Source organism: Nicotiana tabacum, chromosome 17, assembly GCF_000715075.1.
Source record: "Nicotiana tabacum cultivar K326 chromosome 17, ASM71507v2, whole genome shotgun sequence".
Taxonomy (NCBI): domain Eukaryota; kingdom Viridiplantae; phylum Streptophyta; class Magnoliopsida; order Solanales; family Solanaceae; genus Nicotiana; species Nicotiana tabacum.
In genome coordinates this window covers 79,468,621-79,540,709 of record NC_134096.1, presented here as the reverse complement: position 1 = coordinate 79,540,709, position 72,089 = coordinate 79,468,621, and the positions used below count along the sequence as shown (strand labels likewise).

The 72,089-nt window shown below is 38.5% G+C and overlaps 3 protein-coding genes across 5 annotated transcripts; 1 reads left to right on the top strand and 2 right to left on the bottom strand.

Moving 5' to 3' along the window:
* Nucleotides 1–27,092: 27,092 nt before the first annotated feature.
* Nucleotides 27,093–28,202, bottom strand: LOC107800912 (uncharacterized). Its single transcript, XM_016624181.2, has 2 exons — nt 27,936–28,202; nt 27,093–27,860 (listed from the first exon to the last, which is right to left on the bottom strand). The coding sequence occupies exons 1-2, from the start codon at nt 28,200–28,202 to the stop codon at nt 27,093–27,095; spliced, it is 1,035 nt and encodes a 344-aa protein (XP_016479667.1).
* Nucleotides 28,203–28,349: 147 nt separating this feature from the next.
* LOC107800913 (uncharacterized) lies at nt 28,350–29,492 on the bottom strand. The gene is made up of 2 exons (XM_075235671.1): nt 29,011–29,492; nt 28,350–28,926 (listed from the first exon to the last, which is right to left on the bottom strand). Exons 1-2 carry the CDS (start codon nt 29,490–29,492, stop codon nt 28,350–28,352), a joined length of 1,059 nt encoding a protein of 352 aa, XP_075091772.1.
* Nucleotides 29,493–62,281: 32,789 nt separating this feature from the next.
* LOC107800916 (phototropic-responsive NPH3 family protein NPY3) lies at nt 62,282–68,052 on the top strand. Of its 3 annotated transcripts, none has more exons than XM_016624185.2 (5): nt 62,282–62,496; nt 63,398–63,897; nt 65,333–65,402; nt 65,864–67,039; nt 67,223–68,052. In XM_016624185.2, the coding sequence occupies exons 2-5, from the start codon at nt 63,836–63,838 to the stop codon at nt 67,796–67,798; spliced, it is 1,884 nt and encodes a 627-aa protein (XP_016479671.2). In that variant the 5' UTR covers nt 62,282–62,496; nt 63,398–63,835; the 3' UTR covers nt 67,799–68,052. The 3 variants fall into 3 exon arrangements, with proteins under 3 accessions (XP_016479671.2, XP_016479672.2, XP_016479673.2); XM_016624186.2 differs by lacking the exon at nt 62,282–62,496 and adding an exon at nt 62,513–62,696; XM_016624187.2 differs by lacking the exon at nt 62,282–62,496 and adding an exon at nt 62,736–62,899.
* Nucleotides 68,053–72,089: the final 4,037 nt, after the last annotated feature.

Here is a 72,089-nt window from a genome sequence, read left to right as displayed (position 1 = left end):
ATGCTCATCCAAATTCCCTCCATAGGAGATCGTGATGGCACCTAGTTTCTGAGACTAGGTAAGCCTATCAATGCGGAATAATAATAAATATCTGAATTAATTAAACTACAATTCAAATAATTACAACTCCCAAAACCCAGTAGAAATAAGTCACAAGCTTCTAAAAATTTATTTACAATGTCTCAATATATCAAGGTCTAAAGAAAAATAAGGAAGCAACATAAAAATGATAGAAGGGAAATCCGGAGTCTGCGGACGCTGGCAGATATACCTCCAAGTCTCCGTGCACAGGTAACTCACTGATGCCTAGTCTGATATGATGTACCTGGATCTGCACAAAAAAAATATGCAGAAGCTTAGTATGAGTACACCACAGTGGTACCCAGTAAGTGTCAAGCCTAACCTCGGTAGAGTAGTGACGAGGTCAGGTCAGGCCCTACTGAAAAATAATAATTTTATAGTAAAATATAGTAAAATAAAATGACAATGGAAGTGAATCAAGTAGCATGTCACCATTTAATTATACAAAATAATGGCAAAGAATATCTCGTGGAATCAAAACAGAATTCCTTTCAACTTTATGAAAATCACAACAATTAATCGAAAGCAACTATGGCCATAAATCAATATCAACAAGGGCACTACCGAGGTACCGCCTCGTAGTCCCAATTAATAAATAAATTCACAATATTTCGTTTCCTTATCTTACCGCGGGAGCCTTCACAATTTATTTTAAAGAAAAAAAATTTCCCAAAATAGCATCCCGCGTTTTAGCCATCCTTATCACACCGCATGACTTCTAGTAGTTTACCCTACTAGCCACGTGTATAAATCCACCCTTATCTCACCGCATACATTTCAATACCCAGACCTTATACCACCGCATGCGTATCAATATCACAAAATATCACAATTTGCACCTCAAGTGTCCAAATATTTTAATTTGCCAAAGTAAATCAACAACAATATTTTTCTACAATAAAGAGCTCAAGGCTCATGCCAACATAAATCATCAATAATATTTTCCATAATAAAGAGCTCACGGCTCACCAACATAAATCATCAATAATATTTTCTACAATAAAGAGCTCACGGCTCATGCCAACATAAATCATCAATAATATTTTCCACAATAAATAACTCACGGCTCCATCACAATGAGTACAAAAAATCTTACAAAATTTTTCGAAAATAAATAATTTAGCAAAATAATATTTCAAAATCTTTAATACGGTGCTTCTATACCAAATTTTAAAATGTCAAATACTTCATATTAATAACATTTAATTTAAAGAAAATCAATTTCAAATAATACATAGAATAAAAGAAACCAAGTTTAAACTAAACAGGTAAAACAATTACCAGGAAAAGGTCAAGCAAATTTTAAGTATACAAATCAAATCAATGATGGCGAATATAACAAGATTTAATAATTTAATTAATGTGCAACAGTGATCTTCACAATTTAAAAACATAATCCTTCATATTTAGTCTGTGTACACATTCGTCACCTCGTGTATACGACTTTCATCACATTATAAATAATACCAATCCTAGGAAAAAATTTTCCCACACAAGGTTAGACAAGTCACTTACCTCGACTTGCTCCAATTTAACCAAGTAGTATGCTTTTTTCTCGATTTTTTGATTCCGGTCGACTTGTATCTAGTCATAATTAATTTGATACAGTCAACAAAAATTATAGAATTAATTCTATAAGAAAATACTATATTTTTCAATAAAAATCTGAAATTAACTCAAAAATGGCATGTGGAGCCCACGTCTTGGAATCCGGCAAAAGTTACGAAATATGAATGCACATTCAATCACGAGTCTAACCATACCAAAATGACTAAATTCCAATAACAATTCGACGCTCAAATCTATCCATGAAGGTTTTTCAAATTTTTTCAACTTAAATCACCAATTAAATGTTAAGATCAGTGATGGATTCGGGTAATCTAACGAAGATTTAGTTAAGAACACTTACCCCGATATTTTCTCTGAAAATCTCCCAAAAATCGCCTCAATCCAAGCTCCAAATCGTTAAAAATGGAGTCCCATTTTCTGAACTTAAACATTATGTCCAGTGGTTTCTTCTTCGCGAACCCTTGACTCGCGCTCGCGAAGCACAAAAATGTACTGCCCAACTTTCCTCTTCGCGAACGAGAAGCTTTGCAAACTCAGACCTTCGCGAACGCGTCCCTTACCTCGGAACGCGTAGAACAAAAGACTGGGGTTCCCAGCTGACCAGAAAAATTGCAGCAACAGATATCAGCTATCTCACCGAGGCCAAAAATGATCTGTTAACCATCCGGAACATGCCCGAGCCCCTCGGGACCTCAAACAAATATACCAACAAGTCCTAATACATCATACAAACTTATTCGAGTCTTCAAATCACATCTAACAACACTAAACACACGAATCACACATAGATTCAAGCCTAATAAACTTTAAAACTTTCAATCTCTACAAACGACGCTGTAACATATCAAATCAAGTCCGATTGACCTCAAATTTTGCATACAAGTCATAAATGACATAACGGAGCTGTTAAAATTTTCAGAACTGGATTCCGACCTCGATATCAAAAAGTCAACTCCCCGGTCAAACTTCCAAACTTAAATTCCTAGTTTAGCCATTTCAAGCCTAATTTCACTACGGACTTCCAAATAAAATTTCGATCATGCTCCTAAGTCCAAAATCACCATACAGAGCTGTTGGAATCATCAAAATTCTATTCCGGGATCGTTTGCACATAATTTGACATCCGATCACATATCTCGGGCTAGGGACCTCGAAATTTGATTTCGGGCATACGCCCAAGTCCCAAATCACGATATGGACCTACCGAAACTGTCAAAGCACTGATCCGAGTCCGTTTGCTAGAAATGTTGACCAAGGTCAACTCAGTTGAGTTTTAAAGCTCTAATTTATATTTTAATTCATTTTACGCATAAAAACTTTCCGGAGAATTTTACGGACTATGCACGCAAGTCGAGTAATAATAAATAGTACTTTTGAGGTCTTAGAACACATAATTAATTATTAAACTTAAAGATGACATTTTGGGTCATCACATTCTCCACCTCTAAAACAATCGTTCGTCCTCGAACGGAGTTAGAAGAAATACTTGAGCTAATGAATAAGTGTGGATAACAGCTGCGCATATCATGCTCGGTCTCCCAAGTCACCTCTTCGACCGGATGACCACTCCACTGAACCTTCACGGAAGCAATCTTCTTTGACCTCAGCTTTCGAACCTTCCTATCCAAAATAGCCACTGGTTCCTCAACATAAGATAGATCCTTGTCCAAATAAACCGAACTAAAGTCTAATATATAAGACGGATCGTCGTGATATTTCCAAAGCATGGAAACATGGAATACCGGATGAACCGTAGTGAAACTAGGTGGTAGTGCAAGTTTGTAAGCCACCTCTCCAACTCTCTCAAGAATCTCAAAAGGCCCAATATACTTAGGGCTCAACTTGCCCTTCTTCCCGAACCTCATCACACCCTTCATAGGCGAAACCCGGAGCAAGACCCTCTCACCAACCATGAATGCAACATCACGAACCTTCCGATCCGCATAACTCTTCTGTGTAGATTGGGCTGTACGAAGTCGATCCTGAATCAATTTAACCTTTTCCAAGGCATCCTAAACCAAGTCTATACCCAATAGCCTAGCTTCGCCCGGTTCGAACCAACCCACTGGAGACCGACACCTCCTACCATACAAAGCTTCATACTGAGCCATTTGAATACTGGACTGGTAACTGTTGTTGTAAGAAAACTCCACAAGTGGTAAGAACTGATCCCAAGCACCCCCAAAATCTATCACACACGCACGAAGAATATCCTCAAGTATCTGAATAGTGAGTTTGGACTGCCCGTCAGTCTGAGGGTGAAATGTTGTACTCAACTCTACCCGAGTACCCAACTCACGTTGTACTGCCCTCCAAAACCATGAGGTAAACTGTGTACCCCGGTCAGAGATGATAGATACCGGTACACCGTGAAGTCTGATAATCTCGCGAATATATACCTGAGCCAACTGCTCTGAAGAGTAAGTAGTAATCATAGAAATGAAATGAGCTGATTTGGTCAGCCTATCCACAATCACCCAAACTGCATCAAACTTCCGTTGAGTCCGTGGGATTCCAACAACGAAATCCATAGTGATCCGCTCCCATTTCTATTCTGGAATCTCTAACTTCTAAAGTAATCCACCTGGTCGCTGATGCTCATATTTCACCTGTTGACAATTTAGACACCGAGATACATACCCCACTATGTCTTTCTTCATCTGCCTCCACCAATAGTGTTGTCTCAAGTCCTGATACATCTTTGCAGCACCCGGATGAATGGAGTATCCGCGAACTGTGAGCCTCCTAGAGAATCAACTCACGCAAGCCATCTACATTGGGTACACATAGCCTGGGTACACATAGCCTGCCCTGCATCCGTAGTATACCGTCATCTCCAATAGTGACTTCCTTTGAATCACCGTGCTGAACTGTATCCTTAAAGACAAACAAATGAGGGTCATCATACTGACGCTCCCTGATACGATCATAAAGAGAAGACTGAGAAACCACACAAGCCAAATCTCGACTCGGCTCGGAAACATCCAACCCGACAAACTGGTTGACTAAGTCCTGAACATCCAAGGCTAAAGGCCTCTCTGCTACCAGTAAATATGCTAAGCTGCCCAAACTCTCCGCCTTACGACTCAAGGCATCGGCCACTAAATTGGCCTTCCCAGGATGATAGAGAATGGTGATATCATAATCCTTAAGCAACTCCAACCATCTCCACTGCCGCAAATTAAGATCCTTCTGTTTAAACAGATGTTGTAGTCTCCGGTGATCGATGTAGACCTCACAATGGACACCGTACAAATAATGCCGCCAAATTTTTAAGGCATGAACAATAGCTGCTAACTCCAAGTCATGTACATGATAATTCTTCTCATGCACCTTTAACTGTCTGGACGCGTAGGCAATCACCCTATCATCTCGCATCAACACAGCACCGAGACCAATACGAGACGCATCACAATACACAGTATAAGACCTTGTACTTGTAGGTAATACCAATACTGGGGCTGTAGTCAAAGCTGTCTTGAGATTTTGAAAGCTCTCCTCACATTCCTCGGTCCACCTGAACGGAGCACCCTTCTGTGTTAATTTGGTCATAGATGCAGCAATAGAAGAGAAACCCTTTACAAATCGGCGATAATACCCTGCCAAACCAAGAAAACTCTGGATTTTCGTAATTGAGGACGGTCTGGACCAATTCTACATTGCTTCAATCTTCTTCGGATCTACCTTGATCCCCTCGCATGAAACTATATGACCTAAAAATCCCACCGAATCAAACCAGAATTCACACTTTGAGAATTTTGCATATAACTTCTTTTCTCTCAAAATCTGAAGCACAGTCCTCAGGTGTTGTTCATGATCTTCCCGACTCCAGGAATACACCAGAATGTCGTCAATAAACACAATGACGAAAGAATCAAGAAGGGGATGAAATACACTATTCATTAAGTACATAAATGTTGCTGGGGCATTGGTCAGCCTAAAAGACATCACAAGGAACTCGTAATGACCATACAGAGTCCTGAAAGTAGTCTTCGGGATATCTGGCTCCCGAATCTTTAATTGATAATAGCCTGAACGTAAGTCGATCTTAGAAAATACTCTGGCACCCTGAAGCTGATCAAATAGGTCATCAATACGTGGCAATGGATACCCGTTCTTCACGGTAACCTTGTTCAGCTGGCAGTAAGCAATACACATCCGCATAGAACCATCCTTCTTCTTCACAAATAAGATAGGAGCACCCCAAGGCGATACACTAGGTCAAATGAAACCATTATCAAGCAATTCCTGTAACTGTTCTTTTAATTCTTTCAACTCTGCTGGGGCCATACGGTATGGTGGAATAGAAATGGGCTGAGTACCCGGTAATAAATTAATACCAAAGTCAATATCCTTGTCGGGTGGCATACCCGAAAGATCTGCTGGAAATACATCAGGAAAATCTATTACTACAGGAACTGACTCCATAGTAGGATTATCAATACTAACATCTCTCACATAGGCCAGATACACATCACACCCCTTCTCAACCATTCGTTGAGCTTTAAGAAATGAAACAACCCTGCTAGGAACATGATCTGAGGTACCTCTCCACTCTAGCCGTGGTAGACCTGGCATAGCCAACGTCACTGTCTTGGCATAACAATCAAGAATAGTGTGATAGGGCGACAATAAGTCCATGCCTAAAATAATATCGAAATCCACCATACTGAGCAATAATAAATGAGCTCTAGTCTCAAAACCGCCGATAACAATTAAACACGACCGATACACGCGGTCCACAATAATAGATTCACCCACAGGTGTAGATACATAAACAGAAGAACTCAAGGAATTATGTGTTACGCCCAAATGCGGGGCAAAATAAGATGACACATAAGAATAAGTGGAGCCTGGATAAAATAAGACTGGTGCATCTCTATGATAGACCGGAATAATACCTGTGATAATAGAATCGGGTGCAATGACATATGTCCTAGTAGGAAGGGCATAATATCTGGCCTGGCCTCCCCCTCTAGGGCGACCTCTACCTACCCGACCTCCACCTCTAGCTGGTTGTGCAGGTGGAGTGGCAACTGGTGCAGTAATCATGTCCTGAGAAGCCTGAGGACCCTGCGGAATAAGTGGGGCCTGAAAAATCCGTGGAGGTGCACCCCTCCTAAGTCTGGGGCAATCCCTCATGATATGACGAGTGTCACCACACTCAAAATAAGCCCTCGGAGTACGTGGCTGTCGGGACTGGCTCGGGTCTGATCGACTAGACTGCCCGTCGAAAGCACCCCATACCGGAGGTACAGAAGACACTAGCGGTGCATAATATGGAACCTGAGGTCTGGGAGTAGCCGTAATACCACTCGAAGCTGGAAGTGCTGAATGAATAGGATGGCTCACATAATCTCTACCATGACGGGATGCAACTGGGCACGAGAATTATTATATGTGCCAAAATCTCGGGGTCTCTTAGAATCCCTCTCTTCCCTCTCCTGAGTCTGCATACCTTATAATCTCCTAGCAATTGACACCACCTGTTGGTATGTGATGTCCATCTCTAACTCTCGGGCCATACTGTATCTGATACTAGGGTGGAGACCCTCAATAAATCTGTGAACCCGCTCTCTAACAGTAGCAACTAAGGTTGGTGCATGCCTAGCCAAATCACTGAATTGGACCGCATACTCTGACACGGTCATAGAACCCTGGCACAACTGCTCAAACTCTGCGCGCCATGCATCTCTAAGACTCTGAGGAACATACTCCCTTGAGAACATATCTGAAAATTGAGTCCAAGTAAGTGAAGCCGCCTTAACCGGACTATCCAACTCATATGCCCGCCACCACTGGTAGGCTGCTCCTCTAAACTGGAATGCCGTGAAAGAAACCCCACTGGAATCCACAATACCCATAGTACGAAGGATACGGTGACATTCCTCCAGAAAACCCTGAGCATCCTCTGAAGCTAAACCGCTGAAAGTGGGAGGGTGGTACTTCTTATACCTCTCGAGCCTGAGCTGCTCCCCCTATGAAACTGTTGTCCTAATCTCAGGCCGAACTGGACAACTGGTATAACCTCTAGGGCATGGCCAACTTGGGCCCGTGGCTCTGGAGTACGGGCGGCGGGAGTCTGTGCTCTTCCCCCGGCCTGAGATGTGGCAGGAGCAAGTGGAATTAACCCTGCCTGAGCTAGAGTGCCAAACATGCTCAAAACCTGGGCAAGAGTCTCCTAAAATGCAGGAGTAGTAACAAGCGTCTCAGGAGCCTGCTCTCCAACTGGAGCTACTGGTGGCTCTGGTGCGGCGGCTCGTGCAGGTGCTTTGGCTGTACCACGTGGTCTTCCTCGGCCTCTGCCCTGACCCCGGCCTCTTGCGACTCCAACAGGGGGCGCGGGTGTCTGATCATCAGATCCAGTTGTGCGCGTTCTCACCATCTGTGAGAAAATAGAAAGACAATGGCTTAAAAAGAAGTCAACAAATACGCACGATAAGGAATCAAAAAAGTGAATATTTCCTAACAGTTCCATAGCCTCTCCAAGATAAGTACAGACGTCTCCGTACCGATCCGCAAGACTCTACTAAACCTGCGTATGACTCATAACACCTATGAACCTAGTGCTTTGATACCAAGTTGTCACGACCCCAAACTAGTTTCTAAGACTAGGTAAGCCTATCAATGCGGAATAATAATAAATATCTGAATTAATTAAACTACAATTCAAATAATTACAACTCCCAAAACCCGGTAGAAATAAGTCACAAGCTTCTAACAATTTATTCTCAATGTATCTATATATCAAGGTCTAAAGAAAAATAAGAAAGCAACATAAAAATGATAGAAGGGAACTCCGGAGTCTGCGGACGCTGGCAGATATACCTTGAAATCTCCGTGCACAGGTAACTCACTGATGTCTAGTCTGATAAGATGTACCTGAATCTGCACAAAAAGATGTGCAGAAGTGTAGTATGAGTACACCACAACGGTACCCAGTAAGTGCAAAGCCTAACCTCGGTAGAGTAGTGACGAGGTCAGGTCAGGCCCTACTGGAAAATAATAATTTCATAGTAAAATATTTAACAATATAGTAAAATAAAATGACAATGGAAATGAATCAAGTAGCATGTCACCATTTAATTATACAAAATAATAGCAAATAATATCTCGTGGAATCAAAACAGAATTCCTTTCAACTTTATGAAAATCACAACAATTAATCGAAAGCAACTATGGCCATAAATCAATATCAACAAGGGCACTACCGAGGTACCGACTCGTAGTCCCAATTAATAAATAAATTCACAATATCTCATTTCCTTATCTTACCGCGGGAGCCTTCACAATTTATTTTAAAGAAAAAGAATTTCCCGAAATAGCATCCCGCATTTTAGTCATCCTTATCACACCGCATGACTTCTAGTAGTTCACCCTACTAGCCACGCGTATTAAGCCACCCTTATCTCACCACATGCGTTTCAATACCCAGACCTTATACCACCGCATGCGTATCAATATCACAACATATCACAATTTGCACCTCAAGTGCCCAAATATTTCAATTTGTCAAAGTAAATCAACAACAATATTTTTCCACAATAAAGAGCTCAAGGCTCATGCCAACATAAATTATCAATAATATTTTCCACAATAAAGAGCTCATGGCTCATGCCAACATAAATCATCAATAATATTTTCCACAATAAAGAGCTCACGGATCATGCCAACATAAATTATCAATAATATTTTTCCACAATAAATAACTCACGGCTCCATCACAATGAGTACAAAAACACTTACAAAAATTTTCGAAAATAAATAATTTAGCAAAATAATATTTCAAAATCTTTAATACGTTGCTTCTATACCAAATTTTAAAATGTCAAATACTTCATATAAATAACATTTAATTTAAAGAAAATCAATTTCAAATAATGCATAGAATAAAAGAAACCAAGTTTAAACTAAATAGGTAAAACAATTAGCAGGAAAAGGTCAAGCAAATTTTAAGTATACAAATCAAATCAATGATAGCGAGTATAACAAGATTTAATAATTTAATTAATGTGCAACAGTGATCTTCACAATTTAAAAACATAATCCTTCATATTTAGTCTGTATACACATTCGTCACCTCGTGTACATGACTTTCATCACAATACAAATAATACCAATCCTAGGGGAAATTTTCTCCACACAAGGTTAGACAAGTCACTTATCTCGACTTGCTCTAATTTAACTAAGTAGTATGCTTTTTTCTCAATTTTTTGATTCCGATCGACTCGTATCTAGTCATAATTAATTTGATATAGTCAACAAAAATTATAGAATTAATTCTATAAGAAAATACTACATTTTTCAATAAAAATCTGAAATTAACTCAAAAATGGCCTGTGGAACCCACGTCTTGGAATCCGGCAAAAGTTACGAAATATGAACGTCCATTCAATCACTAGTCTAACCATACCAAAATGACTAAATTCCAATAACAATTCGACGCTCAAATCTATCCATGAAAGTTTTTCAAATTTTTCAACTTAAATCACCAATTAAATGTTAAGATCAGTGATGGATTCGGGTAATCTAACCAAGATTTAGTTAAGAACACTTACCCCGATATTTTCTCTGAAAATCTCCCAAAAATTGCCTCAATCCGAGCTCCAAATCGTTAAAAATGGAGTCCCATTTTCTGAACTTAAACATTATATCCAGTGGTTTCTTCTTCGCGAAACCAGAAAAATTGCAGCAACAGATATCAGCTATCTCACCGAGGCCAAAAATGATCCGTTAACCATCCGGAACATGCCCGAGCCCCTCGGGACCTCAAACAAATATACCAACAAGTCCTAATACATCATACAAACTTATTCAAGTCTTCAAATCACATCCAACAACACTAAACACACGATTCACACATAGATTCAAGCCTAATAAACTTTAAAACTTTCAATCTCTACAAACGACGCTGGAACATATCAAATCAAGTCCATGACATAACGGAGCTGTTAAAATTTTCAGAACTGGATTCCGACCTCGATATCAAAAAGTCAACTCCCCGGTCAAACTTCCAAACTTAAATTCCTAGTTTAGCCATTTCAAGCCTAATTTCACTACGGACTTCCAAATAAAATTCCGATCACGCTCCTAAGTCCAAAATCACCATGCAGAGATGTTGGAATCATCAAAATTTTATTCCGGGGTCGTTTGCACATAATTCGACATCCGGTCACTATTTGAATATAAACTTTTAATTTTTCTTCAAAATTCCATATCTTGGGCTAGGGACCTCAAAATTTGATTCCGGGCATACGCCCAAGTCCCAAATCACGATACGGACCTACGGAAACTATCAAAGCACTGATCCGAGTCCGTTTGCTAAAAATGTTGACCAAGGTCAACTTAGTTGAGTATTAAAGCTCTAATTCATATTTTAATTCATTTTACGCATAAAAACTTTTCAAAAAATTTTACGGACTATGCACGCAAGTCGAGTAATGATAAATAGTACTTTTTGAGGTCTTAGAACACATAATTAATTATTAAACTTAAAGATAACATTTTGGGTCATCACATTCTCCACCTCTAAAACAATCGTTCGTCCTCAAACGGAGTTAGAAGAAATACCTGAGCCAATGAATAAGTGTGGATAACAGCTGCGCATATCATGCTCGGTCTCCCAAGTTGCCTCTTCGACCGGATGACCCCTCCACTGAACCTTCACGGAAGCAATCTTCTTTGACCTCAGCTTTCGAACCTTCCTATCCAAAATTCCTAGTTTAGCCATTTCAAGCCTAATTTCACTACGAACTTCCAAATAAAATTCCGATCACGCTCCTAAGTCCAAAATCACCATACAGAGTTGTTGGAATCATCAAAATTCTATTCCGGGGTCGTTTGTACATAATTCGACATCCGGTCACTATTTGAATATAAACTTTTAATTTTTCTTCAAAATTCCATATCTTGAGCTAGAGACCTCGAAATTTAATTCCGGGCATATGCCCAAGTCCCAAATCACGATACAGACCTACCGAAACTGTCAAAGCACTGATCCGAGTCCGTTTGCTAAAAATGTTGACCAAGGTCAACTTAGTTGAGTTTTAAAGCTCGAATTCACATTTTAATTCATTTTTCGCAAAAATACTTTCCGAAAAATTTTACGGACTGCGCACGCAAGTCGTGTAATGATGAATAGTGATTTTCGAGGTCTTAGAATACAGAATTAATTATTAAATTTAAAGATGACATATTGGGTCATCACATCACGACTATCCTTTCTGGGAATACCAGGCTTTATATGATCCTGATCAGTGATCAGTATATTTTAATATTTTGGATTCTTATGTGCTTTTTTTGTTATACTAGCGGCGACAGATCTATTAGTAAACAGGAGCCTCTATCGCTCACCCGACTGGATGTCAATTTGGCGGATGGATTAGCGTAGTAGAAAAGAAAGGGTCAACTATAAGAGGAAGGCGAAGGAAAAAAGACGAGAGAGGAAGACTTAGGAGGCTTGCAGCTACCATGGTTGTAAGCACTCCACTCGTTTGTAATCCCCTTTAGAGATAGGGGTGATCCAGGAGCTTACTTCGAGTATTTATGACTCTGGTGGCAACACGTGACAAACGAATGACATGATTCTCGAGGATTTACACGACGGTCATGTGATGATGTATCAAATAGATGCAAGGGTGGATGACTGAGTAGGTCCTTGTATGGACTAATTAGGTTCCCCACAGGGAGAGCTTTAGAGGAAATAAGAGTGGACATCTATATGGGCTTCATATGATTTGAAGCCAACAACTATGTATTGCAAGAAAGTCCTATGTATACCTAATGAAATCCAATAAGAGCCTCGTAACACTTACTTGCCTAAACCAATCAAGATTCAAGAACCAATCCATTACCGGCAAGATAGGATACGGCTTAGCCAAAAAAGGTGAGTGCCTAGTGCGAGCCTTGTTGAAAATGGCCTAGCTAACGAGCCATTTTTCTAACGCAAGGGTGGATCAGCTACACAAAGTTGCTTTTTAGGACATATATGTTTTCTTGCTCGTTAGCGCTTGACTAATAAGATAGAAGGAGACTTTCTTTCTTATTTAGTAAAGTCAAGCTTTGGCAGTAGGGTTGGGGTGTCTTGCTGGGGAACGAGTGCCCTTACTAGTTTTGGGGCTTTGATTGGCAAAATTGGTTTTTGCCTTCTAGCCAAAAGTTACCGTATTAGCCTTCAGACTTTCCTTAACCGACTTTATTTAGAAAGAAGAGAACTAAAGGTTGGACATCCATCGTTGTTGTGATGACGCGGTTGAGTGTTCATTCGATCCAACACCCGGCCGATCAAACCTATTCTTGGGTTCAATCCAGCAAGTGATTCCCTCCCCGAAATAGGGATAGTCATTAGGTCCTGAATGGAATGCGAGAAAGAGAGATATGCAGTTAGCGGGGACCATTCCTTATCGATTCATATTGGGTAGATCTACCCCTTTCATCCTCTGATCATTTATCTACCATTCAATCTATTGATTTAATATCTTCTCGACTGGTCTATTATGCACTCGGGCCAATCTACTACACGCTAATAATGGTCCCGGAAACTATTCTAGGAGAAGTTCGAATCCGTTCCGTTCGGATATTGATTGGTCTTGGTTTGACATGGTTTACGCATTATTGGTTCTCGGAAGAGATAATATCTCTATTAGCTAAACCTTGCCTTTGGATTCGTATTTTGTTCGTACAAAATCAATGGAGGCCTTCTCGACATATGTTGCAATGTCTCCAATAGCATGCTCTAATTTCGGCTTTCCCTTAATAAGTCATCAAATTTGGTGCTTTTTTATTCCTCATTGCTATGGGGAACAAAAGATGAAATACAATTGATTCCTCCATTTAAGTGGTTCTCGCTTTTTCTTATTCCTGTTCCTAACTCCTCCCCGGGTAGTTCCCAATATTTGGCACTTTCCATACATTATGGGTGCAACATCAACAAATTCGCTCATGATCAAGTTACAACCTAAGACCTATGACTATAATATGTTAACTGTTCGTATTTCATTCATTCCATCAGTATGCTCCCAGGTACCTATAATTATGATCTGTTCGCCAGAACCAAGGGGTCTTTCTGTAAAAACCTTCATGAATAATCGTCGTTATTGTTATGGTTTTTTCGCTTCTCACACCTGCTCTTTCCACACGTATGGATATCTGGTGCCAAATTGTCGCCCCTTTCCTTATTTCTTTGGTAACATAGATGGCTATCTTCGTGGTATCAATTGTACAAGTTCGTGAAGAGCGCTGGACGAGTGGAATGAGGAAAAGTGGCTCGATCGACAAAAAATAAGATTAGCCTCCCTAGAACCTAGCAAAGTCATTATCAATAAATTCCCAAGCAATTCTCAACTAATATATGTGATTCATTCCCGTAAATATTATAACACAAAAGAAGACTCATTACCACTTTGTGGGAAGCGAGATGAGTGATACATCTAGCCAGTGCCGATGAAGAATGCAAGCAAAGCTGGAGCTCAAGTATTGATATATTCCATCAAGATAAAGGAGGCAGACTGGGAAGAAGGCCGGCCACATAGGGGCCGAACCGGAAGACTCAGCTTTTCGGAGCAAACCAATCTATTGTGCCCCTACTCTCTCTCTATAAAAAGAGACTGCAGGAAGCGCGAAGAGTTAAGCCACTAATGTCGCAGTGAAGGTTAGACCTCATAAAGTCAGCTAAGCTAAGGTTTCATATGTGTTATATCCTTTCGATCGAGCGAGAACTTATAAGGAAGGCCTTCATTGCCCTTTGAAAAGGTAAAAAAAAGTACTAGGGAAGAGAAAAAGTTGCAGAAGTGCTTCTAGATCTCATGGAATAAGGCAGAATTTCTAACAAAACTTTCCACCTCTTGCTTTAAGAAACAAAATAATTTAGGAGATGAAATCCCGATTACATTACTGCGGGCCAAAATTTTATTTGAAAGACAAAGCCAGAGAAAAGAAGTGTTTAGATAATAACTTTTATCCTAATCTCATCTACTAAAAAGGGGAGCCCTCTTGATCACCTGAAGAGATTTTTAGGCAGAATTGGCATAATTATTACCGTGAGTATTGAGATGCCAAAAGAGATTATCTTCCTTTGAGCTGGAAGAAAAGAGTTATGTAGTCCATAGAAAATTAAAAAGAAAAAAGTATTCCGAAGCCAAATGCTCTTGGATGGGTAGTTGAATAGGGGATACATTATTTTTTCTTCTTTATATTGAATTTAGTCAATCACTTTGATGTCATGAGAACCTTGTGATTTGATATAAATTTTGACCTGCATCTCTGAGGAGAGTGGCGCGGCCAAACATCATCCCAAAAGCGTATCAACTTACCATTGCCCAACCAAACTCTAGCCCAAGTTCTGCCTGAAAGTCTCTCTGTATAAATTAATACCTTTAAATATCCATTCTTTTTTTGGTAAAAACAATGTAAATAAAGCCATTAACTCACAAAAACAGTACACCTAAAGAGCACCCATTTTCCTCATCCAGGAAGGATAGGCCTCCGACAATCAAGTAACTTCTAATTACAATGTATTATGTGCATTAAACTAAGGCATTATTTGGCTTTCCTAGAGTTCTGAAATCTTTCTAGTCTATCTATGGTCTCTCTTTTAATTTGCTCCAATACTATCTCAGTATTTACAGTTGCTCCCCTAAAGATCTTCCAATTTCTTGCTCTACATACATGGTATATCACTGCTCCCCAGATTGCTGCAATTAGTTCCTTTTGAAACTATTTCCATTGCCTCCTTTTGATACATTCAAGTACATCATGAACTTCTCCTTTCCTTATAGCGATCCTTGTCCATCGCCGGATTCCTTCTCGCACATTACTTATCCGGTCATAATTTGGAAATAAGTGCAGGGGAGTCTCCACAGCTTGTCTATCACAGAGACAGCATGTATCATCTGCTACTGGGATATGAAGGTGCCTCATCCTCACTTTAGTGAACAATCTGCCATGTACAACTAACAAGACCACAAACTTGTGTTTTGGTTGAGCTAGTGATGACTAGATTAGCTCAGTAGTCTTCAATCTTTCATGCTACCCCACCAGTGCATTATAGGAGCTGGTGATCGAGTATTGTCCATTTGGTGTCAAATTATATCTGCCTTGTATGTATTAGTCTTGCATGACTTCTTTTAGTGCATTTATCTTCTTCCAATACCAACTGCAGTCTTGAGGAAGTTTATGCATCCAAATGTTGATGTTGGTCTTCATATAGATGCTATGCACCCACTTCACCCACAGTGAATCTTTTTTCTCAGCTAATTGCCATAACAATTTACTAACAGAAGCCATATTCCAGCTTCGACAATTCTTGATATGTAGTCCCCCATATTTCCTTGGCCTGCATATTTTCTCCCATGCAACTACTGATATTTTTTTGGTATCATATGTACCACCCTATAAATATTCCCTACACTTCCTATCCACTTCTTTAAGAATACATTAGGGAAAGATAAAGGCAGACCCCCAGAAGCTATGGATGGAAAATAAGACTGCAAGTATGACTTGAAGTCTCCCAGCATAGGATAGATTTTTTGAATAAACAATGGTGATCCTATTAGTGATTTTATCCACTAATTGCTGACATTCCAACTTGTTCTATTTCTTGGAAGATAGAGTCAAACCAAGATATCTGATTGGAAAAGTACCCTGTGTAAATCCAGTTATGTTTAGAAATTGATCCCTAGTTTGGTCATCAATCCCAGACATAAAGATACTTGACTTATCCATGTTATCAACTAGCCCAGAAACATCACTGAATTGAGCCAAGGCCTCCATAACTCTTTTAACATAACTAGTGTTTGTTTTGCAGAAGACCATAAGATTATTTGAAAATATTAAATGTGAGAGCTTTACTTGTTTGCACATAGGATAGAAGGCAAAGTCTGGAAGATCACACATGCATTTTAGAACTCTTGACAAATATTCCATAACAAGGACAAAACATGAGAGAAGACATATGATCCCCTTGCCTAGGTCCTCTTTTTCCTTCAAAATAACCATGACCTTCCCCATTTACTTTGATAGTAAAATATAAGAGAAGTCACACAAGTCATCACTGTATGTATAAATCTTTCAAGAAAACCATATCCCTTTAGGACTTCCTCCAAGAATTCCCAGCTTACCATGTCATAGGCTTTCTTGTGGGGTGCACCCTAAAAAGGCTGAGAAGAAGCTGTCGGCATGGACGTGTGCATTAGTTCGAAGGCGAGGAATGGAGCCCGACTTCGACTCAGACTCCGACTAGATGTTCAGGCAAGTTTTCTTTATCTTGTGCTTATTAATTGTGTGTCATGGGGACATGCCACAACTTAAAGTTTGGGATGGGGGGTAATTGTATGTTGTATGTATATGTGTTAGCTTAGTAGGTTAGAGATAGAAATTAAAAAAAAAAATTGAAATAAATTCGATTTATCCCGACGATTGATATCATTCGACGGGTTTCTCGAGGGAATAAAGTCGAAAGAAAAAAGACAAAAATATTTTCTTTTGTTAGGTAGTGTAACAATTTCCCCTTGGTTTTTCTTTGGGCCGCAGTTCTTTTCAAGAGTTTTAGTTGAACCGAGTGTAGTTAATTTTTATTTTTGTTAGGAGTAGAAAACCTTGTGCTATGATTTGAATTGAAAGCAATATCTCTTGACTTTATTATACCTTGAGAATAGTGAGTGCTTTAGTTGTGATGCTTAGGCTCAGCTTTTGACTCTTGTATAAGTACCTTAAAGTGTATGATCTTAACTTTACTTAACTGCTTTGACTAGAGTGTCTTGATAGTATAATCCTGAGTGAGTTATATGCCATGTGTGTGTGAGGTTTTGTGTATTCTGTGTATTGCATTTAATGTCTAGAACTTACCCCGTGTGTTTGCAAAGAGAAATAGTAGTTTTATTCAATCTTGGAAGTGATTTAGACATTTCTTTGTTGAGCCAGTTATATGCTTTTACCCACCTAATTGTTATGTATCTTAGTTAACCCCGTTGAGCCTATAATCCTGTTTCTTTGGCAACCACATTACAAGTTTTACCTAATTGTTCTAATTGACCATCTATTTGAACCTTGTACCTCTCGTGAGCATTTAAAATTTGTTATGAACTTTGTAAAAGTTGAAGTGTGAGGTGGTTGGTTTAGCTTTTGAGTAGAACTAATAAAATAAGGAGAAAGGTGCACTATGTTAAAAAAGTAAAAGTCACTTGAATTGAAAAAGAAAAGAAAAATAGTTGTATTGTTGTGAAAAAAAATAATACTTGATAGTGGTAACTCTTGATATATTTGTGCTTAAAGAAGTTGGGAGTTAACGTATATTGATGTGAAGGTGGAGTTATGGTTTGACATAAGTGTGGGGTTTTTGAATTGTTAAATGTATATGTATTAAAGTGCTTAGGGAGGTGTAGTCACTCTTATATCTAAATATATCCTACCTGTCCCGCAGCCTACATTACAACCAACTAAAGTCCTACTTGATCCTTGACTGAATGAGCTCAATTAGTAGAGTAGTACACTACGGGCAAGCCTATGGTGTATCTTTTGTGGCATATGAATGTTGCTTCTGAGAGTGAGTGAAATTTTTCTATCTTGAGTTCCTAATTATTCTTAAATTGTATTGTGTATGGAACTACTCTCTATTGTTGTGTGAGGGCGCTTAATTCATGAAGGAAAGGTAATGCTGGTGACCTCTATGTTAGAGTAAGTGAGCGGGTTATAAATAATGTGTGGTGCTTTTGAGTCAAATCTTGAGGCGAGGATTTTACATTAGACTGTTTAATCTATTTTAAGTATTATTGGTATGATGAGTTATGAGAGTTATTTAAAAAGGTCATGTCAATATGAAGTGTAGTTTGATTGCTCAAGGATGAGCAATGATTTAAGTGTGGGGTGTTGATGGTAGGCTATAATATCGTGTTTCAGTCGCTTATTGCACTCTAATTCACTACACTTTATTCGTGTTTGAGCTTTAATTGATAGTGTTTTGTACTTATTGTGTGTTTTATGCCTTGTAGGAGTGATTCCTATATATGTAGATGTATGGAATGAATTCGAGCTTTTTGGAGCTTTGAAGTCTGAGTAAAAGCCCAAGGGATTAAGCCGGGATCGCGTTCGGGGGTCGAGGACCAAGTTTGGACATCAAAACGCTAGAAAAATCCGTACTCTGAAAAAACTTCACTAGTGCGGCGCGTGGTGCATCGCGGCTGCCTATTTTTCTGCTATCTGACAGATTTCAACTCTCTGGATTTCCTCACTAATGCCCTGCATGGCGCGTATCCCCATGCGGCACGTCTGCGCAAAATTTACAGAGGAATTTATTTATTTCACGTAGGAAAAGGTGATTTCATTTGGGTCCGACCCTACTTGATATAAATACATGGAAAAATGTTATTTCCTGGACTTTTTGACATATATTAGACCTAAGGAGGCTAAGAAAGAGTGGGAGAAGCAAAAGCACAAGGAGTTCATCATTCAATCCTCACTCCAGACTCGAGTTTGGATCGTTTTATGTTTTCCTTTACTTTAAACATATTTGTGATGAATTACTCCATATCTATGGAGTAGTTCTCTTTAAGGTTTGATGGATTTGATGTATTGATATTTGTTTGTGGATTATAACTCTAGTTTATGTATTGAATCGTTTTGGATGATTTAGTTGTTGCATCTATATTCACATGTTCATGTAATCGAGAGAGGCATAACTTGTGATATTTTTGCATTATCTTGTTGGTTGAGTTCATTAATTCTTCTTAGTAATCGAAAGAGGCTAGTTGAATCATTGATTAAATATAGTTAGGAGGATAATCGAGAGAGGTTCTCCTAAAGACCAATCCATTACGTATTTTTGCATATCTTCAGAGAGCTTAAATTGGTTCATATTGAGAGGTTGAGACTTAATTGAGAGAGGAGTTTCTACTAAATAATTGTACTGAAAATTAAGTGAATTTGAAAGACTCACTTGAATATTACAAGTGAATTATCTAGATTTAAATCCCAGACAAATATCTTACACTTATCCTATCAAAACCCTATTTCCTCTTATTGATATCTTCCTTTGCTTAGTCCTTGCTTCGATTGTCATTAGTCAATTAGCTCTAGATTTTTAGTTAATTTTAGTATTAATCACATAAATCTAAATTGTTGATCATCTTAGATATCAATCTAGCTACAAACTACGATAATATTATTTAACTCCAAACATGTGGATACGATATTATATTATACTATATTCGACTAGTGAACCATGGATCTCCCTTGTACAAAGGCAGACTGATTGCCAGCCACAATTACACTAATTGACTCTTTAAGCCTACTGCAAATCATCTTAGATATGCCCTTGTATAGGACAATGCAACAAGCTATAGACCTATATTGACTTGCATTTTCAGGTACTGCAATATTTGGGATCAATGCTATATTTGTAGAGTTTATCTGTTTCAAAAGTTTGCCATTATAAAAAATTTCAAAATGGCATCAATGATATCTTTACCTACAATATCCCATGTTGCCTTAATAAATCCACTGTCATAGCCATCAAGCCCGGACTCTTGTTTTGATCAATGTGGAATATGGTTTGTTTAACCTTCCTTTCAGTGTATGGCTCCAATAATTTAAGATGATGTGTGGTATCCAGCACTGGCCCATTTCTCATGATACTAGCAAATGCCTTAATTATATGATTGTTCTTCCTTCCTAATAGTTTTTTTTAATATTCCACAAAGATGTTGGTTGTGATATCAGGGTCAGTCTGCCAGTTGCCTGCTGCATCCTTCAATTGAGTGGTATCTTACTTCAGTCTTCTGTGTTTAATCATTGAGTAAAAGTACTTGGTGTTATCATCAACAAGTTTCACCCATGTGGCCTTGCTTTTCTGTTGCAAGTGCATCTCAACCATAAAAGAAGATTGTATGAATTTATTGTATTTCTCCTTCTCCAGTTCCTGATAAATTGCATTCAAAGGATTAGAGTATATTAACTCATGGGTTTGCCTAAGAGCCTTTCTGTCTATTTTTGATTTACTAAGAATGTTTCTAAAGGCCTTAACATTTAATTCCTTTATCTCTCTTTTTAGAAGCTTCAGTCTTCTAACTACTTGTAACATGTTGCACCCTTGAATATGTACATTCCACCCTGCTTCTACCTTATCTCTAAATTGAGGATGTGTGACCCAGATATTGCAGAATATCAATGATCTCTTGAACCTAGGATTCTCATTTAGGAGAGCGATCTTTACTAGGTTATGATCACTTATACCTTCAGGGAGGACATTTGCTTTACTTAGTGGCATTATGTCTAACCACTCATTGTTAATAAAAACCCAATCAATTTTTTTAAAAAATCTCTATCCACTAATACTTATGTTATTCCATGTGTATCTCTGCCCTACATGAGGAAGCTCAATCAACCCACAAGTGTCTGCACAGTGAGGGAAGTATGCAATTTCTTACCAGATTATTGAATTTCCTCCCACTCGATCATCTCCATTCAAAACTGAATTGAAGCCTCCTGCAATTATCCATGGTTGTTTGCATGTTTTGCTATAGTTCATCAATATATTCCATAGCTCCTTCATGTCCTCTTTTATGTTAAATGTATACACAAAAGACATAACAAGATCCAATTTCAAAGGTATATTTCGCACAACACTGGTGACAATCTGAGTTGTTGTTTCTAATGGTACTACAGTATAGTAATCTAGCCTCCATGTAATCCATATTCTCCCGTTATAATGGGCTGCTAAATTGGTGACATAAAGCCATCCTCCAAACATTTTTCCTTCCATAATTTCAATCTTATTGCTCTTTATTTTTGTTTCTAGTAATCCCACTAAACCCACTCTCTTATTATTGCAAAGGCGTTTGACTTTCTTTTGCTTATTTGGACTGTTAAGCCCTCCAATATTCCAGCTTAGACAATTAACCATTCTCTTGATCGGGAACCTTTTGACTACCCACATTGACATCACTTTCTTTTGTTGGTTGTTTGTCACTATTGTTCATATTACCTACACTGCTAGCAGCACTGTTGGTACTCTCTGTTGGACTGACCACCTTCTGTTGCTGATGATTTCCTACTTGTTGTTGTTGCTGCTTACTTTGCTTACGCCCATTTTTCTAAGGGGTAATCCATGTATTCTCTTTGGTTCCTTGTTTCTTTGCATTTATCACATTTCCCTCATTTACATTTGTCACATTTCCTGTCTTCTCCAATGGTAATTGCTGAGTTACATTCTCACCATTTGTGGCTTTCCCATTCTTATCATGTGCTACATTGTGTTGGCCCTTCTTCTTCCTACAGTTGACCTCACCATGCCCGTACTTATCATAATACTTGCATAAGGTAGCATTCATTTCTACCTCTACCAAGAATCTAAAAAAGTTCAATCCAGACTTCTTCTTAGTATTTTAATCAACTATTAGTGATTTTCCAACCAAACTTCCTATCTTGCTCAAACCCTTAGGACTCCAACATTTGAAATCAAGCCCAGAAAATTTGATCCAGATTGGTACTGTATACAATTCATCTCTTGTAAACTCTATTTCAGAGCTCCAAACTTTCACAATGAAGGGTTTATTATCAAAGTGATAGATCTCACACTGAATTACATCATTTTTTCCCCACCTCAAAATCAAATCAGACTAGAAGAATTTTATTTTTTAACATGGCAATTTTATTGATTCCATGCTTTGCCCACATCCTTTAGATATACCCCTGTAACACAGCAAAAGGTGGGTGTGCACCTAGAACATAACACACCATTGCCGTCTTCCAATAATCAATTTCAGAGCTAATATCTTCTAATTCAATGTCAATGATCGGAGAATCACTATGCAGGGAAGGAGCAACATACTCCAATTTGAATCCGACATTTGACACCTTCGAGATGTCAAAATTATCCCAAATAGATGGTTTCTTCACTGGTTCTATCCTTTCTTCTTCATCCATCATATCTGCCCATGATTTTCTCCCACTACTTGTTGGGGATTGTACCCCAGCACTTGTTGAAGCTTGCACGACATTGTTCCATAAATTCTGAGCTTGAATTTGGGATATCTGCTCACTCTCTTTTGGACGAGTTACTATTTTATTGATTTCCGATCGAATCTCTTTCCTGTATGGCTATAGCTTCCTTATTCTTCTGCCCTCGAAGGGCATTACCTTGTGTAGACATCGTCTGAGCTTGAAGAGCTTTCTGTGACGGCATGCATGCCCTCTTCCATGGCCGACGCAGGTTAGCAAACGTGCGCCGAGATAGAATACATGCCTCTTATTATGAGATAAAGATAGTTAATTATTAAAAATGGCAAAAAGCATATAATCCCTATGCTTTCTGGAAAAAAATACCTTTAGTTAATTTAATTACTTTGTGGTATGGAAATACGCTTACAGTTCCTTTGAGGTTCTAAAAGGTAATACCTTTTCAATGAGGTATTTAAACAATAACAGATGGAAGCACGATAGGAAGTAAAATGCTAACTTTTTAAATTAGAAAAAGTTTTACCGTATTTTAACTCGGCAGGGAATGACAAAAAAATGCAAATTCAATTCATATGGTTCTTTGAAATCCCCTTATATTTTTTTGGAATTTGCATTTGAGGTCAACGTACTAATGGAAACTAAAAGGGCTAATGAACGTGTTTGAGACGTTTTCTGCTTATCACATCACAGCTGATATAAGACAAAGAATTGATAAAAATGTAGAAATTTCTTATCGGCAAAAGCAAATCTGTAGCTTAGCTTTGAAAGCTACTTTAATAGTACAACTAATAGGTAGTTAAACTTATTACGTATAGCATATTGCATTGAAAAGGTTTCAGAAATTCCCATATATTTCATCCCTCACGTCAAGCATCTTAGCCTTAAACATGTACTACGACATAGATAACATACAAATGCACTTTTTATAACTTGCACATGCCAGGGCACGGTGTATAGTTAGAAATCTTACACTTGTTTCTTCTTTTATCTTTTTTTCCTTTTTGGAGTGAGGAAGGCTCAAATAAGAGGAAGAAAATGAAAAAGGTTGGTGAGAATTGAATGTCGCACTTGTAAATACTTATTAGAGAACACGCTTTTTGCTTTTTCAAAGAGGGAGCGGTAAAAGTAATGATAGGAATATTAATAACCATTAAGGAAACAATCAAACTAAAATTTACTAATGAATTGAAGAATTGACTGTGTCCCATTTGAGTATTCGAGAGAATACCAATTTGGTAGTCAAATTTCTCGGATCGTGACACACGTTAAATGAATTGTAGCTGACGTGTATGGTGGGGGGCAGCAAAAGTATTCAGTACGATTAGGAGCGACTTGAATTTAGACACACCTTTGAAATTTATGCTTTTATTCATGTGATTTTGCACCATTTGGTACTTGTTCTTTGAACACCGTCCCTTGTCCTTTCACATAAAACGGTCCTGGGCCCAATGAAAACCAAAGACAAAAACAGAAAAACAAGGCATCTATTACTTTCCATCGTTTTGGTGACTATTATTTCAAATGGATGATGAAAGATATGATGTTTGGTGGGCGAGATTCTTGCTTTAGTTAAATAGTACTCATGGGAAGTAAGGGGAGTAAATTGTAATGTTCCCTAATATATATCATCGCGTATAAAAGCTGTGCGGTGAAAAAATAGAAGAAAAAAAGTGATTAAAATGATAGCGGAGAAGTTAGAATAATGAACAAAAAAAGGTTAACACTTAAGTTTGATTACTTAAAAAGAATTTGAACTTTTGAAACTTGTGAAAATGTTATACAATGACATTATTTTAATTTATTGATATAAACATCTAAAACTATAAAGATTATAATGTAAATAAGAAAAGAACGTATAACACAATATGGTGCTAATTAACTACTCCATATACTAATTAATTAGTCCCTTTCTATAAGAGAACAGATATGAGGGGAATGGCAGATTGAGATTGTACTGAAATATTTTTTTCCAAATTTACTACTTAAAAGGGTAAAAGACAATGGGCTGGACTGCACCTATTCTGTTGCATCAAGTGGCCTAAGAGTACATACATCCAGCAACAACTAGCTAACGTCGATATCGTACGTGATAATGATATTGGGCTCTCTTTCCTGTTAATTCTGGTGGCAGCTGCTCACTTTTCTGCATTGGACTGCAGCTCTGTAATCCAAAAGCAAAAGCAGAACTACAACTTGATGCCTAAATCTAACGCTGCAAAATCAACTTCTTTATATGTAAAATGTGTAATTCTATGCAAATATGTATTGGATTGGAGTATGTCTGTTTTGGGCCTTGGCTTCGCAGGAACACACATTTCCCATTTCCCATGCCCAATTCGTTCTTCTCATGGAGGTGAAATTGCTGCAATAATAGCATGGGCTCAGAGTGGGCTGTAGTATGGATAGAAGCACTGCAATGTGATCAATACTGACCCAAGTGCACACGTTTTTTTAAAATCACTCGTGCTTTGATGCGTGAATTTAAGCTAGCGTTTGGATATAGATTTGGTTGAAACTTGAAAAAAAATATTTTTGAAATTGTGTTGAAAAATAATTTTTGGAAGTTGAAGTTGTGTTTGGACATGCATTTCATTTGAAAAAAGTTAAAATTTTGTGAGTGGAAGAAAATATTTCACTCAAAAACTACCCTAAACAAGTTTTTGAGAACTTGAATTTATTTTTTCAATTTTTATATTTCATGAACAAACAGTGTTTTCGAAATTTTTTTTGAAAAAAGTAACAAAAATTTATGGCCAAAGGAGCTAAGCTATAAGAGTGACAGTGCTCACAATATTTACATAATCAGTTACTTAAAAGTAGTTATATGTAAATCTCTATTATAAACGTTTACATAGTAATGTTCTTACAGTATTAAACTAAACTACATTGATAGTGTTCTATATCCTCTTTTTGTCCCAATTTATGTGTTAATTTTTTTTTTTTTAATTTATCCTAAAAAGAATACCATACTTCCTTATTTAAAAATAATTTAACTTAAATTTTCTATTTTGCCTTTAATGGGATGATTTGCCGCCATACAAATATTTACGGTTTATTTTAGATCAAAAATTTTAAAAGTCTAATTTTTTAAAAATAGTTGTGCCGTGTCAAATATCGCCATTTAAATCCTTGATATGTAGTGCTTTTCTTTTTTCTATCACAATTCACAAGCATAAACCAGGGTAAAGCAGCTGATTCTTTAATTTGTCTTGACTTCTGCCACAGATACTCCTCTAATACAGAATGTTTGTAACTTATTTTATGGATGCAGCAACTAGCTCAACTAAATCCAAAAGTTTCGATTATTGTAACAGCAGTATATGATTTTCAGGACCACAGATCCACAAGGGAAAAGATATAGTCCTACTTGTGTTAGGGCGGTCCATACCTATGGTGTATAGGCCTTCTTTTAATAAGTATATACATATTAGCCCCAAATCCGAAGCCATTTTTCTCTCGAATGAGTGCGCAACTGCCAAAACTCCATAATCAGAATCCTATAACTATAAGATAGGGAAAGAAATTGACGGCACATGAATTACTTGGGAAAGTAAGTGTTTGATAGTATCAAACGATATTATTTTTTTTTCGCAATAGATATGAGTTTCGCTCTTCCATATTACTTCCTCTGCTCCTTTCTTTGTATATCTAATAAAATTTAAAATTAGAAAAGGTTCTCTTTCCAGAAATTTTTTGGTGTTCGTAACCCCTGATCAAATATCCGCAAGCAATAATATTCTGCTCATAATCAAGGAATCTTCAACAAACTTATCTTATCTTAAACAGACATATTCCCTCTAATTTGGGGTGTTAAGTTTAACCCAAAAAATATATTTATTATCATTTTTAGCCCGCACCAGAAACTTTTTACATCTGGTGGTCGAAAAATTTTATAAAATTTGTATAATTTTTATATAGCACATACAGAATGTATATATATACAAAAAAAATATATAAATTTTATATATTTTTTCGGTTATTATTTTTACAGCGACTATATGGTGTAATTTTTCAAAAAATGTAATACATTCAACTTGTCAACACGTCCAAATTTGACCCATGCACCAATTTGATACCTAATGGTGATTATTTTGAGATGTTTTTTCTGACTTGCACAATTAAGTTGGATAGATTAAGTTACTGCCCGTTGTAATTCACTCACCTTAGCCAATTAAGACAGGTTAAATTACGACTGCTTATTGATTGAAACCGTTTTAATCTGTACAAACTTAACAATGTATATCTGTTCAATAGACACCGTTATTTGTGATAATGGACTATTCGTATTATCTCTAGCTCAACCATTCTTTTTGCAAGTTCACAGAATACATGACATCATGATCACTTTGTATGTTTAATGTACTGCCATGGTTTCCTTTTGTTAGCATGTGGAACCAGTGGCGGATCCAGGATTTTTATTAAGCGGGTTCAAAATACAAAGAAGCAAATATATAAAAAAGGTTAACAAAAAAATATATTAATAAAATATATCATTACAACTGTCCTCTACGAGTTTTCATTTCCTGAAACGTATTCATAATAGTCTCATCAGAAATGGTGTTAAATATTTTTCTTTCTACATAAGGTACCAAACAATCGCTCATGAATTCGTCATTCATTCGGTTTCGTAATTCACTCTTGATCAACTTAATCGCCGAAAAAGTTCTTTCAACGGTAGCAGTGGCAACAGGTAGAAGCAAAGCAAATTTCACTAGGCGAAACATAAATGGATAATTCAAATACTTCTTTGTCTTAACTAGTGTTTCAGAAAGATCAACAAGTCCTTGTAGATTTGAGAACCTTTCATGAACATCACGAACATCAACAATATAAGTTTCAAGCTGATTCTTGAGTGTAACCGTTATATTCTCATCAAAATCATCAGGATATAATTCAGCCATCCTCAATATCTTGTTTATGTCAAAACTGGAAAATGAGTCAACTGGATTTAAGCAAGCTACTCCAACAAGCAAGTTCGTTGTCACCTCATTAAAACGAGCATTGAGTTCTTGAACTTGCCAATCAATAATCTTAAAAAATATATCAACACGATAGTGATGTAAAATAGTATAATCAGCAACTTTATGTCGAGATCTTCTAGAGTTAACATAGAGGTCATCAAAGTTTGGTATCAAAATATTATACTTGACACAAAATGCAGATACCTTATCAATAAGTGAATCCCATTCTTCTTCTCTTAGCTTTTGCAACCGTCTCTTTGCCACTTCAACAAGTAGAATAGCATTTGCAATATCTTGCTCCTTTTTTTATAAGGATGTATTAAGCTCATTTGTGATCCCCAATACATCTCTCATTATGTGCAACATGAAAGCAACCTCAAATGTTTGACAACTGCTAAGATATCCCTTTGCCTTAGATCTTTCTTCTAAAGTCCGGGCATCAACAACGATAGTATCAAGAACATCAATAATTGAGCCAAACATAGAAATAAAGTTCTTAAAAGATTTGTAGTGCGAACCCCAACGAGTATCTGCAGCTCTAGCAAGACCAAGCTCTTGATTCAAACCCCTACCAGTTTCAAGTTCACCCATGTCTAATGCCTCTTGAACTTTTTCTGCTTGAGATTCTCGAAGATCATCCATACGTTTAAAAGAATCTCCCACTATATTCAATACATTATAAACCAATAATACAAGTTCTCCCACTTCAAGATACTTTTTGGATACTGCAACAAGAGTCAATTGAAGTTGGTGTGCAAAATAATGAATGGAATAAGCAGATTTACTTTCTTATTGAATCAAAGTTTTGAGGCCACGTAAATCCCCTTGCATGTTGCTTGCTCCATTATAGCACTGTCCACGCACATAAGATAAACTCAAAGAATGTTGAGCAAGGTAATCAACAATTGCTTTCTTTAAACACAAAGCAGTAGTATTATTAACATGAACGATCCCAATAAAATGCTCCACCACAGATCCACATCTATTAACATATCGCATGATAATAGCTAATTGCTCTTTGCGTGATACATCACATGATTCATCAACTAGCAATGCAAAAAGGTCTCCATTTAGATTGTCCATAATTGCTTTAACTGTTTCAATTTTACATGCAATGATAATGTCTTTCTGAATTTTATGAGAAGTCAACTGATCATTCTTTGGAGCCTTTTTCAACACAAGATCACGAATTTTATCGCACCTCTCTGCATACCATGAAAGAATCTCAAGAAAGTTATCCTTGTTTAATGATGATTCATCTTCACGATGTCCACGAAATGCCAATCCTTGATTCAATAGGAGTCTCACCACCTCAATTGAAGTCTTCAAGAGAATTTTGTATTCGAGCTTGGTTTGAGTGGATTGCCTATCAAATGGAGTTTGAATTGACTGTTTTTATTTTAATAGATCTTCACATTTCCTTTTTGCCTGATTATGAATACTGCTGGACCCATGCATATCTAATCTGTTCTTTTTGTGCCAGCTCTTAAATCCTAAACTTGAAAATACATCACCTCTACCTTGATGAATGCCTTCATCTTGAAATAAGTAACAATACAAACAGTAAGCTGCATCTTCAATCACACTATACTCTAACCAATTATGATATCCTTTAAACCATTTAGGATTGAAACGACGCTTTAAGCCCGAAAAATCTCTTTGAGGAAACTTATGATATCGAGGTTGGCAAGGACCTCTTCGGAGGTATTCTCTTCTAATCTCATCACTCTCATTTGGATGAAAGTCTCTAATGGGTAATCTCTCCTTTGGATCAGTCTTTAAAGAATCAAGATCTATTCCTTGTCTTTGTTTTTTAGAGGATTGAGGTTGTTCTACTAATTGGTTCAAATTTTCTTCCACGGGAGTAACAATTAGAGAGGATAAACTTGATTGTGGCAACTTGGAAGATACCGGAGGATAAAATCTCTTCATTGAAACATAAACTGGATTACCAAATTAGAATTCGAATTAGAAGAATAATTTAATTAAACTTAAATTTAAACTAATATTTATTCATTCTTCACCAATAATTTAATTTTCTTTTATTTTACATATCATTATATTATAAAACAGTTAGATGAGATTTTAATCATCATTAAATAGCTTTGGACCACAACTTTGAAAGTTCAAAATGTCTTTACAAGAGTTATTATTTTCATCATAATTTTTCTTGAAGCAACAAAAAGAACAAATAAAAAAATCAGCAATGCAAATTCTAGTGATGGGCAAGTATTTTAAAGCAGATTATTTATATCATAGAATAATTGAGTTAATTGAAAGGAACGCCTATATAATGCAGTTAGCCAAACACATATACATAATACACTCATACACTTAGAAAACAAAATTAATCTGAATTCAATGTGTTATAGTCAATTAGTCATCCCTAAATCACTTAATGATAATTGATAAGATAGACCTAATTTATATGTACAAGAAAAAAAAAATAGAAATCAGAGAGAAACCTTATGGTGATAGTTGATGGTGAGAGAGTGAGAGGCTAATGGCAAGAGACAGCTATGGAAGGAAGCAATATGACCTTGAAATTGAACTAAAAGATTCAGTAGAGAGAGAGAGAGAGAAAGGGAGGAGAGAGAGAGAGAGAGAGAGAGAGAGAGAGAGAGAGAGAGAGAGAGAGAGAGAGAGAGAGAGAGAGAGAGAGGGAGAGAGAGAGAGAGAGAGAGAGAGAGAGAGAGAGAGAGAGAGAGAGAGAGAGAGAGAGAGAGAGAGATGTAGAGAAATAGAGAAGGGTTTCGGAATTGGGGCTGGTAGTTTGGGAATGGGTTGGGTCACTGTATTTTAGACATAAACGACGTCGTATTTAAATAGGAAATACGTATTAAAATAAAATAATTCTGACTGGTTTCGAACTCAAGACCTTGGGAAAAATTTGAACCCACTTTGCCAACAGGCTATTCGTCATCAATGTTTTAAGCGGGGTCAAAATAATTTTTATACATAAAACGTTCTTAGAAATATAAAATATACTTATATATACAGTATTATTTTTCGACGAAGCGGGTTCATTTGAACCCTCTTGACCCTACGTGGGTCCGCCCCTGTGTGGAACTACCTGGTTTTTTTTATTGTACATGTATATCTGATGCAACAATTTTCTTTTAAAAGTTCAATGCAAATATATATATTAGTCTCTATTAATGTGTGTTGCACGATAATAATGACACGTAAATTAATTAATAAAAATTAATGTTTTAATTAATGTTATTACATTAGCATAATAATCGAATTTAAAGTGATGAAAATATTATATGTACTTATATTTTAGAAATAATTTGATTTTATCTTATTTTATAGTCGATGTATTATATGTTATATATATATATACTTTTGAATCATTTGATTGAACTCTGCATTTTGTACATCATACTTGTAGACTGTATACGGTGATTTTGTATGGTTAATCGAGACCGAGAAGGATAGGGATCTAGCGAGATCGAAGGAAGCCTGTTAAGTCAAATAACAGAAAGCCGAAGAATCTGTGACCGGACGAGGATTGTGGCGGAGATCTCGGCATGTATCAAGTCAAGACCGGTTGATTAGCCAATTAGGAGATTTCTTTCTGTATTTAGAATTGTACCATATGTAGAACTCCTCTACTATATAAAGGGGGTTCCAATCATTTTGTAAGGGGGACATTCACGTATAACAAAGCAATATATTACGTTTTCTCTCTTAAGCTCTCTTATTCAGTTGTTCAGTTCTTGCTTTTTAATAATATACTCAGTTGATTCGAGGGCGACCTAGCTCGAGGGTCAAAGTTGTGTATTACATTGGTTTGCTTCATTTTACAATTAATTTTTAACTTCAATTCTCATATTTCTCAGTTTGTGCCAAGTGAAATCACATATCCTTAAAACCACTTATGAATTTAATTGTTATCCGATTTTAAGGGTAAACAGTTTGGCGCCACCGTGGGGCTAAGGATAATAGTGATTGCCTCGTGCTAATTGTTTTACACTTGTTCTTGTAAGCATTTTTGATTCCAGGATCAGCATGTCGAACTCTCGAGCAGTACCCACACACATAGATAATGGCCTTGGTTTTCATGGTGAAAATGACAACGTAGCCGCCCCAGGAAACGAAGTGCCTCCAGTTGACCTCGAGGGAGTACCAGTTGCAAACCCCATCGACGTCAGTTCCCATGTTGCCCTGAATGAAAATCGGGGCATCGACCCCGAAATTAGCATCCGCGGAGACGTTTGATCAGCCGGTCAGAACGCACAAGGCAGCGAAGAACGCAGAATAAGCCTTCGAATAATATTGCTGCATGCTCAACAAGCTGCAATAGCATAACTTCAAAATCAGAACCACGAACCGAGTAGGGTCAAACCCGAGCCATCATTGGAAGTTGTTCGTAGGACCGAACTAGTGTCGGGGAGGTCAAATGTGAATGAGTCAGGGTCCGACCCCGCTATCTTGAAAATGTTGAGGAGCTGACAAAGTACATTGAATCGGGGGAGAAGAAGATTGAAGCAAATGACAAAAAAGTAGAAACATATAACTCCCGAGTTGATCAAATTCTGGGGGCACCACCGATTTTGAAGGGTTTGGATTCAAATAAATTCGTATAAATCCTTTTCCCCCGAGCGTGGCTCTTAAGCCCATTTCGAAGAAATTCCGCATGCCAGAAATTCCCAAGTATAATAGAACTACCGACCCCAACGAGCATGTCACATCTTACATATGCGCAATAATGGGGAACGATCTAGAGGACGATGAGATTGAGTCCGTACTGCTGAAGAAATTCGGAGAAACTTTATCAAAGGGGGCGATGATATGGTACCATAATTTGCCACCTAACTCCATTGATTCTTTTGCCATGCTCGCAGATTCCTTCATTAAAGCACACGCCGGAGCGATAAAGGTCGAGACTAGAAAGTCGAACCTCTTCTAAGTAAAACAGAAAGACAACGAGATGCTCAAGAGAGGTCGTATCTCGGTTCCAAATGGAGCGTATGGATCTGCCCTCGGTCGCCGACGATTGGGCCGTTCGGGCTTTCACTCAAGGACTAAACATATGAAGTTCGGTAGCCTCACAGCAGTTAAAGCAGAACTTGATCGAATATCCAGCTGTAACCTGGGCCGATGTGCATAATCGATACCGGCTAGTTTATGACCAGTTGGGGGCTTCTTACGGGTCCGTTTATCCAAACAGGACCATCGACAGAGTTAAAAGGGATATTGACCAGGAACCACTGTCAAACAGAGATCGATATCAGCCATATGGTGGGGATCCGAGAAACAACGGGCCTGGACCCAACCCCGTTCGAATTGATAGAAGAAATGATCGATGACAGAGCTCTCAAGGGCTCATGAGTAAGAGCGGTTTCGACAGAAATGTCGAACCCAAAGAAGCACCACGACTATCAGAATACAACTTTAATAATGGTGTGTCAGCTATTATATCGGCCATTGGGCGCATCAAAGACACCAGGTGGCCCCGACCTCTGCAGACCGATCCGGCCCAGAGAAATCCTAATCAAATATGCAAATATCATGGCACCCATGGTCATAGAACAGAAGAATGCAGACAACTGAGGGAGGAGGTAGCTCGTTTGTTCAACGAAGGGCATCTTCGAGAATTCTTAAGTGATCGGGTTAAAAACCACTTCAAGTACAGAGATTCAAACAAACAAAATGAGCAAGAAGAGCCGCAACATGTGATCCACATGATTATTGGAGGGGTCGATATTCCTCAGGGGGCCGTATTCAAACGCACCAAGGTGTCGATGACGAGGTAAAAATGGACTCGAGACTACGTACCAGAAGGGACCTTGTCTTTCAATGACGAGGATGCAGAGGGGATCTTACAACCCCACAACGACACATTGGTAATATCTGTCCTTATGAATAAAATTCAAGTTAAACGTGCTTTGATTTATCCAGGTAGCTCGGCCAACATTATTCGATCGAGGGTTGTAGAACAGCTCTGCCTACAAGATCAAATTGTACCCGCATCCCGAGTACTTAACGGCTTCAACATGGCAAGCGAAACCACCAAAGGTGAAATTACTTTGCCAGTGAACATGGTCGGGACCATCCAAGAAATAAAGTTCCAAGTGAACGAGGGTGATATGAGGTGCAACGCCCTGCTCGAAAGGTCGTGGATCCATAACATGAGGGCACTACCTTCGACCCTTCACCAAGTTTCGAAGTTCCCGACATCGGAGGGAGTCAAAACAGTGTACGGGGAGCAACCCGCCACCAAGGAGATGTTTGCAGTCGGTGAAGTGATACCGGTATCGGTACTCTCATCAACGAAGGGATCAGATTCGAATAGAAAGCAGGAGGCCAAATAGCAACCACAGACACCGGCCTCGACCCAATTGCAGGAGCAAGGGATCGATGAGGATGATGACTACTGGATCCCTCGATCCTTCATAATTCCCGATGACTCCGACGCTACCAAGTCAACGGTCAAAGAGCTGGAACAAGTCACACTGGCCAAGCATTAGCCCGAACGAAAGGTATACCTGGGCACGGGGCTAACCCCCGAGCTCAGGAAAAAACTTATTCATTTCCTTAAAGCTAACACGGATTGCTTTGCTTGGTCCCACCTCGATATGACAGGGATTCCACCAGAAATTACCACTCACAAATTGAGCCTGGACCCTAAATTATGCCCGGTGAAACAAAAAAGAAGGCCCCAGTCTGAGGTCAAATATGCTTTCATCAAGGACGAGGTAACCAAACTTCTCAAAATAGGATCAATTTGGGAAGTAAAGTACTCTGAATGGTTAGCAAACGTAGTGTTAGTACCTAAGAAGGGAAACAAACTTAGAATGTGTGTAAATTATAAAGACCTGAATAAAGTATACCCCAAGGATTCTTTTCCTTTGCCTAATATCGATCGTATAATCGATGCCACGGCCGGTCACAAGACTCTCAGTTTTCTCGATGCCTACTCCGGGTACAACAAGATACAGATGAACCCGGAGGATCAGTAAAAGACCTCGTTTATCACTAAGCACGATACCTACTGTTATAATGTAATGCCATTCAGTTTAAAAAATGCTGGTGCAACTTATCAACGCCTAGTAAACCGAATGTTCGAAGAACAAATAGGAAAATCAATGAAAGTTTATGTTGATGACATGTTAGTTAAGTCCCTGTGAGCAGAGGAGCATTTAAAGCATTTGCATGATACTTTCGATATACTGAAGAAGTGCAATATGAAACTCAACCCCGAAAAATGTGCACTCGGGGTTGGCTCGGGCAACTTTCTTGGTTTCATGATATCCAATCGGGGAATCGAGATCAACCCCGATAAAATCAAATCTATCGAGGATATCACGGTAGTGGATAATGTAAAGTTCGTACAGAGGCTGACGGGGCGGATAGCCGCCCTAGGACGATTCATTTCGAGATCCTCATATAGGAGCCACTGGTTCTTCTCGCTGCTTAAGAAGAAGAGCAATTTTGCATGGACTCCGGAATGCCAGCAGGCCTTGGAGGAACTAAAGCAATATTTATCGAGCTCGTCGCTTCTTCATACCCCGAAAGTGGACAAACAGCTTTACCTGTACTTAGCAGGCTTGGGGACAGTGGTAAATGGAGTCCTGGTCCGAGAAGAACAAGGTACGCAATTCCCTGTCTATTATGTTAGTCGGACCTTAGGTGAGGTCGAAACTAGATATCCACACTTAGAAAAATTAGCGCTTGCTTTAATAAGCGCCTCTAAGAAACTAAAGCCATATTTCCAATGTCATCCAATATGTGTTGTAACAACTTATCCTCCTCGAAATATTTTGCACAAACCCGAGCTTTCGGGTCGATTGGCCAAATGGGCCGTAGAAATCAGTGGGTACGATATTGAGTATCGACCCCGAACCACCATCAAGTCTCAAATCTTGGTGGACTTCGTGGTTGACTTTACGCCGGCCCTCGTACTCGAGGTTGAAAAAGAACTACTGTTAAAATCAGGTACATCTTCGGGAGTCTGGACCCTCTTTACGGATGGTGCTTCGAACACAAAGGGGTCCGGACTAGGCATCATACTAAAATCACCCACAAGTAATGTAGTTAGACAGCCTATCAGAACTACAAAATTGACTAACAATGAGGCCGAGTATGAGGCCATGATTGCAGGTCTCGAACTAGTTAGAAGCTTAGAAGCGGAGGTCATACAGGCTAAGTGTGATTCCCTCCTCATGGTAAACCAAGTTAACGGGACTTTTGAAGTCCGAGAAGACCAAATGCAGAGGTACTTGGATAAACTACAGGTGACTCTACATCGATTTAAGGAACGAACCTTGCAACATGTACCTCGAGAACAGAACAGCGAGGTCGACGCTCTTGCAGACTTAGGTTCATCGGTCGAAGATGACGAACTCAACTCGGGGACTGTCGTACAACTCATGAGATCGGTAATCGAAGAAGGTCACGCCGAGATAAACTTCACAAGTTTAACCTATGATTGGAGAAAAAAATACATAGAGTACTTAAAGAACAGGAAGTTTCCATCAGATCCAAAGGAGTCAAGAGCTCTGCGCACAAAGGCAGCACGGTTCACTTTGTCTGAAGGCGGAACGCTGTTTAGAAGGACGTTCGATGGACCGTTGGCAATATGTTTGGTTTCGGGATATACCGACTACATCCTACGGAAAATTCACGAGGGCACTTGTGGAAATCATTCTGGTGCCGATTCGTTGGTCCATAAAGTAATCAAAGCAGGGTACTATTGGACCGATATGGGGAAGGATGCAAGGGAGTTCGTTCGAAAATGCGATAAATGCCAAAGGCATGTGCCCATGATTCACCAACCTGGGGAACTACTCCACTCGGTCTTGTCCCCATGGCCCTTCATGAAATGGGGAATGAACATCGTTGGACCTCTCCTGTCGGCCCCATGTAAGGTTTAGTTTATTTTATTTATGACTGATTACTTCTCTAAATGGGTTGAAGCATAAGTTTTCGAGAAAGTCAGAGAAAAGGAAGTCATAGACTTAATTTGGGACCACATCATATGTCGATTCGGGATGCCCTTCGAGATTGTATGTGATAATGGAAAACAATTCATCTACAGAAAAGTAACTAAATTTCTCGAGGATCACAAGATCAAAAGGATCATATCAACACCTTATCATTCCAGCGGGAACGGACAAGCCGAATCGACCAACAAAACCATCATCCAAAATCAAGAAGAGATTGACCGACGCCAAAGGAAAATGGAGAGAAATACTACCCGAGGTTCTATGGGCATACCGCACAATATCAAAATCCAGTACCGGAGCAACACCGTTTTCGTTAGTTTATGGCGCCGAAGCTCTGATCTCGGTCGAGATAGGAGAACCTAGCATCGGGTTTCGATATGCAACAGAGGAGTCGAATAACGAGACCATGAATACGAGCCTAGAATTGTTGGATGAAAGACGCGAAGACACTCTCGTCCGATTGGCCAGCCAAAAACAACGGATCGAAAGATACTACAATCGAAGAGCCAATCTTTGGCATTTTAACGTCGGGGACTTGGTGCTAAGAAAAGTCACCCCCAACACCCAAAATCTAAATGAAGGGAAACTGGGTCCGAACTAGGAAGGACCGTTTCAGGTTCTCGAAATCATCGGAAAAGGATCCTACAAGCTCGGCACGATGAACGGCGAACAACTACCGAGCAATTGGAACGCATCACACCTAAAATGATACTACTGCTAAGGTACGGCCCCTCCCATTTTTATTTATATTTTAAACTAATGCTTGTAGGTGTTCGACCAGAAACAATGATGGATTCTTCGACACGAAGCCTTTAGGTCTGAAAGCACGCGTTTTACTCTTTTTTCCTTAGACCGATTTTGTCCTAAATGGGTTTTCCGACGAGGTTTTTAATGAGGCAACCATTGATCGTGCTAACTTATAACAATTCAACAGTATTTGATGCAAGGAAGTTACTTCATGGCAGCAGGGTCTCGATAGAAAAAATTTGTAAGGGCTAAACGGTCAAACGAACCGTGCCCGCGTAGTTTGCTCGAGCCCTGGCATAGAACATGTGCGTATGTATAATCATTTATAAAGAGAAGTATTTTTCTCTACCGATATCTTATGCCTTAAAAAAAATTTCTACTTTACAATTTCATACTCTCGATCTATTATGTAAATAGGCTTAAGGGCCGACCACAACCAGAGTTCGGATAATTACCCCCACGCTCGGGGACTGCTGTCCGAAAAATAAACGAGATCGAATTATTAAAACTCCGAGATCATAAGACCTTTTAGGCAACCCTCGATTTTTATAGGCCACGGGCACCCCATTCTGGGACTGACATTTCGGGAAAGCTCGAAGTAAAACGGAAAAATAAGCCCAAGTGGGAAAATCCCAAATTAAAGAAGCTACGGCCGAATTAACACGGGTCAGAGACGTACGAATTCCGTAACAAAACAGTCTTTCGAATTCTTTCATAAACCGGCTAAAAAGGCTACCCCCGATAAAATCATAAAAGGTTTCGATAATATCAAGCCTCGAAAACTTTAATGAGTACAAAACTGTTCAAACTCTCGAACAATTCCTTATTTCATGCTAAGGCATTACAAGTTTTGCAAATACAAATGATAAAAAACTTTTTCAAGCCGAAAAGGGAAGAAAGCCATAAACAATCTTTTTACAAAAGCCTAAGGGCTGTTTTTTGCTTTGAGTTCGAGAGACCATCCTCGCTCAAATAAAAAACCTAAGGGTTACCTTACTTCGAGTTGGAGCAATCACTCACTCGATCGTAAAGCCTAAGGGCTATACTAGTTCGATTTCAATCAAATTGTCTAAACCTCGTACCTTAGAATACAACGTCATAATTTTATATGGCAGAAAGGAAGAAAGTTTTTATTTATATATATATATATCATAAATCATTTATAAGGGCAGCATGGCCCGATTAAATTTGTCTACAAAAGACCGAAACGGTCTTAAAAGAAGTACAAAAAATACTAATCCTAAAGGACTTAGTCTTCTCCGGGAGCAGCATCTTCGCCCTTGAGGCCTTCTTCGCATTCAGATCCGCTCATACTCCCAGAATCATCATCATCATCAGGAAAGGCCAACACTCTGGCTTCAGCTTCAAGCTCCTTAGCATTCTTGATCTCGACTGTAAGATCGAAGCCACGAGCATGGATCTCCTTGAGAGTCTCCCTTCGAGACTGGCATTAGCATGCTCGACAACCCAGTTTGCTCGAGCCTGAGCAGCTTCGGCAACCTACTTTTCTCGAACCTGAGCAGCTTCAGCGTCAGACCGGTAGATGGCCACCATTGCATCAGCGTTAGCCTTGGCTATTTCGACCTCCGATTTGGCTGCTGCAAGTTCTATGGCCAGCCTCTTCTCTCTGCTCACTGAGAAGCTTGAAGGCATCTCTCTCCTCAGTAAGCCCTCGGATTTCGGCGTCGTACCGGCTTTAGCTCTCCTCAGGATCGGAAGAAAGCCTCGTGATGAAGCACAGAAGCCTGCAAAAATAGAAAGAAAGAATTATACAAGGGGAGAACATTACAAGTATGAAAATTGACAAAGAAAATATGAACTTACCCGGCTCAGGGCCTGTTGGGCTTCGTTGAAAAGATAAGGCGCTCCCACCTCGTCCATCTGGGCTTGGTCTTCTTCTGTGACCAAACATCGGAGGTAGGTAGCCACCCCTACGGGGGCAGCAAGAACCCGCGCATCCTCTGGTACCGTGATAACGATTGTTCGCTTACGCTCGGGATCGGCACTAGGGGCTGAAAACTGATTGGTCAGTTTAAAACTCAAGGAAGCCTCGCCCAAGCTCTTCTTCGGAGCCTCCAAGTCACTCAGACCGGTGACATCTTCTACCTCAACAAAATAACCACGGAAATGATCTTCCTCTCCGTGGGCTCCCTCCCCGTAACAAGTCTCCACGGCCTGAGCGTCGCGTATCATTGACTCAGAAAATGAAGGGAACGAGGGGAAATCCCCGATCTCTATTGCCCCAAGTGGGTCTTTTGGGGTGCCGCCTCCATCTTGGGGAGCCTCAAGCCCAGTTTCTATACCGGCATCCACCGCCTCATCAACGGTTTCGTCGCCCTGAGATAAAGAATCTTCGATTCTTCTCGGCTCGGGGACTTGGGCCGAAGTCTCCTCCTCGACCTCATCAAGCCTAGACGGAGCAGTATCAACTCCCACCGGTTTCGAAGTTCTCCAAATCTCGGAGCTAGCTCGCACATGGGCCACCAGCCCGGAATCATCTTCTTTCTCTTCTTCTTCTTCTTCTTATTCTTCCCTTAGTCTTTGGACTGACTCCATAGTCAGCGGGATTGTGTTCCCCTTGGGTTTACGAGTTATTCTCTTCTTGGGCTTTTGACCCTCGAAGTTCGAGGCCCTTTTCCTCTTATTCTCCTTCGCCTGTTTTGAGATAGGTGGTGAAACTTCTTCATTGCCGGACGGGGGTCTCATAATTGCATACTTTCCAAGACCTACAAAAGGAGAAAGTAAGTAAACTCATGTTTGAAAAGATTCTTGAACGATAGGAAAATAGGTAAGTCACGAAGAAGGCTTACCATGAGTACGAGCCTCCCACCGTCCCTTTGATAAATCGCGCCATGCGTGCTCGGCATATGTTGATGTCGAAACCAAGCTCCTAACCCAGTTCTCGAGGTGGAGAACCGTTCCTGGCATCCAAGCAACGGCTGCATCGAAAAAAACATTGATAAGAAAGGATGAAGAAGTAAAAATAACGAACAGAAATTAAAGACAGAATCTTACTTACGTTTCATATTTCATTTCTCAGGAAATGGTATGCTCTCAGCCGGGATTAGGTCCGTGGTCTTCACCCGAATGAACCGGCCCATCCAACCCTGATCTTTGTCTTCATCTATACCCGAGATGAGCGCCTTGGTGGCCCGGCGTTGAAGCTTTATCAGCCTGTCTCGATAGAGTCGAGGGCTATATAATCTTATGAGGTGGTCAAGGGTGAAGGGAAGCCTGTCGATTTTGCTCATGAAGAAACGGAGCAGTATCACGATCCTCTAGAAAGAAGGGTGAATTTGGCCGAGGGTCACCTGGTATTTCTTGCAGAAGTCTACGATGACCAGATCGAGGGGACCCAACATGAAAAGATAAGTGTAAACACTCAGGAACCCTTCCACGTGGGTGTTGATCGCTTCTTCTGGTGCCGGTATCACAACCTCTTTGTTTCCCCAATTGCAATCTTTCTTCACCTGGTCAAGGAGACTTTTGGATATCGAGCATATATATCTCGATATCGGCTCGCATCGACCAAGAACTGGTGAGAGTTTCTCGACCTTAAAGTCGGAATCAATGACACACACCCCGGGAATAAGTTCTTCAGGGTGTGGCTCCACCACTGGTTTCTCGCCGGCCGGCCGAGATGAGGAAGCAACCTCTTTGTGCGGAACAATTTTAGATGTTTTGGCCAATTAGTTTTTGTGGTCAAAGAAGAATGGAGATTGTAGTATTTGGTATTTTAGGAAGAACAAGCAAAGAAATTCAAAAACCTGAAGATAGGAAGCTTTGGAGAATGCAAAGAACTATGGAGATTGGAATGAAAAAGAATTGAAAGTAAAGTTTGAAATAATGAAGAAGAGGGCTATTTATCGGTTTCACAACGACGGTTCAAAACTGGTAATGGTCGACCGTCGACTGACGCGCATTAAATACCTGAAAAACTGTATCGACGAGACATTTCGGTCACTCCTGCTACTTATGTCACGTCGATTACGTCATGATGTACATAGGTGAAGATCGAAGGCTCAAATCGTTTCTTGTCATTACTCTCCAAATAACGAGGGGACTATCTATATACGCCCCGATTTTGTATGGTTAATCAAGACCGAGAAGGATAGAGATCTAGCGAGATCGAAGGAAGCCTGCTAAGTCGAATAACAGAAAGTCGAGAAATCCGTGACCGGGCGAGGATTGTGGCAGAGATCTTGCCATGAATCAAGTCAAGACCGGTTGATTAGCCAATTAGGAAATTTTCTTCTGTATTTAGAATTGTACCCATATGTAGAACTTCTCTATTATATAAAGGTGGTTCCAATCATTTTGTAAGGGGGACATTCACGCATAACAAAGTAATATATTACATTTTCTCTCTTAAGCTCTCTTATTCAGTTATTCAGTTCTTGCTTTTCAATAATATACTCAGTTGGTTCGAGGGCGACCTAGCTTGAGGGCCAAAGTTGCGCGTTACATTGGTTTGCTTCATTTTACAGTTAATTTCTAATTTCAATTCTCATATTTCTCAGTTTGTGCCAAGTGAAATTACATATCCTTAAAACCACTTACAAATTTAATTGTTATCCATTTTTAAGGGTAAACATAGACTTAAAATATAAAATGGTCTAGTTTCCTATTAGACTTTAGTGTAAGATGTTTTTCCTAATGGGACCAAACCACCAACTTTTTAGGAGTCTTTTAGTCCTAACAGAGATTTTATAAGTATAATTTATCCAACTTGTAATTTATTTATTTTATTTTTTTGTATAATTGAGGTAAATTGAGATGCATCTTAATTGAAAAATATAGTTAGTGAGGTTTTATATAAGCTAATTCTGACTTGTTGTGACCGAACCACCAAATCAAACTCAGTTCTAACTTTCTAGACAGCAATAATAGGAATATATAGACAATAATTTACTAAAACTAAAGCCTTTACAAACTCAAAGTGACTCATCACCAGATCTAGTCCAGAGGCTCGGCACTTTTTTAAAACTGGTCTTTGAGAATGTTGTTTTGACTTTTTGAAAAAGCACTTTTCCAGTTTATTAATAAATATCCCGTTAATCTGTGTTTTGCTGTCGAGTCTTAAAAGTTGATATTAAGAAGGCAGTTGCCTAATTCTTGCATATTCATTGAACCAATCTCTTATTCTAAAAACCCTAATATTTAGAACAAGCAAATCGTGATGATGATTGATCTTTGATAATGATAAAGGCCATAATGATGATGAATGTGAGCTACAAGATATTTTTATTCTTCTTAAGCTGATCTGCCTTTTAAACATACTAACCATCATCATTGTTCAATGGCCCCCTCCCTCCCAGAAAATTAAATGGATTTAACTGCATTAATTTTTTTTGTTCTTCTGCTTTTGATTTGCTATCCGGTGTTCGATATTTGTATTGATGTCCGACTAATTCAAACTCGAAACATCTGATTAATTATTTAGAAATATGTCACCACAAATCTTTGGCGGTGATTCACTGCCACTGCGTTGTCCATTGCAGTCCATATGTGTGAGACAGTAGTAATAGTTGTTTGACCAAGAATATAATTTTCGGTTTAAACTATTAAATTTATACAAGGAAGGATTAAATCTAGCAAGGGTAATAACTCTAGATATTTAAGCACTAAGACCCATGTTAGTTGAGACAGATTCCATATACGACTGGTGGCAATACATATAGGATACACTTAAAGCAAGAACATTAAAGAAGATATAACTAACAATAAATGTCAATAAATGGTATTTATTTAAATAAGAAGAATGATTCACCCAACAATTGATAGGTTGAACGAATAATTTGCCTGACAGTGATGAATGACACATAAATTTACGATTCGAATGAGCGGTCCTCGAATCTGATAGAAAAGTGGGGAACAATGTCAACAAGAATCCGTTGCAAAAAGGTAATCTTTGTGTTTTTTATAAGAGAGAAAGTTTCCTTCTCAAAAGTGTTCTTATCAGAAAATAAATATTATATGGCCCTATCATTGTCTTTTCTTTCTATATATATGGGGTCTTTTTCCTAAGAAACCTTAATAGTACAAATGAAGGGAATATTCACTAGAATATTCTCTTTTAGTACCCATCTTGACAAATTAGCCGTTATAAGTCCTGTCATCAACAGTCGATCTCGACCCCGACCCTTGCTGACATATTGATTGCGATAATCGTCGATATCTTGACCACGGCTCATGTCGGCATCTCGGCCATTGACTTCGATGCGTCTTGGGCGAGCTCGACTGATAACTTTCTTTAATGTCATATTACGCTAAATATTCAGAAGATGGATTTTGACCTATACAATAGTGATATATTAACCAAATAACCAACAAAAACCTTATGCAATATTACACGATTTAAATCAACCTTCCGTAGAACCATAGTTTCATATTAAGCTTATTGGATAAAATGAGGTGATTTGAATGTTCTATTTAACTTCTTTTTTTCATTTTTTTTAAGGCAACTCGTTCTGTTCAGTTTACTATGGGAACTTACTTTATTTGGTTACTAATTGTCGAGGCCAATGTCATAGAGATATTGTACATACTAATTTTGTTTTAGGAGCCTATACGAAAGTAAATTAGAAAGAACAGAATGGATCATCTGGTTGTTGAAATAGACACATGGCTACAACTTATAAGTAGGTAATAGATATTCGTTCAATTAATCACATGGATGAGGAAATGATCTCATATGCCCACCTACAATTTTGATAGTGAAAATTGAACCTACAAGAATCTCATAGTATATTTTCTTTACAAATCTCTTATGTTATTATTTGTTGATCTCTTGTGATAAAGAGTCATATAATTAAAATAACATTTATATTTGATTACAAAATCAAATCTTCCTTAAAAATTTATCTGAGTACGGGTAGAATCAAGGATAAAGTTACCCTCAATTTCCCGTTAAGAAGCGAGGAACGACGTTACTCGTTACTAGCTCGAGTGAGACCGAGGGTGCCCGCAAATTGGAACCGGACGGAATCGAGCATGGCTAAACCCGGAGAGACTCTAACTCGAGCAATACGCAGAATCAAGGGTAAAGGAAAAAACGGTTAAAGAAGACAAACAGAGAAACGAAATATCTGCCATCAGCCGGATATTACGGAGCGGATCATGCTCGGTATTGGTTGTAGATCGTGTTTTCGTGAGAGAAAATAAAGGAAAGGATATTTACCTTATTTAGACTTGTATTTGAGTTAAAACTCCTCTACTATATAAAAAGGAGAACCCTTTCATTTTTGGGGGATTGTTACTGGCACACATATCAATGCAATAAAATTTACTTTGGCTTTTAGTAATTGTTCAAGTATTCTTCAATGGTTCATCCATCTATTGGAATCAGAACCCTATCTCGAAGGCTCATGCGAGACTGGACATTGGAATTTAAGTTAAATCCAAGGTTTATTATTACGTCAATTCGGTTTGATCATTTCATTTCATTTCAATTCAATTATTTACTGTTCTTTGATCATTTGTGTTAAATTAAACTATATATTATTTAAATCGCGTATAAATTTAATTATTATTCGTATTAAGGGTAAACAGTTTAGCGCCCACCGTAGGGCTAAGGATAATAGTGGTAATTTAATATGAATCTTGATAACACACACTATTTTACACTTGTTCTTTAAAGTTTGATTTCAGAATTGTTCAATATGTTAGATTCTCAATCTGCTCACTTAAGTGTTGACACCGAATCAGGCTACCATGGTGAAAATAACAACGGGGTGCCAAATAACGGCGTCCTGTATCGGCTAAAAATTATCATAATTATATGTGGACCAAGTCAACATCAAGAAAGCCTTCGAAGGTTGCCACGCATCATCGATTTGGTTTCAACAGAGGACGAAGGCAAGGTTAAAGTGATCTAACAAAGGACGAAGGCGAGGTCGAGTAGACTCGACAGAGGATAAGGACGAGGACGAGTACTCCGTTTAGCAGAGCAGTAACGACTAGTACCTTATAGAGAATATTCTAGGGAATATTTCTCACATATGTACTATTAGGATTTTTATGGCTAATGTGCTCTTATAAATAGAAAGAGAGAGGATTGTAGAAGGGATTGGACACTCATTGTAAAAAAATAATACATTGACATTCTCTAAAAATTCTTGTTTTATCTTTGACATACAAAATATACCTTTTCTTGAGATCTTTATCTATCTTTTCTCCCACGATCCAAGGAGGATCCGAATATTCTAAGGCTTATCATCATCCATCTTTGGCAGAGGGAATATCAAAGAATCTCACCATTTTCGGGTGACTCCTGTGCATTTATTTACATAAATGTCATTCATTATTATTTATTGCTATTTAATTCTACCATCTTAGTTCTTGGGTCATTGAATTTTGCTTTATTGTCACCATTTATTGCTGCTCAAATAGTACTCGTAACATCTTGCTACAAAATTGGTTAATCAATCTTTTGGGTATTAATATTGGCTAAGATTAACTCTATTCTATTAGAAAATCTAATTATTTAAACCTAGATCTAAATTTTGGGTCAAACAGTACCCCTTGTCGACCCTAATGTCGTTCTGCTCGCTAACCAACTTGATGCCAATTCACAGGTTGTTGTTAACACTAACCTACCAACTGACCCCAATAACAGTGTTCACGGGGTACCTCAGTCGGCGGTTCGCGGGGCACCCGAAGGGTGAATGATGGAGTTAGCTTGCATTTGATTTTTGAGATGTTGCAAGCCCAACAAATTGCCATAGCACAACTACAGAGTCAATCACAACGCGACTGAACCTGAACGGGTTAGAGAAGATGCTCGGAGGGAAGAACGGATGTCACAGAACCGAACGGGCCCGCGTCCGAGGAAACTTTTGAGGTGATGAAAATGCTTGAGGCAATGACAAAATGGGGTAAAATTTGGCGAAAAGAAGATAGAGGCAAACTATAAGAAAGTGAAAACTTACAACTCAAGGGTCGATCAGATCCTGAGGGCACCTATGATAGCGAAGGGACCAGATTCCAAAAAGTTCATTCAGAAGCCTTTCCCCCCGAGCGCGGCACCAAAACCTATTCTAAAAAGGTTCTGAATGCCCGATATCCCAAATATAATAGGACCACGGATCTAAACGAGCATGTGACCTCTTACACATGTGCAATAAAAGACAATGACCTCGAGGATGATAAGATCATGTCGGTATTACTAAAAAAATTCGGGGAAACCGTGTCCAAGGGAGCGATGATATGGTATCACAATTTACCTCAAAACTCTATTGGTTTGTTTACTATGCTTGCATATGCCTTCTTTAAATCTCACGCTGGGGACATCAAAGTTGAAACAAGGAAATCAGACATGTTCAAAGTCAAGCAGCGGGATAACGGGATGCTTAGGGAATTTGTATCGAGATTTCAAATGGAACAAATGGACATGTCACCGGCTCTAGACGATTGGGCCATTCAAGCATTTACTCAGGGGCTCAACCCCCAAAGTTAGGTTGCATCTCAAGAGCTGAAGCAAAATTTGGTAGAGTATCCAGCGGTTACTTGGGCCGATGTCCATAACATGTATCAACTAAAGATCATAGTCGGGGAGGACTAATTAGGGACCCCATCGGGGTTGGTTTATCCCAATAGAGCAAATGACAAGTCTAAAAGAGTAGTGGACCAGTAGTCGAGTCCATCTCTAGACCGATACCAACCTTACAACTCAGATAAGATGGGAAACAAACCCAGTCGTTATTCGACCAGGAACGACAGAAGAAATGATCAAGGTCTAAGAAATCGAGGGTTGGTGAATAGAAAAGGGTTTGACAGATCAACCAGAGTCAGAGATGCCCCGAGGCTATCAGAATATAACTTCAACATAGATGCGACAAGTATAGTGTCGGCTATCAGTTGCATTAAGGAGACCAAATGGCCGAGGCCGCTCCAGTCCGATCCAGCACAGAGGGATCATAATTTGATATGCAAATGTCACGACACTCGTGGGCATAGAACCGAGGATTGTCGGCAGTTAAGGGAAGAAGTGGCTCGTTTGTTCAACAATGGGCCTCTTCGAGAATTCCTAAGTGAGTGGGCCAAAAACCATTTCAAAAATAGGGACGCCAACAAGCAAGTCGAGTAGGAAGAACCCCAACATATGATTAATATGATTATTGGAGGAGTAGACGTTCCCCAAGGTCCAATGATGAAACGCACCAAAGTTTCTATCACAAGAGAAAAACGAACTCGAGATTATGTTTTGGAAGGATCTATCTCGTTTAGTGACGAGGATGCTGAGAGCATCATTCAGCCTCACAACGATGCACTTGTAATATCTGTACTCATTAATAAATCTCGAGTTAAGCGTGTGTTAATTTATCTAGGTAGCTCGGCCAACATCATCCGATGGAGAGTCGTGGAACAACTGGGGCTGTTGGATCATATCATACCAGCAATTCGAGTACTGAACGGGTTCAATATGGCGTACGGGGAAACGAAGGGAGAAATCACCTTAATGGTCAACACGGTCGGAACCACTCAACAAGCAAAGTTTTATGTGATCGAGGGGGAAATGAGGTACAACGCCTTGTTCGGGAGACCGTGGGTTCATAGCATGAGGGAGGTATCAATCGACCTTGCACCAAGTGTTGAAATTTCCAACCCCAGGAGAAATCAAAATGGTCTATGGGGAACAACTGGCCGCAAAGGAGATATTCGCCATCGAAGAAATGATCCTTGTACTCGCGATCATGACCTCAAAAGATAAGGGACCGATCAGAGAGAAAAGAACCAAATAGCAATCACAGGTCTCAGCCTCAACCGAGTCGGGAAAACTGGAGGACCGTCCAACATATGAGGAAGATGACTTCGGGGTCCCGAGATCCTTCATAGCACTTGATGACGCCGATGCCACCAAGTCAATAATTGAGGAACTGGAACAAGTCATATCTTAAAGCTAATGCCGATTATTTTGCCTGGCCGCACTTAGATATGAAAGGAATCCCACCGGAGATAACAACTCACAAATTGAGTTTGGATCCGAATTTCCATCCGATTAAACAGAGAGGAGGCCACAGTCTGAGGTCAAACATGTATTTATCAAAGACGGGGTATCTAAACTTTCAAAAATAGGTTCTATTCGGAAATTTAAATACCCGTATTAGCTAGCTAACGTAGTCGTCGTACCTAAAAAGTAAAACAAACTTAGAATGTGTATAGATTATAAGGATTTGAATAAGGATGCCCAAAGGACTCATTTCCTTTGCCTAACATCGACCGAATGATCGATGCAATGGCAAGGCACGAGATGCTGAGCTTTCTCGATGCCTATTTCGGGTACAACCAAATACGGATGGACTCGGGCGACCAAGAGAAAACTTCTTTTATAACTAGGTTCGAAACGTATTGCTATAACGTGATGCCATTTGGGTTAAAAGATGCTGATCCCACATACCAACGCCGAGTAAACCGAATATTCAAGAAACAAATAGGAAAATCAATGGAGGTTTATATTGATGATATGTTGGTTAAGTCCCTGCGAGCAGAGGACCATTTGAAACATTTGCAGGAAACCTTCGACATACTGAAGGAATACAATATAAAGTTGAACCCAGAGAAGTGTGCCTTCAGAGTTGGCTCGGGCAAGTTCTTCGGTTTCATGGTATTTAACCGGGGAATAGAGATCAACCCGGATAAGATAAAGGCCATAGAAGATATCACCTTGGTTGACAACATTAAGGTAGTGCAAAGGCTGACCAAGCGAATAGCCGCATAGGGCCGATTTATTTCCAGGTCATCGGATAAAAGCCACCGATTTTTCTCATTACTAAAGAAAAAGAGTGACTTCGCTTGGACCTAGGAGTTCCAAAAGGCTTTGGAGGAACTCAAACAATTCTCATCAAGCCCTCCTTTGTTGCACACCCCGAAGGCGAACGAGTAGCTATACCTTTACTTGGCAATTCCCGAGGTAGCGGTAAGTGGTGTCCTGATCGGGAAGAAGAAGGTACGCAATTACCTATATATTATGTTAGTAGAACCCTAGGTGATGCCTAAATGAGGTATCCACGCCTAGAAACACTGGTGCTTGCCTTACCAAGCGCATCTAAGAAACTAAAACCATATTTTCAATGTCACCCTATATGTGTCGTGTCTCGTATCCATTAAGGAATGTCATGCATAAACCCGAACTCTCAGGCCGGCTAGCAAAGTGGGCCGTAGAGATTAGCGGGTACGATATTAAATACAAACCTCGAACAATTATAAAGTCCCAGATATTGGCAGACTTTGTGGCCGATTTTCACACCAGCCTTGATTCCCAAGGCTAATAAAGAATTATTACTTGCCTCGGGGACTAGCTTGGGGGTTTGAACCCCATTCACAAATGATGCCTCCAACGCGAAAGGGTCCGGGTTGGGTATCGTGCTAAAAAACCCCACAGGTAACATAATAAGGCAATCAATTAGAACTGTGAAATAGTCTAACAATGAAGTCGAGAATGAGGCCATGATTGCAAGCCTGGAATTGGCTAAAAGCCTGGGGGCTGAGGTTATCAAAGCCAAGTATGATTCCTTCCTCGTTGTTAACCAGGTCAACGGAATATTAGAAGTCAAAGAAAACTAGATGTCGAGGTACTTGTATAATTACAAATAGTGTTGCATCGGTTCAAAGAATGAACGCTACAACATGTAACTCGAGATCAAAATAGTGAGGCCGATGCATTGGCTAACTTAGGGTCGTTAATGGACTTCGAAGAATTTAACTCCGGAACAATAGCGAAATTGATGAGCTCAGTAATAGAGGCCGGTCATGCCGAGGTAAACTCAACAAGTTTGACTAGGGATTGGCAAAACAAATACATGGATTACCTTCAGAAGGGGAAACTATCATCACATCCAAAATAATTGAAGGCCCTTCGAACTAAATTTGCCAGGGTTTGCTTGGTTGAAGGCCAACTATACCGAAAGTCATTTTTTGGATCGTTAACAGGATGTTTGGGGCTTGGAGAGACTGATTACATGATGAGGGAAGTCCATGAGAGGACTTGCGAAAACCCCTCAGGAGCAGAATCGTTGGTCCAAAAATTGATCAGGGCTAAGTATTACTGGAATGAAATGGAAAAAGATGCAAAGAACTTCGTTCGAAAGTGTGACAAATGTCAGATACATGCTCTGATGATCTACCAGCCGGGAGAGTTGCTTCACCCGGTCCTTTCCCCTTGGCCGTTCATGAAATGGGGAATGGATATCGTAGGTCCTTTACCATGGGCACCCAGTAAGGCTCATTACATATTGCTTATGATTGATTACTTTTCGAAGTGGGTTGAAGCACATGCATTTGAGAAAGGTAAGAAAAAAGAGGTTATCGACTTCATCTGGAATCATATAATCTGCTAGTTCGGGGTACCAACCGAAATCACGTGTGATAATGGGAGATAATTCATCGACAACAATATCAATAAGTTATTTGAAGATCACAAAATCAAAAAGACTTTATCAACCCCTTATCACTCGAGCGCAAACGGTCAAGCGAAGTCGACAAATAGGGCTATACTGTAGAACCTGAAAAAAGATTGTCCGACTCAAAACCAAGGTGGAAAGAAATTCTACGTGAGGTTTTATGGGTGTATCATATAACTTCGAGGTCGAGTACTAGAGAGACTCATTTTCTCTAGTATACGGCACAAAAGCTTTGATTCTGGTAGAAGTAGGACAACCGAGCTTAAGGTTCCGATATGCTACAGAAACATCGAATGACGAGGCTATAACCATAAGTTTAAATTTAGCGGATGAAAGGCGAGAAGCCGCCCTCATCCAGTTAGTAGCTCAAAAGCAGCGAATGGGAAAATATTACAACTGAAGGGCAAACCTTCGACACTTCTAAGTCAGGTACTTAGTATTGAGGAAATTCACACTACATACAAGAACCCGAATAACGGGAAACTAGGCCCGAACTGGGAAGGACCATATAGAGTCACCGGTATAACCGAAAAAGGCTCGTACCAGCTTGAGTTCGAAAATGGTGTACAACTGCAAAACAACTAGAATGTGGCACACTTGAAGCGGTACTATTGCTGAGGTATGAATACCTAAATTTCTTTGAGGTTTACTATCCTTTGAACTAACCTGTGCAGGTACTCAATCAAAGTCAAGTCCAAGAATTAGGTTTGAAAGCACGTGTTGCACTCCTTTTCCCTTTGACCTATTTTTTCCCGTAATGGTTTTTAGGACAAGATTTTTAATGAGGCAACAATAAGCGTGCTACTCTAGTTTTGAAGACCAGTCAAGCATCGGGGACTGGGGACTACTCGCATCAGATCATTAGTACTCGAGCCCTCAAAATTCAGCCTCAAGTACTAGGGGACTATCACACCCTGAATCAAGATTCGAAGATATGAGGTTCAAACGATCAAATGAATCGTGCCCGGATAGTTCATTCTCGCCATGATAGATAATTTTTGTATCTTCAGTTACTTACACGACATTTGATGTAATTAAGTGAGAAACTTCACCTTCTATACTTCATCGGTTCATGCTTACATGAGCAATGTTACCTTTATGTCACTTAGAATAAATATTATGTTCAAAACCTTCAAAGCCTTCGGATCATCATTAACCGGAGGCATGAAACCAAAGGTAGTAAGAGTCAGCAAGACTGTGCCCAATTATCTAAAGACCCCTAAGCCTACGGGTCGCCTTGAACCGGGAACTGTTGTCTGATAATAAGATCGGGCAAATCGGGCTACTAAACCTCGAGGGAACCGAGCCTACAAGGAAGGGCCTAAATACGAAAGGCCACAGCTAACTTAAGGTGCAAAGCCATTGGAACTTCGATCCCAATATATAAATGACTCAGAGACATCTGAGTTCATAAATATAAAAAGTAAGGTCCTTACATATTTTATGTCTATAAAGACTATGTCTGATCTGATCAAATCAATCAGTTTCGAATCACGGCCAAAGAAAGGGCCACTTTCGGCAAAGATTAACTGTGTCCAGATAAATTATTCAAATAGTTTAATTAAGACTTCATTTCATTTTTGTTAGACCCTCCGAAGTCAAAGCAACTCGAAGCCGTTGTTTGACCCGGACCCTATTCAAGTTTTGGAAGTAGAACAATTTGAGCAATGTCAAACTTTATGCTAAGGCATTGATGATGTATTAAGTTCGAGACACAAGTTATATATCCTAAGTCCTAAACATAAGCAAATGTAGAAAAGTTAAAGGACACAATATATAGCCGAAGGGTAATTTCATATATTTATTCACCAAAAGTTATTTACAGAGGCACAAGAAAACGGCCCCAAAGTACAAGCGTACAAATACAAGAAAAGACAAAAATAATATAAGCCAAGGCATTACCTGCCTAGTCTTAATCAAAGCCCAACTCGCTATCCAAACCCTTACGCTGGTACCTCGCTTTGGCCTTGGCTTCGTACCTTTTGGCCTCTTCGATCTTGGCCGCTAAGTCGACCCCCCTGGATTGGATCTCCTCGAGAGACTTCCTCCAAGATAGCCACTTCACCTACTCAGCCTTCATTATGATCCGGGCTTCGGCTAACTCGAAATCGGCCTTATATTGGGCCAAAATATCTTGGGCTTTCTAGACCGCGTTCGAAGCCACCTCCAATTTGGACTTCAACGCAATGTACTCTTGGACAAGAGCATCACGCTCTATGTTAGCCAATGCGAGTTATGCCGGGAGTTCCTCGTTCAGCTGAGCCCATTTGTTGGCCTTCTCTTTCGCCACTTGGAGCTGCACTCCGGTTGACACCGAGTCCTCTATGGTGGCATTCTGCTCCGATGCTGGGCGATCTATTTTGACTCTCATCACATTTGATTAAGTCTTGACTCTATCCATCTCGCTGAGCTGGTCGATCAAGGTTATCTTCCCTTGGACCTACGAGGTTGAGACGTTAGCATTAGTGTTTAGCCTCTCATTATCAATATCGAGCACTCTTACCTTCTCGACCAGAAGAGCATGGTCTTGTTTCGCTTTCGAGGCCTCCTTCTGGGCCTTCTCCAGTTCGTCCTGAAGGGTAGGGAGCTCGGCCATGTCCTTAAGGACATCATCCTTCTGCTCACCGAGAGCTTTGTATATCTCTGTTTGTTGGACCTGCTCCTTGAGCTTGAACTCGAGGTGGATCACCTCCATCCTAGATCGATGAAAGCTTTCATGATGAAGTTGTCACGCCCCGAGCCTAGGGGCGAGACCGGCACCCGGTGCCTCATCTATCCTTGCGTACCAACTTGCGACTAAGGGGCTCTAAACATATAATGTCATACTTTGGCCATGGGCCACATTGCAAAACAATTTGCATAGTAAAATATAAAACTGAATGGAAACCAACACAGACTAAATATCAATATAAAGCTGGGCCGGCAAGGCCGTCATAACTATTACAGCTGACAAACCAACAAAATATACATACAAGGCCTACAAACCCAACATACTACACTAACTGACAAGTTATGTCTACAAGCCTCTACTGCTGGATGTACCGCGATCGAAATAGTTCCCCGACCTACCCATAACCTATATACGTATATACATAAGATGTACACAAAACTTCTAAACCCGGTAACTCCGAAGGACGTGAAGCTTACCGATAAAGCTGAACTCGGGCAACACCTACTGAGGAGGTCTACCCGTCTGTCTGTCTGAACCTGTACGCATGAAATGCAGTGGCCCTAGAAAAGGGGCGTCAATACGAAATAATGTACCGAGTATGTAAGGAAACAGAATAACTGAAAGCTGAAACTGAACTGATAATATAATAACTGAAAGTAACTGGGAGTCAAAGAAAATTTGAATATATGCTTACTTGCTGATACTGACTCAACTCTCTCAATATAGTAAGTAAAATAACTGTCCGACCCTATAAGGCTATGTATATATGTAACTGCTCTGTCGTAGTATGCTCGCTCATAGGCGTTCAGCCATACTAGGCTCTGTATCTCTGCCATGCTGGGCTCGCTCATAGGCGCTCGACCACAGTAGGTTGGGTATATAACTTACCATCTGATCAGAGGTTGCCCAATAGGGGCCTGCCTATCGATTATAGCTCGATGGTAATGAAAATACTATAATACTATATATATAGGCTCTCTGCTCTCTTGACTGGAAGAAGACAGTACTCAATTAAATATGAAGTCTCGATAAGGAGAATACTGTAATTTATGAGACTAGGATAATGTATATAAATTCGGGAGTATGAACTTCTCTTTATGCCTCGTTATCAAACACATGTAATTACGAGATCATGCCAAAATGAAGGAAGGGCTTAGCCTTAACATACCTGAGCCGATTCTCTGGACAATCCTTCTAACACACGACAATTGCGACAAAACTTGTGACGGCAAGATCGGAGTAGAAAAAAATCTGTATGATATTCTTGAGAAAAATTATACCGGACTTATTTAGAGTCACGTTGCTAAGATGCTTAAGGAATTTTCTTGCTTGAATTCTTGAATCCTTGAATTCTCGTCTGAATATTCGTTTCCTACTTTGATATAAGACATTCTCCTAGATCAGAGAGGTGTTAAGCTTTAAGTAGTATGACTAAGCCACATATTACATAATTATGCCACCTTTTCACTCATAATGTAAGAGTCATCATTTGGACAAAGTCTTGCTGCCACGTTAGATCCCTTGGTTTTTATCCAAAGACCATAATCTCCACCAACTCCTTAATCAATTTATTTATTCCCCACTAATCCATTATTTAACCAATTACCCACATAATTAAGAATTATCTCAAATTACTTATAATACTGCTCATTTTTAATACACTTTATACATCATACTATCATGGTCATATGGTACCTAGTATGACACTAGTTCATAAATACTAGGTATTATATCCCAGACCGTATTTTATCCCAAATTGCCAAACTTTGACGAAACTTATTTTCTTCGATTCGCTTACCCTCTAACCTTCACGAATTTACTTATCCCTTATTTGAAATAGCATAATACTTGTAATCTCAAAATAATTTCCTTCCCGAACTTATGTCGAATAACTTACGACGAAACTTTAACGTATGAAAACGCGAGATGTCACAAAAGCACATAAGCCTAAGACATAGAGAAATAAAATTGTTAAAAACAATTAAGACTACGGGAACTCGTTAAAACAAACAGGGAAAAGGATATACCCGATTTAGCGTCTGCCGAGCTTTATTGAAAAGACTTAGCCCATCTACCTCGTCCATCTTCACTTGGTTTTCTTTATTTACCGAGGAACGTAGATAGTTGTCCCCTCCGACTGGCCTGGATAACATGCTAGTATCCACCGGCATCGTGAACATGACCATCCTTTTCCGTTCAGAGTCCACACTCGGGGCCAAAAATTGCTTCTCGATCTTTGAGCTCAAACTCGGCCCATATGATCCCGGTTGTACGACCTTTTTTGGGATCTCTCGGTGGCCAAAGCTAGAGTAATCTTCCAGCATACCGACATCCACACCCTAAAGAAATGAGTTAAGGGCATCGTCCACAGCCCGGGACGTTTCAATTAGTTTCTCTTCAGCAGCCCGAGCTTCATTTAAAATGGCCTCTATACGAGGCGGTGACTATTGAATGTGGATGACAGCGTCGCCTTCAGAGGCAGCCTTCCTCGGGATCGGAGGGGCTTCTTGCAAAGCATTAGCCACATGTTCTTCTTCGAACCCCCGAGCTGAGGAGTATTCAGCCTTACGAGCATCCCCCTCCGGGGCCACCAACTCTTGGTAGGCATAGATCGGCTCTTGGGTGAAGAACTCCATGTCCTCGTCATCATCGGGAAAATTATTGAGCCAAGGAAGAGCTTCAGAATCTGGGACCCGGGCATCCCAAGTCTTTTTGGTGCTCTTTCTAACCCTGAGCACAATCATTTTTCTCTTCTTGGCCTCGGCAGGAGCGTCCGAGGAGTGAGGGGATCTTTTCTTCTTTTTTTTTCTCCTTCTTCTTCACAACAACTTTGGCAACGGGTTGTAGATAAGTGGAGGATTTTGTAGATGGGGTTGAGGTCACGTCATCGGTGGTTTCCCGAAGTTAAGTGGTCTTGGGAAAGCCTATGAAAGAAGGACTTAGCCATGATAATAACAAAATGAAAAATGACCAGGAAAAAATTCAACCAAAAAAAGGCACTCACCGTGAGAACGAGCCTCCCACTTTCCCTTGGAGAGCTTATGCCACTCGTGCTTGGAATAGGTTAGCTACTTGCATATACCCTCGACCCACTCCCTAAAATGCGATACCGCGTTAGAGACTCGGGGGACAGTTGTATATCAAATAAAACATGTCATGAGAATGAAAAGTATATACAAGAAAGGACTTTGACAACTTAAGAGGAAGTAAACTTACGATTCAGGTTCCATTTCTTAGGGATCGACATGAACTCGAAAGGAATGAGGTAGTTGGTCTTTATCCGAACAAACCTACCCTATCAACATCGGTCCATGTCTTCGTCTATACAGGAGAAAGGAGCCTTCTTTGCCCGACGGGCAATTTTGATTAACCCTTCTCGAAAGATTCGGGGGTTGTATACTCAGAGCAAATGATCAACCGTGAACCGTGGCTCCTCTATATTGTTCGCAAAATGGCAGAGAAGAGTCACGATCCTCCAAAAGGATGGTGAACTTGCCTGAGGCAAATTTCCTACCTCTTATAGAACTCGAGGACCACCGCATCAACAGGACCAAACGTGAAAGGATACGTGTAAACACTTAAGTATCCTTCCACATGTGTCGTGATGTCCTTGTCGGGACTGGGAACGACTATATCCTTACCTTCCCATTTACAAACCTCTCGGATAGCTTTGAGCATCTCCTCGGTAATGGATCAAATGTACCTCCACGCCTCCTCACCCCGATCCCCTTGTGCGGAGGCTTTCTCGACTTTAAAGTCATTATCTATGGAGCAACCGCTGGGGATGAAATCTGTGAGGGGAGGTCCCTGGGCTACCACCAGAGGCACTGCCTCGGTGCCGTTGGCCGAGGAAGTAGTCATCGGTGCAGTGTTTTGGGGTACCGATTTCGAGGTCTTTCGCCATTTCTACCTAAGTATATAAAGATTTGAAGACTAGATTTGAAGATTTGGTTTGAAGGTTTGAAGATGAACTGTGAGGATATGAAAAATATGAAGAACAAGTTATGAAGATTTGAAGGATTGATGAACGGATGATGAAATAAAAGGCTCAAGGGTAACTTAAGGAAGTTTGAAATCAAAATGTAAAAAAGTGAAAATAGGAAACCAGAACTTTTATAGGGAAAGAGTAATGAACGCATGACGTTTCGAATTCGGTAACTATCAGGGGTGATCAACCAACATCTAACGCGTGTCCAAAATCAAAGCGACGTGACTGATGGGACGTTCCGGTTCCTCAACTTGCTCATGGTGTGCGAGAGAAGGAATCGGGGTCAATTAGTCACTTCTCATCGCTCATATAATCTACTATCCGAGAAGTGAGGGAATTATCCGTGTACGGGTAGAATCGGGGATAAAGTTACCCCGATTTTTCGTTAAGAAGCGAGGAACAACGTTACTCGTTACTAGCTCGAGTGAGACTGAGGGTGCCCGCAAATCGGAACCCGGAGCGGACGGAATCGAGCATGGCGGAACCGAGAGAGACTCTAGCTCGAGCAATACAAAGAATCGAGGGTAAAAGAAAAAATGGGTAAAGAAGACAAATGGAGAGCCGAAATATCCTCCATCAGCCGGATATTACGGTGCGGATCACGCTCGGTATTGGTTGTAGATCGTGTTTTCGTGAGAGAAAAGAAAGAAATAATTTTTACCTTATTTAGACTTGTATTAGGGTTAAAACTCCTCTACTATATAAAGAGAAGAACCCTTTCATTTTTTGGGCACTATTTGCACGCATATCAAGGTAATAAAATTTACTTTGACTTTTTGCAATTGTTTAAGTGTTCTTTAGTGGTTCATCCGTCTATTGGAATCGGAACCCTATCTCGAAGGCTTAATCGGTCATTGGCAATTAAGTTAAATGGAAGGCTTAATTACTACGTCAATTCGGTTTGATCGTTTCATTTCATTTTAATTTAATTTACTGTTCTTTGACCATTTGTGTTAAGTTAAATCATATATCCTTTAAACCGCGTATAAATTTAATTGTTATCCGTTTTAAAGGTAAACATTGTCAATCTTAAATTTAATTAAGGAGGATGATATGCAATCCTCAGTCTACTCTATTCAAATTCATTTAAATAATTCATCTGAATTAAACTACTTTTACGCTAACCATAAATTGACGATAACATTAATTTCTCTTTGTTCGGGATTGAAACATTGACAAGAGGGGTTGCTCTGATGGTAAGCAACCTCCATTTCCAATCAAGAGGTTGTGAGTTCGAGTCACTCCAAGAGTAAGGTGGGGAGTTCTTGGAGGGAAGGATGCCGATGGTCTATTGGAAACAGTCTCTCTACCTCATGGTAGGGGTAAGGTCCCCAGACCCCACTAGTGAGATTATATTGGGTTGTTGTTGTTGTCCGGGATTGAAACATATCATAATATACAAAGCTCACACAAGAAGAACTGTACAATTCACTAAGATCCAAAAATTAGGAACTATAGTTTTTGATCTTCCTGTGACGAAGGAAGGGAGACATCCACAAGTACCACATGTGAAGCAAAGTGCACTGCACTCGTGTGATGGCAAGAAAAAGTTTGTTAGACCAAACATTGTCAATTGTTCATTGTCATATATTGCAAGAAACTCTTAAGAGACATCCGACCAACTGTCGTGGATAGTATCTTTATGAAGATTTCCTCTAAAATCTATGTCAGCTTAAACCACTTCTCAATGCTACTAAAATATTTCTATCGCATCTTTACATAGATCTTATTGATGCAAAACTATAATAGCCACTGTATATAAAAAAAGGAAGAAGACCAGAGAAGTTTATACTAGTAGTAAAAGAATGTGTTGGGCGAAGAGATTCCTTACACAATGTTAGAATTTATTAATTAATTCAGCAATCGGAGCATTATTATAGGAAAGTGTAAAAGGGCAAAGAATATGGCATGTCAGAAAATGTTATAATATGGATTTTAGGTGACATTGGAAGAAGAGGAGTTTTGGAGTTTGGTACATGGGCATGTGAGAGATTTTAGAGGAAAATTTAAAACGAAAGACGTTTTGGATAAGAGAAAAAGGATGTGGTCGCAGTTTGTCCATAAGGTGAAGAGGGGATGCCCATTTTTTGATTGGACTACTCCATTGCATGGTTCAAAAAACTCATTTAATCAAATTCTGGAGTTACAGTGAAATAACTTTAATTTATTCTTTATTCGGAAATATAACAATTCAATTTGATGCCACTTACCTAGATGTGGTGCTTGTCCCTCGAAGTGAAGGGGGCATCTTAATAATTGTTTGATTGGTTGATTTTGCTCGATATTGTGTTGGATTGACACTACAAATCTAATTCATAACTTGAACTTAGCTCCAATTTTTTTAATCAATTTTTTAATTAAAATTTTAATTTGTGATGGAGGGAGGCCAAATATGAAATAGGTAGCTTGGACTATGCTATGTATTAATGATCTTTTATAATATAGGAGATCTTGATCTTTTATTTATAGTTATTGTATTAACTGGTCGAAAGCATTTATGTCGCTACAATATTTCTCATGTCAAAATGGCTATAGAAGTTTATTAAGGGTCAAATTTAATTTGGCTCTTGAGAGCAAAAAGTGATACTAATAAATAGTTTGATCGCATTGAATAGCTCTGTGCATAATTGTTAAATTAAAAGATGATAAGTTCAATATTTACAATCCATTAGTTAACGAGAATTCTCTCAAACTTTTAGAAAAGATTACTACTACCTCCATTCCGTTTCGATTGATGTGAATTTAATTTTTTTGGGTCCGTTTTAAAAAGAATGATTCCTTTTTAAATTTAAAAATAATTTTGCTTAAACTTATAATTCTACCCTTAATGAGAAACTTTTATAATCATACAAATACTCTTGCCCCTTTTTGAATTATTTAGGACCACAAATTTCAAAAGTCTTCATTTTTTCTTAAACTCCGTATCCAGTTAAATATGTTCACATAAATTGGAACGGATGGAGTAAGTACTAAGTTTTCTCGTTGGGAGAAGTTGGTTGACCATTCATATGTAACGTGGAAATTACGCTGAAATGGTTCTTTCTTCCAAGTCTTCTGAGTATACTATAAATTGCAAAAGCGAGGCAAAGTCTAATTATCTACACTAAAAGAAACGCAGTCCTAATTCCAATGTTTTAAGCCATGAGTGACCCATGTGCCACCCACAGTATGGTCCAGTCCTTATTTCATACTAACAAAATATACGAACCTTACGCAGAAGAAAGCAGCCAAAACAGTAGAGAAGATTAGAGACGGGTTTAGCGAGAAAATTATCTTACACTTATCTTTGATGAAAGAAGCCGCAAGTTTAGATAGAATTTACTGACTTGAAATTTACTTTGATGTAACAGTCCCAATCAATCAACACTTCAAATATTTTATATAGTTTTGTTTGTGACATTCGCGTGACCAAATTCGCAATCTTATATCTCTCGTTTTAAAAAGTTTCACTTAATAAACACTCAACTAATTAGAAACTAAAACAAATTTGAAATAAAAGTAATTAATGCGTTTCTGTTTGTTTTTAAAATAGTTAAATATAATTAGTTAAATATAATTCAACAAAGGTCAATTTATTTAAACCACTAATTTGGGACTGGAGGAGCATTAATCAACGAATTATGCTTTAATTTTAAAATTATTTTGGGTCAACTATGTGTATTAGTACTTCCTTGTAATTATTAAAGTCCGTTTCGTTTAAGTCGGCTTTAGCATTTAGACAATTCAGCATAATCAGATTACTTTTGCACTAATCTGTAATCTATATTGAGATTAATTATACTTTGCTAATTCCACATTGAAGCAGCTCAATAATTATAACTCTAACCTTGCAATATATAGACCAATATATTTCAACCCAACAAAGGCCATTCACAGGCTAACCTAGTTCAGAAAAAAAAAACAGACTTTACTGACGCTATTTTTGAATATATAATGTAAGAGAAAAATGAGATGGAAAGCACCGTTATAAAAGTAGGAGAGGGAAATGGAAGGGAGATGGAAAACACTGTTATAAAAGTAGGAGAAGGAAATGGAGGGGTCGTCATCTTATTGCTATAACTATTAACAATACGGATAAAAGAGAGCTTTGTTTAATTGGGAAAGAGTTAGAGCCCGTTTGGATTAGCCGATAAATATCAGGTGCTGAAAAATACTTTTAAGTGCTGGAACTAATTTAATAAATAAGCAGTTATGTGTTTGGATACAAGTGATGAAATTGATAATAAGCTGGTGCAGTATTTGATAAAAAAATGTTGATAAGCTCTTTTTATGTTAAAATGACTTAAATAACCTTAGAAGTGTTTACACTTATTAGGACGTAATTTCTTCAAAATTTTAGATTCCAAATCGATCCAAATACAAAATATTCTATTTGTCATTTTATTTTAAATACAACTGTGCTTAGATAAGATAACTTTTATGATAAATATAATTTATTTTATGATAAGCATATAATCATAAGTTATAATAATTAATAAATTGATAAAAGTTTCTCAGTAAAAAATAAACCTAAATAGGATAAAATATTTGAAGAGAAACAAACACTGTCTTTATTACCACAACACTTAGAAAGCAACACACCAAAAATTTGATATGTCATCATTTATTACATACAGTTCAAAGATTAATACACAATCACATAGATATAAATATGCAAAGGAATAGAGAATTTGCTTATCTTAAATAGTCAATGAGTATTGGAAGAGGCGGGGGAGGGAGGTTTAGGTTGAAATAGTAATTGAGGCGGTGAGTATCGATGTAAGAGTTTTGTTCTAAAAAAGAATATTTTAAGGATAAAATATTAAAAATTTTGGTCAAACTTAAAGTGATTATAAACTAAAAATTTATAAGATGGGGGCGATTAGCTTATGACTTATCGCTTTTGACTTATTTTTGACTTATAAATACTTTTAACTTACGAAACGCGTATATAAACCGAAAAGTAATTATAAACTAGTTTAGCCAAACACCTCTCTCTTAGACAACAACAAAGTGAGTAGATTGTGTCAGATTGGCGTGCGTAATACTGTAGCCAATACTAAGAGGAGAGAAGAAAGGATATAATTAGAGATTGGAGGAGGATGTTTCTTAACACCTTTATTTGCTCAAAAAAGAAGCCACCCCCACTTTCCCGTTTCAGCTGATACACACTTTAAAAGAAGCTAAATACAGCTAGGTAATTTGTAGAGTAATTAGTACTTAGTTTTTCTTCGTTTTCTGTACTGGGATTTCTGAGAAATAGTGGTGGTGGGGACGGTGGTGCTGATTCTCAAGTGTTTGGAAACATTCTTGAGATTGGCATTTTGTGAATACACGGTGTTGCTTTGGTGGCTGGCAAAGATTAGATTAGATTAGCGACAACTCATCTTTTTCATGGTTGGTTTTTTGTGTTCTTGTTACTTCATCTTTTTCTTCTGATTGCTGGTAGCGGTTTGTGCCCTTTGGAATTTCCTCTTGGCTTTGTCCCTCAAAATTGTTCTTCTACTTCCTCTTGTGCTTTTATACTGTATTTGCTTTCTTTCTGTACCTCAGTTTGATTGATTTGCCTTTACTTCGCATGAAATTTCGTAGCTATTGCGGTGAGTCTTGGAGATTAATCACTCAAATAAAAAAAAATCCCTCTTTCTTCTGTGTCTTAAAATGCACGTTGAATTGGTTTATTTTTGTTGTTCTCTCTTAAAGATACTTTCTTTTTTCTGATTTTTGCTTGGCATTGCACTTGGGTATGTCAATCAACTTAGCTTGCTTAGATCGGGATTTCTAGATTATTTCTTGCTTTTTTGGGGGAAAATATGGCTTTGGTGCAATGTGGGACAATTGTCTTTTGTAATTGTATTGGTGGTTTTCTTTTGGCATGTTTTCAGTTTGATTTTTTGTGTCAAGTGATATGTTCAATGTGATGCTCTGTTTTAGGCAATTTTGCTTTTTTTTACCCTTCCAGTTCAGAACACATTTTTGGGTACTTGTGCATGTTTGTTCATATATATGCGACACTTGCAAACCAAATTGATACTTGTTGCCTGCAATTTTGTTATGTTCTTGAAAACATACCAAGATGATGTTTCTTTGTATTACAGGTCCTTCAACTTCATTGGTGAGAGGGGAGCATTGAATAGAGGAATGTGGATTCTGGTGTTTGCTTTTTCAGAGAAAGCACGGGAAGTTGTTTAAATATTTATATATTAGCACCAGGAGTGGAGGGATAAACAATTAGAGGAAGGGCGGTGGTCTCAGTGGTGAGCATGTGGCAGTAACACTGGTTTTGAGAGCTCAAAATTTGCATTTTTTAAGGTATTGAGTCGGTTGGTCAAATATCTTGGACTGGCATTTTGTGGTTGGTTGTGGTTGAGCTTACAACTAGAATCAGTAAAGAAGCCAACCCTCTTCCTTCTTGAAAGCTTGTGAAGTTTGGAAATATAGCACTTTTGGTTTACCCTTTCCTTAGCTTTGTCTTCTGAATTATTGAAAGTTTAGGACTGAGATACAGTAGCTGAATAGATACTTTGAACACCAAGATGAAGTTTATGAAACTTGGATCCAAGCCTGATCAGTTTCAGACAGAAGGAGATAATATCAGGTCAATAATTCATCCATCTTTATGAAATTTTGTTTATTTCCCTTCCCAGCATTCCCCACCTTCCTTTTCCCATCATTCCAATTAGATAGTATTGTTTTTGTTCTTATATGTCATATTTTCCGGATGATATACTTTTATATATTTGTAGTGCTATGCCTGTTTGAATCTGTTGTCTTTGTTAATGCTTGGTTTTCCTCTCATATAGTTACTATGTTAAGCACATAAAAGGAAAACGGTATTTATTCACTTCTTTATTCTCAAGCATTTATTCACAAGAGGTAGATGGGCATGGATCATTGGTTAGGCAGCAATATTCTTGTGCAGGAAATGGTTGTGAAGGTCAGGATTAGAACAAACAATTCTCTTAGTTGTACCAGGATTTACTTGCCTCAAGCACTTAGTTTTGATTCCCCTCTTCTCAAAAATATCACAGACGCATGTGCAAAGTAAGATGAGACTTTGAGACTTACCCTGAGCGTAATTTCTACTCTATTTCCTGCCAACCTAATCTTTAAGTGCTACCAAATTCACTGTGTTGGTGTGTGCTCTTTTCTTTTATAGCTTATTAGGTATCTCAAAAGCTCGTCTGCTTCACCATTTTCAGTTAGTTGCCAAAAGTAGTACAATTGGGAATGATATATTTTACTTTAAACTAGGATAAAATAGACTGCAAACTACCCAGTGACATTTATAGCATCATTTTCTGACTCGAAACCGTATCATGAAATAGAAATGTAGAATTACTTCAGAAAAAATGGAGTAGAGTACATACTCTTCTTTTTGCGCATATGAGAACTAGATATGAAAAGGTGCAACATAACTTAGCGCCTTCCAAAAGAAATCCTCCCAGGACACAGTCAAGAAATAATGAATGTTACATTGCCAACCATCTACCTTAGTTCATTTCCAGATAAGTAGCTTAGTAAGCTGAGGGATTTCTTCTTCCAACATTTAATCAGGTTTGAATGAAATTTCCTCTAGGAAGGGAACTATTCACCATTTTAACATGAGAGTTCAACCCCCCCCCCCCCCCCCCAACCCCCCCCCCACACACACACACCAAGTTTAGATTATAAACAGGGGAAAACCTTACTACAAGCACTTAAGATCATATATTAATTACACTGCCTTGGCAAAAGCTAGCCTTTCGGCAACAAATGATTTCAGATTGTCCTTTATCAAGCCAGGAAAATGTATCATCTCTCCCTCCCTCTCTCTCTCTCTCTTTAAAACCACCCAGGTGTGCCCTGAATGAATTTTTAATAATAAGTACGTCAAAAAGAGACGTACAAGTAAGGGGGGCAAGACCTTACCTTACTAATCCAAATGAGTTTTTTTTCTTGATACATAACACGCTGGCTATGTGCATATTGTTTGATTTTACATTGTTTGAAATGGTTTCATCTGGAAGATGATGTATAAGCTTCCTATGCAGGTATGTAGCAACTGAATTGGCAACTGATATGGTCATCCATGTTGGAGATGTAAAATTTAATGTCCACAAGGTATGTTCTCCATCTTAGGGCCATATTTGTCATACTCTTTTCTTGGCGTGTTTAACATATAAAACTTTGAAGTACATGTTTTAGATACTTTTAGACATGATATCCCAGAAATACTAGCCTAAGGTCTATTAGTTGTCCATTGACATTGACATGTCGACACCGGTTATCAAAGTGGTTAAACCATAAGATTGTATTTACGGTGTCACTTTCAGCATGCATCAGCCAGACATTGCATTCAAAGTGCAAAGTTTCTTAATTCCATCTTGTTATTTCTGAATGTTCAGAAGAGAGAGCCTAGCAAGGGAATACTCTCAATGAGAGAGAGCCTAATCCTTCATTATATCAATAGTGCAGATGCTGATACTTGCAGACCAATACTCATTTCCCTGTTGTTGCCTGCTTATTATCTTATCCATCCGATACGTTACCTGTTAATACTAACAGGATTATATTTTCTCCAGTTCCCACTTCTGTCCAAGAGTGGTAGCTTGCAGAAGCTGGCCGCACATACAAATGAGGAAAGCAATGATGAAATCAACATCCACGATGTACCTGGTGGACCTGCAGCTTTTGAAATATGCGCAAAGTTCTGTTATGGTATGACAGTAACTCTGAATGCGTACAATGTGGTTGCAGCTCGCTGTGCAGCTGAATATCTGGAAATGTATGAAACTGTAGAGAAGGGTAACCTTATCTACAAGATTGAGGTCTTCCTTACTTCTAGCATCTTCAGGAGCTGGAAAGATTCAATCATTGTTCTTCAAACAACAAAATCCTTTCTTCCCTGGTCCGAGGAATTAAAGATTGTTAGTCATTGTCTAGACTCTGTAGCATCTAAAGCTTATATTGACACCTCAAAGGTTGACTGGTCGTATACGTATAACCGTAAAAATCTTCCATCTGAAAATGGAAGTGATCCGCTATGGAATGGTATGAAAATGCAACAGTTTGTTCCAAGAGACTGGTGGGTTGAGGACCTTTGTGAACTTCACATTGACATGTATAAACGGGTTATAACGACAATAAAAACTAAGGGAGGAATGTCTCCAGAAGTAATAGGTGAAGCATTGAAAGCGTATGCCTACCGAAGGCTACCGGGATTCAGCAAGGGTACACTACCAGGAAGCGATCCTGTGAAGTATCGGTACTTGGTTGATGCAATTACTTCTCTGTTGCCGACAGAGAAAAATAGTGTTTCTTGTAATTTCTTGATCAGATTGTTACAGACTTCTATCTCTTTGGAATGCGGAGAAACAGTAAGATGTGAACTGAAGAGGAGGATTGGCTTGCAGCTGGACGAGGCATCGGTAGCTGACCTCCTCCTTCGAGCCCCAGCTAGTGAAGCTACTACATACGATATTGACATAGTACATGAGCTTGTTCAACAGTTCATACTGCAGCAAAGGAGTGGTCAGAGCGATTATACTGAAGATAATGAATTTCAGGAGATGCCCCCTGCATTTGCATCAGATGCTTCCAAGGTTAAGGTGGCAAGGGTGATTGATGGATACCTTGCGGAAGTTTCTCGAGATCCAAATCTACCTTTGCCTAAATTTGTCAATCTTGCTGATATGGTCTCTGGCTTCCGTAGACCTTCCCATGATGGAATTTACCGTGCTATTGACATGTACCTTAAGGTATCCATTTTGCATTTATCTTTTTCAAACATCATGTTTATAGTTTTTGGGCTTCAGATATTTGAAAAGGAAAGCAATTAATGGGTAAAAACCACTCTGTCTGCTCCTTGAGAAGCACCAGAGGCACATTTTTGTGGCTGGTTTATCATCAAGAGTTCTGAATAATCATTTTCTTTTTCTCAGGAACATCCTGAGATCACCAAGAGTGAAAGAAAAAGAATTTGTAAACTAATGGACTGTCGGAAGCTATCAGCTGAGGCTTGCATGCATGCTGTGCAGAATGAGCGCCTTCCTTTACGCGTAGTTGTACAAGTGCTGTTCTTCGAGCAAGTCAGAGCAACAACATCATCTGGTGGTGGCAGCACTCCTGACCTACATGGAACAATTAAAGCCTTGCTTCCAGTGGAATCCCATGGGAGCTCAAGATCTGCTACTACCAACACAGAGGAGGACTGGGATGCCGTGCCTACAGCTGAGGAGCTTAAAGCTTTGAAAGGGGAGCTTGCTACTCTAAGGTTAAGAGACAAGGAAGGGAGCAATGATAGTAATTTGAAAGACATGAAACTGAGTGCCGAAAAGGTGGCTGGTGGCAAAGCAAAGGGTTTAATCATGTCCAAGAAGATCTTCTCAAAACTGTGGTCCAATAAAGATAGACTAAGTGAGAACAGCAGCTCGGATACATCAGAAAGCCCGGGGTCTTCCAATGCTGGGGAATCAAAGTCCACCCCATCAAGAAGTAGGAGGCATTCCCTGTCTTAATATTAGTTGCAGATTAACCAGTTTCTCATATGTTATGTTAAACGTTTTACCCCCTATTGTTGCTAGGAAGAAGCTAAGTCTGCCACTAACCTTTGAAAAGGAAGAGAGAATTCCCCCTAAAAAATTTTGAGCATTTGAAGAATGTATTTGCAAGGTAGATGAGCTTGAAACTGAATTGGATCCTCTAGTTTGATAGTTTTTTCATTGTATTAAATTGTTCCCCAAGAGAAATATACGTCTCCTCCTTTATTTAAGGCCCTCTTTTTACAAGAACAGAATTGGTTTTAGATATCAAGCACAATATATCTTCTTCTGGACCGGACCTTAAAGAAAGAAGTCCTTATGTAGCAGTGGACATGTATTGCAGTTAGTTTGTTAATTTTATGGTGATAACTGACTAGGCCATGGTTAATTAGGGAAATAGTTTGACTGGCATGGTAACATACTAGCGGAAACGATATAGAGAAGACATGAAAAAGAATTAGGGGGATACAACACGAGCTGTTGAACACTAAACATTTTGAAGTAACAAATATTATATGTATAGCCTGAATTAGCCTAACATTAATTACAAGAAGCAAAGGTGATTGTCAAGAGATTCAATTAGCCTATATAACTATTTCATAATCCATAGATCTTAATGAACCTTTTTTTTCGTCTTCTACTTTGAGTCTGAATAAGAATAAAGGATTGCTCGTTACCTTAACTTTTTATGGGTAGGGTGTTGGTGGAAATGACGTCAGGTAGCCACTCTAAAGTACTTCTATTAGGAATTAGCAAATGTGTTCTAACTTTCAGTTTTTTCTGGATAAAAATTTTTTGAATTGTCCTGAAGTTACGATATCTAGTTTAACATTTTAGGACAAAATAAGTACTGACTAATCTTTAAATATTATCTCTAAGAATGGATGTTTGTGCACCTACCCAAAAAGGTGTAAATTGGGAGCCTTGGCAATGTGTGCTATAGGTACGTACACTTTGCTTTGTACAGTTGGATAATATATCTGGTTATGTTTTGGGCCTAACTGTTGAATGACAGCAGCTGTAAAGGGTTTATCAACAAATTTTATGACTGTCTTACTTATTATTATTTTCAACTATTATTAGTACTCCTCATTTGTTCTTCATGTTAACCCGAAAACTGATCTTTTCTATTCGCAATCGTATGTCGCCGTTTATTTAGGTCGAACTTTATTGGCATTTTACACTACATTCTGGATAAATATTTTCTTAATTATTTGAGATGTATTATATATCCTCCCACTATCTTAATTTATTTGAAGTGTCACTATTTGGATTTCAAATAAATCTTTCTTTTACGTTGCTTTTCTCAAATAGTTCTTAAACATTTTACTATTTTCTGAAAATTATGTCTATACCTGATTTTTTTTTTTTAAGTTTCTAAAGTACGTCAAATTATTTTCAGAAAATCAAGGAACCGAAATAATACCCGTAGTCCAAATTCTGTAATTCATTTTTTTTGACAGAGAGTAGTTTTTAGTTGACTGCATAAAGGGAGTTTGGGAGTGTAATGGAGTATAAGATTTCTCAGAGTTCATACCATAAATTTTGAACTTTAGAAATAATACATTGAATTTTAGCATATCTTTGTCTGGTCTTTGTAAACATAGACATTTCAAATTGACAATGGAATTTTACACAAATAGCCAACTGAATTCATTATTTTCTTTTTCTAGCCGGTATTGATTATACATCAATTATACATGATTATATATAAATTGTATTTTGGATTTATATATATATATATATATATATATATATATATATATATATATATATATATATATATATATATATATATATATATATATATATATATTTGCAACAAATAATAAAACCACTTTCAACGCGACTCTTTTTATTTTATTATTTTGAATTGAAAGGGTTATACAAAATGCTTAAATGGGTTGTCAAAAATCTCAATCTTATAATTTCGCTCACAGAGATATTCTTCTTATTTGTACCGCCACTTTTTTTTTTTCAAGACGACTACTTTACTTTATTAAGTACTCCTATAATATATGTACGAGTATAATATTTCCCAGGTGAATATACACAAGGACAAAAAATATAAGTAAAACAAAACATAATGAAGAGAGGATTTGTACAAATATAGGAGTAGTGGGCAAATATTTAAATGGGCCACAAAATCCAACTCTCAGCCCCACAAACCTGGGCCTTTTCTTTTAAGGCCGTACTTGACCACACATACAAAACTCAGTAAATGGATTTATGCATCGCCTACCGACATTCCATTATGGTACTTTGTTTTCACATTGGAATGTTCTCTTAAATCATGATTCTGCCTCTGAAATGTTAGTTCTCTAAATCTGAGTTGTTGTCATTCTTTTTCGTGGTCCTCTAGATTTCAATTGAACTACAAGGACAAAAGCAATGCTTTCAGATTATTGAGCTTTCACTTCAAACTGTCTACTATTACTACGTACGTACTGCTTTCAATCAGTCTCAGTGAATTATGGCTTTGCATACTATATCATTTAAAGTATACCATTTGCATCAATTTCTTATGTTGTGACACTTGCAAAGAGGAATAGCGAGAGCACTATAGGGTATGTTCTCAATCAAATGAATAGTTGAAAATCATGGGAAATCAAGGTTCAATATAGGCAAAGAAAAGAAATATAGTTGATTCCTTGTCATCTATTAGTAAGAAAATTCATTATTTGAAATACATTAAATCTTTGACTAAGTACACAAAACTGTAAAAGCAATCAAGGCCGACCAAACTTGACTTGTATTAATTTGTAAAAATAAATGCTGCTTTTCTCCCACCTTACCTAAACCAACTATCGAGGATACAGTTAGGCTCAGTGTGGAGTTTTTTACAAATTCAAATGTTGGGCGCCGTTTGTTTCTCCTGGTATTGTTTATTTAGTAGTATAAACGTAATTAAATATGGTTAGGATCTAAGTTTCACACTGTCTGAGTCAAAGCTTGCCTAATTCGTTTTCTTTTTACCCTATTGACACAGACAAGGGAAAATATAATAGTATTGAACAAGATAGAAAAATGTAGAGTAATTAATGATCTATATCCAATCTGAGATTGTGATTGTGCTTATTTTGGTCTTGAACAATGACGTTGTTAATGCGATGACTGGGACAGGCGCGAGGCAAAAATGATGCGCCATTTGGATTCTATTTTTGTTTGGAAACCAAGATTTTGGGAAAAAGTTTTTTTCTTTTAAAGAAGGGTCAATTCACACTGAAACATAAAGTACTAAAATCACAATCTTGTGACCTTGCGTTATAGGGTTCCAACTCATCATCCTAATCTCAAAGATTGGCTGGCCTTTTCTCTACCTTGGAAAAAAAAAAAGAGAGGGCAATTTAAGATTTACTAAACTACAAATAAGGCTCACGCTAAGCACTTATCTTTTTTATAAGATGGGACTTTTAGATAAAGAAAGGACTATCTTTGGAGAATATTCGTATTAATTTTTGTTAAAAAATATCTTTATTCGAAAACTTTTTGTTTTAATGAAAATATATATTTCCTCTATTTCATTTATGTGGAACATTCCTTACTAGTTTGTTACAAAAAAATTATATATTTTTATATTTTTTAATAATTTAATTTTACATTCTCATTTTACCTTAATAATATGTTTTTGTAGTCCAGATATATCTTGACATGTAAGCTCCGTACGAGTAAAATTACATCACAAAATTGAAATGAGGGACTATGGTATTTTCAAGTAAAATATGGTGCTGTTAGTTTTTCCTAAAGCAACACATATTCACATCCAACTAAGGACCCATTTGTCCATAATTTGTTTCGGTTTTTTTTCTTTCAAAAATGAGATTTTCAAAAAAAAAAAAATTTACTCACAAATCTGCAATACTTATTAAAATGAAATACATGTCCAAACACAATTTTAAATTTCAAATACCATTTTTAACTTAACTCAAAACACTACTTTTTTTTCAAAAATTATAATTTTTAGTTCAAACGCCTGTTAATAGTATGGATAGATTGGGCCCTTCTTTCCTCCCGAAAGCGTTCGCCTTTTGCTCTCAATTGAAAGACGGTCAAAAGGGAAAATACATTATGATATAGTTTTTTCATTGGATTATATATTGTCTGAAATTGACTATCCATAATGACAACTAACACTTGATCTCACACATAATTAATCATCACCAAGCAAAGCCAGTCATCAAAAGTAACCTTGGCTTCATGAATTGTATGATCATAAAACAACTTTTCCAACTGGATAGATTAGGATTCCCCGTGAAGTTTTGATATT

What these genes read in the sequence shown, in the direction of transcription:
- LOC107800913 (XM_075235671.1), bottom strand. Translation starts at nt 29,492, where the DNA reads ATGAAGAGATTTTATCCTCCGGTATCTTCCAAGTTGCCACAATCAAGT. An exon ending in AACAGATTAGATATGCATGG is followed by an intron (nt 28,927 to 29,010) that starts GTCCAGCAGTAT and finishes TCCATTTGATAG; the next exon opens with GCAATCCACTCAAACCAAGC.
- LOC107800916 (XM_016624185.2), top strand. Translation starts at nt 63,836, where the DNA reads ATGAAGTTTATGAAACTTGGATCCAAGCCTGATCAGTTTCAGACAGAA. An exon ending in TAAAATTTAATGTCCACAAG is followed by an intron (nt 65,403 to 65,863) that starts GTATGTTCTCCA and finishes TATTTTCTCCAG; the next exon opens with TTCCCACTTCTGTCCAAGAG. An exon ending in CTATTGACATGTACCTTAAG is followed by an intron (nt 67,040 to 67,222) that starts GTATCCATTTTG and finishes TCTTTTTCTCAG; the next exon opens with GAACATCCTGAGATCACCAA.
- LOC107800912 (XM_016624181.2), bottom strand. Translation starts at nt 28,202, where the DNA reads ATGGATGATCTTCGAGAATCTCAAGCAGAAAAAGTTCAAGAGGCATTA. An exon ending in GCAGTTGTCAAACATTTGAG is followed by an intron (nt 27,861 to 27,935) that starts GTTGCTTTCATG and finishes TTATAAAAAAAG; the next exon opens with GAGCAAGATATTGCAAATGC.